The sequence below is a fragment of the Rhinichthys klamathensis genome, unplaced genomic scaffold (assembly GCF_029890125.1).
Source record: "Rhinichthys klamathensis goyatoka isolate OS25496 unplaced genomic scaffold, OSU_Roscu_1.1 h1tg000133l_1, whole genome shotgun sequence".
Lineage (NCBI taxonomy): Eukaryota > Metazoa > Chordata > Actinopteri > Cypriniformes > Leuciscidae > Rhinichthys > Rhinichthys klamathensis.
This window is the reverse complement of record NW_026606668.1, coordinates 3,650,513-3,722,601: the sequence shown is the minus strand read 5'-3', so window position 1 is coordinate 3,722,601 and position 72,089 is coordinate 3,650,513. Positions and strand designations below refer to the sequence as shown.

At 38.3% G+C, this 72,089-nt stretch overlaps 1 protein-coding gene across 1 annotated transcript; it reads left to right on the top strand.

Annotated features, from left to right (window-relative positions):
• The first annotated feature begins 13,148 nt into the window (after positions 1 to 13,148).
• On the top strand, positions 13,149 to 40,498 carry ugt8 (UDP glycosyltransferase 8). The gene is made up of 6 exons (XM_056256896.1): positions 13,149 to 13,513; positions 24,660 to 25,486; positions 32,633 to 32,775; positions 35,284 to 35,360; positions 38,731 to 38,950; positions 39,755 to 40,498. The coding sequence occupies exons 2-6, from the start codon at positions 24,662 to 24,664 to the stop codon at positions 40,113 to 40,115; spliced, it is 1,626 nt and encodes a 541-aa protein (XP_056112871.1). The 5' UTR covers positions 13,149 to 13,513; positions 24,660 to 24,661; the 3' UTR covers positions 40,116 to 40,498.
• Positions 40,499 to 72,089: the final 31,591 nt, after the last annotated feature.

Here is a 72,089-nt window from a genome sequence, read left to right as displayed (position 1 = left end):
CACATTAGGTGTTTGCAGTTTTATATTAAGAGATATAAATTTCAGTGGACTCAAATGAAGTAAGTTCACAGTACTATCAGTAGAAATACTAGTTTTTGAACTCAAACTGTTTGAAGCAATTGGTTTCCCAAATGATATGAGTTACCATCCATGGTATTTTCACGAGTTCACACTTACAATTAAAGGGAATAAAGTATAATACGTATTTGGCGTGCTGTCCGGGGGAGGGCTCCGAGCTCGGAATTCGGCCCGAACCCAGAGTACTCCCCCCTGTATGTAAAGTGGTTTAGGACTAGAAGAGTGGAGAAGGGGTGGTGGAGGGACGCTGCTAAACTGTCAGAGAAATGAGGTGTGACTGCTGAGTCTATATACACGTTTTAATCATGATTGCTGAGTGCTCTCCACCCGTGTTAATTATCTGAACGTGCTTCTCCCGAACTTTGTTAATAAAACATCATTTTATGGTAACACACTGTAAAAAAGGAGAGCTGTAAATTAACGGTTAAGGGCTGCACAATTAACAGTACATTGCTGGCAACCACAGCTGCCAGTAGATTATTTTACAGCACCATTTTTTACAGTGCTCTGCTCTCAATTTTATAAAACTTGTTGTCTCTTCCTTGGACACTGCAGGTAGTCCCATTTTAATGCATCATCTATTAAACATTTCATACCTATGAAACTGATTTAAACTTCATATGAAATACTTGACTAAATATGTGTGTAATATATCAAAGAAAAACAACTTAAATGATCCTGTTTAATAACAAAAATCTCCAGCCATCTAGCTTTAAAATGAATTGTGAGGACTTGTCACCCTGGTTCACATGACCATAATCACTTAAATTAATGACCATCACTTGTACCCTTCGCTAATGGACTTGTGGAAATGCCCTTCATAAAGGGATTCAGATGTTCACTTTTATTTGGAATGGCCCTACAAATGTCGTTCCCTTCCCCATGTGCCCTTCAAGAGCACAAAAACATAATTGTTTTGGCTGCTGTTGCAGTTACACTACCACTTTGCATTCACACGGTTTGTGCGTGCATTATTAAACAGGCCTTAAAAGCAAATCAAAAATGAAAATTCTGTCAATAGATACTCATCTTCTTGTCATTTCAAATCTGACTTGCTTTTCTCTGAGGAACTCAAAAGAAGATTTTGAAGAATCTTGGTAACCAGTTTTGGTGACCATTGACTTCCATTGTATGGAAAACAAAACAAAACTTTGAGGCATTTCTCAAAATTTCTTCTTCTTTGTTCCACAGAAGAAAAAAAGTGAGCATAGTATTTTCTTAGACTCTGTTGTCAGGATTTGAGGCGAGTTTATTGGGCTAGTAAAAATGGTAAAGAACTGCAGCATGTAAGAAATTAAGGAGTCTGGGGCACATAATATTAATGAAATATTTAAAGCAGAAAAAAATGGTTTAAGAGTAGGTCACCTGAATCCATGAGGGAGAGTAACATGGAACAAGCTTTTAACGTGTGACAGAACTATTTTTCTTAGAGAAGGAAAAAAACAAAATAAATGCCAGGTTTTGCGCCCTCTGCCATTTGAGGGAGAAGTCAAAACCTCTAGATAATGACATTTCTTGACTAATAGAGATAAAATGTGACAAAAATGACTTTATATCTTTTGTGTGCCAACATACACAAAAACATAAAGCAATGAAATGCTGGATAAAAACAATTACATTAAAGTGTATTGCTGTTTTACACACACACTTTAGACAAAAGACAAGTGTTCTGGTCATGGCGTGTTCTGTATTATTTAAGCATGTTTAAAAATGCAGTACTGGGCTCGAGATGTAGCAAAGAGTAATTTCCTTCTGGCCGCACACAAACAACACCTCTGCTTTCTCTCTCTCTCTTACCACCTTTACGATGTGTATTCGGGCAGGTGGGAAAAGAAGGTACATATTCTGTTGTTTTTTTGTTTGTTTTTTAAGGGGTGTTTTCAGATGAAGTGACTGATTTTGTATCTAGTTCTTTGCAAAATTTGACTTCTTTCATTTGCCTTTTTATTTTCTAAAATATGTGTAAATGTATGCCTTCCTTATATATTTCCATTAAAAGGGATGTGATAGTGTGACTGTGAATGGATGGCTCAGCAGACGAATCAAAAGTATTTGCAGTGGTTTGCAATTTGTACAATGCATTGTTATTAAAGTGACCAGATTTTGACTTTGGAATGTAAATTTGCAGGTATATTTCATCAAATAACTTTATAAAATGGTCACATTAGTAAAATACAAAACTATAAAACGCATTGAACAGATGACATTCAAGCTCTTATGTAAAAAATAATAATAATAAAAAAATGGAGCGAGTCATTTTTTTCAAATATTACCTGAATCTTAATGTGATGTAATGGCTGATTTACCTCTGTGGACGAAGGAAAATTCCAGTATTTATCAGTGATGGCAAACTGCTTCCTTCTCATTATCATCCTATTGAAAACCACAAATGTCATGATAGTTAGAAGGGCATTGAGGATTTAAGCTAACAGCTGGAACTGGGACATATTAAATTTTTTAGTGCATTGACAGGGCACTGGGACACACCTTGTTAAACTGGGACAGCAAGGACATTAATATCTATATTTGTATCAACAGTATTACATTTTATTGACAATACACATAAAAGGCATTCTACAAATCTAAATTAGAAATTAACATCTAAATAAACTGGTTTTATTCAAGTCAAGAATGTTATTTAACATCACTGAATCAACCTAAATACATTCATTTATAGCAACATAACTAATTATTATGTTAAATCAGGTAGTCAAATTAACACCTCGTGCAGGTGTTTTCCATATAATCATCTAAAATCATCCATGATGCTCATTATGCAATATTATACAGTAGCACTTTGCTCAGGATGTAAAAACAGACAGTAACCTGCACCATAGGTGTCACTTCATTTCACTTCACCTTTGAGCCGCATACAGTAATGATTTGAAAGTCAAAATGACTCGTATTTACAAGACAGCATGCCAGTTTGAAACATCATGAGGGTTCATATAGATCCAACAGTAGCATCAGGAACATCAAGATTGCGGGTTCATTTCGCAGGAAATGCATGCTAAAAATGTAAACTGGGAAATGCCATTTTAAGTTGCATTGGGGGAAAAAACTGTGTAGGCTACTAAATGAACAAATAATGGCAGAATCATTTTTGGCTCAACCATTCCTTTAAAATTGCAAAGAAAGAAAAAGACAAGGGGATACAGAGGCACAAAAGACATACAGACAGAATGAGAAAGACAGGGAAAACGGAGAGCAAGTTTATAGCCACCAGGCTCAACACAGAGAGATTAAGAGCCTGAAGAGAAATGCATGATGGGTTATCTCAACGCAGAGGGCTTTTTACGCATGACAAGTTTGTCCTTGTGCACCTGCCTACTGAGAGAAAGAGAAAGTAAATGAATAAATTTTTAATTAAATCGAGTTTTCAGTGGACATGTTGTGCCTTAGGCACGACTGAGTATTAGGTGAAGTGTAACGATTTCACACACTCTCTCTCTCTGTGTGTCTGTGTGTGTGTGTGTGTTGGTGCACAAATAGTGAAATGGTTCCATTAGAAACAATCTAAAACAAATATGTACGTACACGGAAGCAGGAAGGTGAGAGTTTAGATTAAAGAATGAAATCTCAGGACGCCCATGTGTGTGCCTGTGTCCCTTATGTGAACAACATGAAAGGAAAAAATAATCTTTTAGCAACTCTGCACTTCAGTTAACAAGTTATTATCAACACTCATTGTTCTCTAAGTGTGTGTGTGATTGCGGGAGTGTGTGTGTTTGTGTACGAGCCTATAAGGTTGTTCTCACGCAAAAGAGATTATGGTCAGTCCGTGCTGAAAGACAGACTTGATACTTTTGACTGTTTCTTATGATGTTAGGCTTGTGAAATGTAGCTGAAATGTGTTAAAGTAACAGGATTGCAAATTTTGTTTTACGTAAGCTATCACTCAGTACGTGCTTACTAATTTGAGATCAAAGCTTAATTTATTACAGTTGTTTTAAAATACACTAGCCCAAGGGCGTAGATTTGGTTTGAACATTGGGGGGTTGTAATGTTTAATATAGTTAAAAAAATTGTTCTGCATATTTTTCATGTGATCATGGTATAAATATTGGGGGGGTTATCTCCCCCCCAACCCCCCCATAAATTACGCCCCTGCACTAGCCTACCATTCAAAGTTTGAGGTCAGTTGTTTTTTTTAAAGAAATTAATACTATTATTCAGCAAGAACACATTACATTTATCAAAAGTGACAGTAAATAAATGTATAATGTTACAAAAGATTTATATTCCAAATAAATAATGTTAATTTGAATTTACTATTTATGAAAGAATCCTAGAAAAAAAATCATGGTTTCCACAAAAATATTAAGCAGCACAACTGAAGACTAGAGTAATGGTTGCTGAAAATATGATTTTGATCTACTAAATAGCATATTAACTGAAACATTAGATCCAACAATAAAATGGGGTGTACTATTTAGCTTAGAAAACTAAACGGCTTAGTAATCTTCATGGATATGTCTCCATCTGCTGGTTTGTCATGGACAGTACAGTGCAGTGCAGTTTTCAAATGTATTTATTGTATAGCATTAGCAACCAACTAAACAAGACTCAGCTTTATATGCTTGATATATAATTATCAACAGAACGCTGTATATATGATACTATTCAAATAATCTACTTTTTCCACTTAATGTCTGAGCTCAGTGAAAATGGACCCTGGGTAGTCTCATTATTTATGTAGGAGCTGTAACTAGTGGAAGGACATTCAAGTCTAGCACTTTCCAAATGCAATTTAAAACGTTCAGATACATTCATTTGTCTGGACTTCCTTCTATGTTAAATCAAACGCAACTGGACAATCAATCGTTTGGACTGAGTTTCTCAGTCTCTCTCTAGAACAATCTAGTTGATCTCAAATCTGCGATTAAAATGTTTCATTATAAAGTAATTTTTAAATGTTGCATTGTAATTGACAACTGCAGACAAGGCCTCTGGTGCCGTATGGTCTGGGATTATTTCAGTATATTTTTTAAAAGGTTTAAAAGTTCCCATTTCAATTAGTATTTTTTTTATCAAGGCTTAACTACAAAGGACAAGCATAACAGCTTAGGTCATTACATCCTAATAATGCTGTCTTTGTTTTTCAGACCATAAAAACATCCACCCTGTTAAGGGACATATGTGCAACTTTAAGTGATAAGGTATGTTGTCACGTTGCATGTTGACACAATTACTAACATGATAACATGAATTTATGTTTTTATTATTTGCATTGTTTTTTAATATAATAATTTTTAGGGGATACATTATGGAAGAGTTATAGGTTAGACATTGCAGAATATAAGGGAGAGTCCTTTTAAAAACCCTAACATATAGTAAATTGTTAAAAACTTATTTTATATTGATTGTCATTTATGTAACAATAATTGAATTTTATAATGACTCTTATAAAAAAATGTCGCAATATATTTATTAGTCACATTTTGTGTGTGTATATATTATATATATATATATGTATATATGCTTTGCATACAGAAATATGGAAGACTTGTAAAATGACGTGGTTAATGAGTCATGAAAGTCTATAGTTTCCTGTACCTTTAGTCCACTTACACACCGATAAAACAGTTGTCAAGCACATCATGAGGTCAGAGGGTGTATTTTGATAGCAATCCTTGATGATACTCTGAAATCACACACAGCCTTTTCCCCTTGCATCAAAAATCCCGAGTTTGATGTTTATCCAACAACAGTGGAAAGGTGAGCGAGCGCCGATGATCCTGAGATTGTGTGTATGTGTTTTTCTGAATTTATGTTTACCCTAAAATGAGCACACTGTTAAGAGGATATAAGTTGAGTTGTCCAGGAGTGTGTGAGAGTGTGATGTGTGAAATGAAAACAGTTGATTTATTCAGCCATTTTTCTCTGTGAGTGTGTCCTCTTTTCCCTTTCTTGGGAGAGAACACACAAGTATGTCTGCTTGTTGGTAAACAATGACATTATTTTTGAAAAGAGAAAGAGAGAGAGGAAAAAAAGGCTGAAAATAGAAAGGAAAAAAAAAAGTCCATTAATGTAACAGTTAGTAATGTAACAAGTGGCATTTTAAGTGTGGTGATATTTAGCAAAACCGCACTGGGACAGTTTCTATGGCAACACTATTAATGCCAAAATGAATCTGTGTAATTCCTACTTTCACTCGTCAAAACCACAATACAACAAGTCGTTATGCAAATGCATTATTAATAATCATTAGTTCTTTATTAAAAGTTTATTAATATACGTTTATTTATCCTGTTCCCTGTGTCCCATATGTTCCTGGACTTTTATTTTGATATTCTTTTGTCTTGATGTGCCTGTGTTCTGTGGTGTAGTTCATGTTTCCTTGTTTTCATTGTAATTTTGTTAGTTGCCATAGTTATTCATTGTTTCATTCAACAGGGTCTTACCTGGTACTCATCATCCTGTGTATTTATGCCCCAGTTATTTTCAGTTCTTTGTCTTGTGTTAATGTTTTGTGCTGGGGTTTATCTCTTATGTTTCCTGCGCTTATTAAATCTGTGTCAAGCCTCATTGTTCTGAATTTATCAAGACAGTGGGTGAATATAATATAATATAATATAATATAATATAATATAATATAATATAATATAATATAATAATTAATATAATATAATAATGCAGTCTGATTAAACACAAGACTTTTTGTATTTTTGTACGAAGACCTTTGACTGTCTTTGTGTATAGGATAACTTTATAGTTTTGTAATGTTCTTCATTCTTTACTCCCTGCCAGATTATGATTCCCTTGCTTCTCCCTATACATCGATGGCATTTCTTTAAGCATTTAAATAAGATTATTCAGTTATTCCAGTTATCTTAAATAGTTGTATTTAATTAGATTAACAATGATCATACAATTAATCAATAATTGTATGGCCTAATTACAAGTTCAGCATGGACCTCTATGCTTTTTACAAGTGGAATCTTGTAATTATGGTCATTCCAACATGGAGTGAACACGCCAAAACCAGCAACGCGTTAATTTATCTCCCTTTCTTTTACATTCTATGGACCTCAAACTGGACTTTGTACAAAGCTGCCTAAATGTGATAACAGAGAAACGTAATCCTCCATGGTGGCTGTGAATGATTAAGCAGCTTGCGTAAACCACTCTCTCTCTCTCTCTCTCTCTCTCTCTCTCTCTCTCTCTCTCTCTCTCTCTCTCTCTCTCTCTCTCTCTCTCTCTCTCTCTCTCTCTCTCTCTCTCTCTCTCTCTCTCTCTCTCTCTCTCTCTCTCTCTCTCTCTCTCTCTCTCTCTCTCTCTCTCTCTCTATTTTACTCACTCAATATATTCTCTCCATCCCATTTTCTTCTTACATTAACCCTTTTTGTTTTATATTTCTATATTAGACTTTGACATGAAACTGATCATATTTTATCTCCCTTTGTTTTTCTCTTCCCTGTTCTACTCTGCCAGCCAGTCCTCCTCTCTATATATCTCTCAGTATCAGTTGGTGATTAAGTATTGATGTCGGTCTCAAGTGTCTCATATGATACCAGCCAAGCGACAGTACACACACACACACACACACACACACACACACACACACACACACACACACACACACACACACACACACACACACACACACACACACACACACACACACACACACACACATGCACACACATACAACACTAAAATTAGAAGTAAATTTTAAATTGTGATTAAGTGACAGACAGTAAATAAGTACTGGTAAAGGCTCTGAGTCAGATCCTTCTGTTTGCTTCATACATGAGAATACAGGTATAATATTTACATTACACTTATTTCTATTTGTAAATGTAATCTATAAATAATTCTGTGTGAAGTCAGTTTCCTTCAAGTTCACACAGGTGCATTAGCAGAGTCACTACAAGTGTAGTTCATTTAATTAGACATGTAACACAACATGGATGTGTATCATTCACTTCTTTAGTACTGATGTTAAACAAATAAAATAAAAATAAAAATGCATAGCCAAGCATAGCATAGCATAGCATACACCATCGTTCAAAAGTTTGGGGTCAGTAAACTCACTCTCCCAATTTAAATCTAGATTAAAGACACATCTCTTTAGCCAAGCATTCACATAATGCATCTCATAACCTTATTACTCCAGTTATATCAGATCAAATGCACATGATTATCTTTGCGTAATGTTATGAACAGCAGCTACGCAAATCATTTTCCATTTGCTTTTTTGCTTTATCTCGGGATGCCCATCCCGTGGTTCATCAGCTGGATCCAGCCTTTTATGACGATTTCAGATGAGCCAAGTTCAACACGTGAAGGGATGATACAATCTCCTGCGAGGACAAACTCCGAATCAACATGCACCAATGCTACATTTTCTATATATTGTAATCAATATGTTTTAAATCATAATAACATTTTACATTATTACAATATTTTTACTGTATTTTCAACAATAAAAGTTTAAATTATAACTATTTTTACTGTATTTTCAGTTTAATAAATGCAGCATTTATGAGCATAAGAGACTTATTTCAAAACAATTTTTTAAATTATTAAAATGAATTAAAGATGTAAAAATACAAAAGACTGTCTTTCTTCTTCAGGCAACTCTAATTTCTGAATATCTAAAAGTTTGCAGAACTGTGTCCTTTTATTCCATATTAAGGCTGAAATACATTTTTAAAATTAACATAGTCTATATACATTGTGCTACACATAAGACTAATGCTATATAGTGCTAATACGATAGTGGTATCAATACTAAATTTCAGTTGAGTGTTAAAATAATATAATGCAGTTAATTATAAGGTTGATGTATGAGGGTCCTTCTTCCCTCCCAGACAAGATAACACAAATATGTCACAAATGTCTTCACAAATATGTAAATTGAACAATGAAACCATTTATACTAACAAACAGTATATGGAAAACAGGTGAGCATAATGAAACATGGGGTGAATTCCAATTTGGTCAACACTGACTTATATTGTATGTAAAAAAAAAAACTGTTTGGACATTCTTTAATATATTTTCCTTCTATTTGCATTATTTCAGTATTTCATATACATGACCATTCAAAACAACTGCTCGTTAACACAAATATTCAATCAACCCAATCACATGGCAGCAGCTCAATGCATTTAGGCATGTAGTCATGGGCTGAATCCGAAATCGGCCCTTAAACCCTCATTCACTATTCCCTATAGTCCACTAATACTGTTCACTTGAAGGAGTGAATGAAAACGAGTGAGTGAAGCTTACATCGTTTTAGGAAGGATTGTTCCTGTGCACCTATGCAACCATTGTGGATGTGGGAGAAACCGAAAATTCTCGGGACAGCAGCAGTGTCCAAATTTTAATCTTAACCGTTCTATTTCATCAGAAACGATCTTGAAACAGGGCTTTAAGTGTAAAATACCGAACTTGTCCTTTAAAGCATAGATCCATCTTGCCTTTTATCAATGGTTCATGCTGGTGGTGAAATGGTGTGAGGGATATTTTCTTGGCACACTTTGGGCATCTTACTACTAACTAAGCATTGTTTAAACGCCACAGCCTAGTATTGTTGCTGACCATGTCCATCCCTTAATGACCACAGAGTACTCATATTCTGATGGCTACTTCAAGCAAGATAATGCACCATTTCACAAATCTCAAATCATCTCAAAATTAGTTTCTTGAACATGACAATGACTTCACTATACTCAAATGGCCTCCACTCCATAGTGACCAGATATCAATCCAATAGATAGAGGAACAGGAGATTTGCATCATGGGTGTGCAGCCAACAAATCTGCAGCAACTCACTATGGACCAAAATATAATAAATAGGAATGTTTCCATTACCTTGTTGAATCTCTGCCACAAAGAATTAAGGCAGTTCTGAAGGCAAAAAGGGGTCCAACCTGTTACTAGCAAGGTGTACCTAATAAAGTGCCCACCCAGTGAGTGTATATATATATATATATTACTACCATCCTACAATATATGAAATATTCTACCATACGAAATTGTTTGTTTCAGTTCTCATTTGCTCATTCTAAATCTTGAATACCACTTGGTACCCGGCAGTCGTGGCACTGTCTGAAAGTCTGACTTTCTGTCTCTCATTCTCTTTCTATCTCACTCTCTCGGTATATGTCAAGCTGGTTTCTGGTCATTTCTCTCTGTCTTGTCTTCTTCTCTTTCTTTCTTAGGCACTGTTAAAAAAAAGATGTTTGTTTCAGGTGGATCAACCCAACTAAGCCAATATGTAATTATCGTTGGAATGACTAGAGATTGTAATGCTTTGCTTTGTACAGTAGGTGTTGGCGAGACAATCCCAGGAAACCTTGAGTAACACTGAATGTAACATTCAAAAGCATTGAGCATTCAAAAGTAGCCAAGTAATTTTTGTCAACTCATGACATCATGACAGTGAGATGAATGGAAATGCTTACAGTCTTTAGATTTCCTTGAATGCCACACCACAAGTACAAAGAAAGAACACTAGAAATTCCAGTCTATTGGGAGTTGGTTCTGAGTTAAAGACTAAATTGTCAGGGTGTATTAATAGGTTGTAACAGCCGGAAGCAGTTTAAACCTTTTTGCTTCAGTTAATTTAAAATAAATTGTTGTAGCCATTTGTAATAGGTGTTTTATGAGTTTAATTATTATAAGTTGTGTATTTGTTTATTATTAATATTTCTAAGAGCATATTTAGATTTGTATTTAAGAACTTATTAAGAATAAGTAAATATGAACTAGTTCATTATTGTTCACATGTCGGGTTGTAGGAATGTATTTCACTGCATATGCATGGGCAGGGGGAGGAAGTGAGAAGGAAGAACAAATGTTTGGATTTGGGTCATGGTGGGAACTAACAGTTCTGTCAAATACCTAAATTATTATTATTTTAATTATAATTTACATTACTTTATTAATTATTTGTATCACCAAAATCAACTTTATATTAGCTACACGTGTTGTGGCAGATTTAAAGTCTCTGGTTCAGGTCTCAAGGAAATCTTTCAGAGTCGAAGTTCCAGGTCTCAGAAGAATTAACTTTATTGAACAGTTCAACAAAGTGAGATGCCAGCTGTTCATCTCATTCTCATATTAAATGTTTTTCAGTACCTTCTCATGCCTTTCACCAAGTCCACCTTCCCGTAAGATATATGTACAGAGCTTTTGGGTACTTTTCCATCCTTACAAACCCTGTGATTGTTTTCTGCTTGGCATTACAACACAGACTTTTGCATGAGACATGAAATTCCCCAACACACATTCAACAAAAACTGCCTTATGATAGTGAATAGAGATATATGACAAACACAGGTCACTGCAATGTCTACAGAGGCATACATCTATAATTAGGAGAAGGACTTCTGGGCTCAACTGTCACCACAGCTGAGTCACTTAGCTTTCTAGGAATCATCATTTCTTAGAAACTCAGATGGGAAGATATTGTCTTCATTGCTAAAATAGCATAAATGTCTGGTATGGGTTAGTCACAGCATGAGATGCCAGCAAATTGTACTTTCACTGTAAAAAAAAAAAAAAAAAAAAAAAAATTAGTGTAATTTCAACTGTACAACATTGTAAAGGGAAAAACTGTAAAAGATCCAACCGGAGATTTCATCAAATTATAATTTACAATAAAAAACTGTAAACTGACATTCCCAGAATTCAGTGTGACACTTCACATTTGAAAGTATTTCCTTTTTAAATAATTGTTCCTAATTGTTTTTATCAGTTATGCACATTTGGGATTTATGTTACATCTTCTGTTGTTTAATGAATGTTTATTACATTATTTTTTCATGTGTCATGTGTGTTACCATGATGTTGTTTTGTGTTTGCGACTCTGGGCAACTTCTGTATAATTGAACTTGTGGAAAGGCTACTTCTGTGAGATTCTTCATGTGGCTTCCTCTTTTACCTAATACCTAATAGATTTTAGTAGCAGTGTGCGTTGTTGGATTTACTGGTTTAAATTGCTTTTTTTTTTTTTGTAAATTACAGTTTTATACTGTAACATTTACAGGCTGTTCTGTAAATATGTCTACATTTTTACTGTATTTTTTTTATTGAATTATTCTGGCAACCACAGCTGCCATGGAATTTTTTGTAAAAACAACAGGATTTTTTTTTTTCAGTGTGGCTAAGAAAATCATTGGCTACTGTCTGCCCAATTGAATCAATATTCAAGAAGCAGGCTGTCAAAATAATCAACAACTCCTTGCACAAGAACATTTGTCAGCTGGTGCCTTCCAAGAATCTATTGCAAATTTTAAATACTTTTAAATCCGTTTATTTTTTAGCTTTCAGTCACTTTTTAAACTTTATGCATGTCTGATGGGTTGGGGTTCTAAACTGTATAACACCCACAGAAGCAGAAACATGAGCGGCACAAACTGAAGAGAATCATCAATGATTCAAACACAATCATCATGGCTGTTTCTCTCTCTCTCTTTCTCTCTCTTTCTCTCTCTCACTAACATGCATATAAACACAAAGATGACATTGTACTTCATAAGAACTGTGAACTTTTGGTGGGAAACTATTTTAAAAGTTTTATTTTTTTGTGCTAGAAACGTTTATGTCATAAACACACAAACTGTGATTTTGAGATTCTATTTAGATAGTTACTGCAGTTGTTGTTATGAACTAGTGATATTAATTATTGTAAGTGTTAACACTATAAGGTTTCATTTGTTACATTGGTTAGCAACATTAGCTGACACTTTACTTAGCCTACAACAAAACATTACTTTTACAGCACTTATTCTTAGTTAATCTCAAAATTTAATAATGAATTTTTAAGATAAAAAAATGATATCTGGTAACACTAGTTAAAATTTGTAGCTGTAAAAATGCATTTCTCATTGTTAGTTCGTGTTAGTAATGCATTAACTAATGAGTCCTTATTGTAAAGTGTTACCAATGAACTTTTAAGAAGTCTTGTAAACTGCATCCTTATAACCGAACACTTAATTGATCCTCGAAATTGACGTCAAAGGTAGAATGATGATGTTATCCTCAGGAGTGGTCAATGACTCTGCGAGTCTTAATGATAACACTGCTCTGCCTAAACGGAAGCGCTGTGCCTACGCTCCTCAAATGCAAATATACCTGTGTCGAAAGAGCAAACGACGCACCTGACGCTTCCCAGGGGATCTGGAAGGCCGAAGTCTCTATTGTTCTAAAGCGTTTACTCTGCCATGGCTCGACCACTCCCTGCAGTGACTGTGAATTGAGGTTTCGCATAATCCCGCCCTCCCCGGAGTTCTGATACACAACGCCTCATCTCATTGCCATTGGGAAAACCACCTCGCCTGTTGTGGCAAACGGGCAGTTTTAACCGGCCAACACCGTTTGTGGATGTATGTAAAAGTGTCAGAGGCTCAGGAGATTGAGGGGACGTGAATTTCACATAGCCTACATTAGGACACCGAATTTACCGGGTTCACCTGTACAGGTAAGCGGCGAAGGGCGGCGTTTCCTTTTAGAAACAGGTGTTACGCGCAACATTGTGAGCGCGGATAAATTACCCTTCGCTATTTACACGAAGATTAAACTTAGGTGTGTCCTTTGTGTTGTTTTGTGGTCGCGCTGCTCCTGCATGTGACATGTTTTGAAGTCTCACTGTTTTTTGTTTTGTTTTGTTTTTTAATATGATCGAGTAGGCTACTCGACACATGATGTCTTTAAAATAGTTTCCTGAGGATTGAGAAACAAGTAAGCGTTTGGGACGTGATCTAAAGATTTACCTGCTCACTTTTACCGGCCCACTTCATTAATATTTAACTGGCCAGCGATAGGCTAGTTTAGCAGGGGGCATCTTGCAGTAAGACTGACATTCAACTTCTGCTTATCGTCGATCTAAAAAAAAAAAATCTAAACTAAAATAAAGAGATAATGTCAGTTATTATAAAATAAATATCCTAGTCTTCGATGTGTTTTCATGTTTTGTTGTAAAATAGATAAATTCTGGATAATTGTTCAAATAGGCCACTTAAGGTTTCTAAATGACGTCCTGTAATCTGTGAGATGCCTTAATTATTACCTAATGACATTTACAAAATAGTCTAGTTTATATTTGGCTCTTTTCTGGGTAAAAAGAAAATAAGGATAGCCTAAATGTACACACACTGTAGAAATTTCTACCCTCCCAACTCAAAATGTTCTAGTGACTGGTCACATCTAAATTTTTCAATTGGCCCAAGTGAAATTCTGCAAAGTGATAAAATTAAATTTGCCGAATTTCCCTTGGGCCAATTAAAAAATTTAGATGTGACCCTGCAGTCACTAGAAAATTTTGAGTTGGGGAGGTTAGAAATTTTTACAGTGCATGGGTCAATGACATATAAGGATGTCCAAGGTGAGATATAGCCTACACACAAAATAATTGATAGGGCTACTAAAGACGTCAAATCGTGTAACCAATAAAAAGTACTAAAACACTTTCCCTGCACTCTGGATAAGCACAAGTGTACACAAAATAGATTCATTATAGAACGTGTGTATTCAAATCATGCATTTTTATCATTTTTAAGATATATCCAGACCAAATAAACCTCCCAGCATGGCCAGCTTGGTGAATGCAAGCATAAATGTGCTAATATTCTGCCCTGCACAGTTTACAGTTTCTCTCTAAACCGGTATCAAATGTAAATTACATCATTCAGTCCCCACTTCAGTGCTGGGTGAGTGTCCCATTTGGATTTGATGTATGTAAAAGAGTGTCCCATGATGTAATGTAATTCAAAATAATAATATAAAAAACTCACCACTTATACAGCATTTTCATTAATTTTTTTTCCATCTTGTCAGAGCAGTATCATTTAAAGGCCATATAAGCATGCACGTGTGCAGTGGGGGAGGGAAGATCCTGTTCGGCCAGTTTAATGTCTGTTGTCATGAATGCCAGTTGTTTGGACTTTACCTTACAGTCTTCTGTTGTGATACACCTGTGTATATGTTGTTCAATTCTAGTGAAAACCATAGTATTAATCAGAAATGGTGTGATGGTAGAAGTCTAATGTGGCTGTTTTTAGTTTTTTAAATGATTTTGTACAGCATTTTGTTTTGGGAAGATATTTTTCTTTCAATCTCTGTGAGATATTATTTTAATACTTAACAATCTTATCTGTTTTCCATGAAATTAAGATTTACTGTAAGATACAATCAGCTGTTTTTTCCTCTTGTGAATAGAGGACATCCATTCTTTGAAAAGGATGTGGCCTAGCAGGTTTTACATTTCTTTGCATATTGAAAGTATTCGAACTCGCCAACCACACGCAAAGCATCCATTAGCCAATCGCTTATTCTCACTAACGTCATTCTTTCCAGGCATGTAGTGTCTTTAGTGGGGTCTTTAGCGGGGGTGTGTTGTCAACATTAAGCCCTGAACTTGTTGTTAAGTTGCAAGGTCTTTTTACGAAGCTCCAGGTCCTGGAATGCGGTTGTTACTGGACTTTTGTGGTATGTCAGTTGTGTGACCTTAGTGAAACATTAGAGATTTAGATCAAGTTCATTTGTTACCTAATTTAGCAGAAAATGGACTTGTCACGGTACGTTTTGTCCATGCTTATTGTATAAAAATTAAACAAAATAAAAAGCACAGAAAATAGGATGTCTAAATTTTATTTAGCCTTGTTTGATGAATATAAAAAGCTTTTTGCATGAGCAGGGAAATCCCCCATTGTGGTTAAAGAAATACAGATAACCCCTAACAAGAATTCACTCTGATCACACCATGGATTTGTTCTTTGATTGATTGTCTAGGTATTCATTAGCCTTCATCAGATAGCACGGTCGTCATAATGTGTCACCTGACTGTAATGCAGTGTGTTAATGTGACTTCAAGTCTTGAAGGCATGTAAAACGGCCTGATGATATCATCAATGGCTGCTTGTAGATAACCTTTCCCCGACTCCTAGAAAGTATGTTTAAATGCTTTAATCTGACACATGCACTATTTAAATGCAATATGCATTGTTTCTCTTAAAAATGTTACTGTTTCTGTTTAATGAATAGATGAAGAAAGAGTTGGAAATGGTTTGTTCTAAATCACAAATGCCCTTTAGTATAATAATGTTTTGATAAACGTTTGCAGGTGTTAACCTGCTGTACATGACAAAACAAATTCATATTAGTCCAAATTTTGGCTGTGACTTCAAAACCTGGGTGTTTTTTCACTTGTTATTAAGGACTTTAGAAGGCAGTTTTGAGATATACCGATAACACGTTTTTATTTTCATGAACTTTTTTGACCATGTAGATCACAATAATTATAATGTAATAACAACAGTAATCACCAGTATAAGTATTAGTGCATATTATGTTTTTATTGTTGTAGTCTAATGATCATGTAGTTATTATTATGTCAAAAACCAGTATCGTATCTATCGTATCGTTGATTTTATATGCAGTTTAATGCATTATAAAAATCACTTAATAGTATGGAAAATAAGCATTAGTGATCAAGAGAATACATTTTCATCAGGCTTTTTTATGTGGCAGCATAGACAACAATGTAATCACATTATCAGGTTTTATCGTTCATCTCAACGTTTTCCATGTGTTTAATTCTCCTTTCTGATGGGCAGGAAACCTGAACCATCCATTAGTAACACAAGCTATGACGTTGCTAGGGTACAGTTTGACTCTGGCATGGTTGCCATGGCAACCGTAAACAGTCTGGTATAAAAAAGTTGTAATAGTGATAGCCCACCTGAAACTGAGAGAGCTAAATGGTGGAAGGGTCACGGTAGAAACAACAGCCGTCATTTAAAGGCAAGAGAAATGGGAAATTTACCCCAACAGCTGGCTTATATGGTTGGGGAAACATACCTTCTGAAGTCTCCTTGTTCTCACAATTGAAGCTTTACTGTGTCTGAACACCACTAAACACCTGTTTGTTACTTACAGGTAGGCCTTTCATCACACTTGACTTGACAATCTTTCTGTATATTTGGGAACAGAGCGGTTTGTAAATCTTAAACACAACAACAATATTCAGCTTACACTTTTACTGACAGGGACGTTGCTCTTGTTTTTAGAGTGGATATTTCTGTGCAGCACACTGTTGATTTAGCTATCCGAGGAAAGAGAATTGTGGCGAACCTCATTTGAATGAACACCTAAATAAAGGTACAATAGTTTGAAAGTTGCCCAGATCACACAGGGACCTGTCCACCTTAGAAACAACGTGGACTTCATTAACGGAATAAAAAGCCCTCTTTCTCATTACCTTTTTGTTCTTGCCTCTTGATTTACCTTTGTGTGCATCTTTGTCTTTCTCCCCTCACACAATCACATACACCTGTTTATTGGATCCCCAGACTCATGACCTGCTGTAGGTTCTGTTCTTTAATTAAGGTGTGAGACTAAAGCGAGGCTAAAGATGACAGATGAGAACACCAAAGCCTTAGGGAATGTTTAAACCTATTATTTAAGTCTGGGGTGTTAAGTCATGCAGCCATTTTCTGAGAACCATGTGCTAAATTGGTCATTTTTATTGATTTATTGTATTTCTTCTAAGGCTCAAATGACTTTGTTCTGACATGTAATTAGAATAGTCTTATGACTTAGAGGTATGAAAGTTTTAAAGGAATAGTTCACACAAAAATGAAAATTTACTTACCCTCAAGCCATCCTGCTGTATGACATTCTTCTTTCGCGGTCAAGAGAGAGTTTTTTTTTTTCTTTTTCTTTTTTTTTTCTTTATTTTTACAGGCAAGTCATTAAGAACAAGTTCTTATATACAATGGCGGCCTGACAAGTGGAATAACCACTTAGGGAAAGGAAATGGGGCTAAAATAAATACAGTACATTAGAAATACATACAGGTTAACAATTACATTAAATACAATTTAAAACACAAAATGATTATGTGGAGAAGCAACTGCATGTGTCCGTGAACAAGGATGATATAATAGTTTTAAAAGATGAAATTGAAATTAGTGTATCTAATTTAAGAATATTTTGCAGAGCATTCCGGTCGCGAGCGGCTGCAGATTGAAAAGAAGCAAGACCAAATGCCGAGTTAGTTTTGGGAATACATAATTGAAGATGAAGTGAGGACCGGGTGTTGTATGTGACAGGCTTTGGCTGCAGCAGGTGACACAAGTAAGGAGGTGAGCGGCCGAGAATGGTCGTATAAATGAAAGTGAACCAATGAATTTTGCGGCGATTGTGAAGGGAGGACCAGTTGACAGATGAATATAAAGCGCAGTGGTGTGTATTGAAAGGAGCATTTATGGCTAACCTGATAGCTGAATGGTAAAGAGTGTCAAGAGTTGATAGAGTGGACTTGCAAGCAACCCTGTATATAGTGTCTCCATAGTCTAACATGGGTAGAATGGTCATTTGAATAAGAGTAAGTCTGGCAGAAGTGGTGAAGGAAGAGCGATTTCTGTAAAGGAAACCAAGCTTGGCCTTCACCTTAGATTGCAGCTTTGATATGTGGATGGAGAAAGAAAGTGAAGTTTCCAACCAGATACCCAAGTATTTATATGCAGTGACTTGTTCTAGAATAGCCCCCTTGCAAGTGATGATTTTAAGGGTTGGAGGAGGCGTAGTACCCTTTCGGTAAAACCACATGGTTTTTGTTTTGAAGGTATTAAGAGTGAGTTTGAGTTGTGTAAAGGGTTGCTGTAGTTGGAAAAAGCTATCTTGCAAGGTAGCTTGAACAGCATCAGGGGAGGAACCCGTGGCATAAAGGATTGTATCATCAGCATATAAGTGAATGAGTGAATTACCAACTGCCTGGGGAATGTTATTAATATAAATTGAGAAAAGTGTAGGGTCAAGGATGGAGCCTTGGGGGACACCCCTGGTTACTGGTAGAGAATAAGGTTTTCAAATCTTAGTCGAGATCCAGGCGGAAGGGTGACCCCTGACCTGACGTATGAAGTATGACGTAGGCGTAGCGTAAGATTAGGTGAGAATTGAATTACGCGGAAGCGCAGAGGATAGAGCAAAACAAAACGTGAATTAGAAGTCTAAAACGAGAAGGTTTAAAGAAAAATGTTGGAGGATTTCGATATAATAGAAGAGGAGCTACGTCATACGTCGGGTCAGAGGTCACCCTTCCGCCGGAACCACTGATCTATATAAATTTATATAAATCTGTGGCCAGAACTCAACTGTCTCGTGAACACGCGTGCAGCCATTGCCGGAAGCCAGTGATTATATTATCAATTTTTTTTTATTATATGTATTTTATATTTTTTTCTTACAAAAACCCTTCGCTTCAGAAGGCATTTATTAACCCATTAGAGTCATATGGATCACTTTTATGATGAATGGATGTGCTTTTTGGAGCTTCGAAAACCTAGGCTCTATTCAATGCCATTATAAAGCTGGGAAGAGCCTGGATATTATTTAATTTATTATATAAATTTAAAATATTATTTGTGTTCGGCTGAAAGAAGAAAGTCATATACACCTAAGATGGCTTGAGGGTGAGTAAATTATGGGATGATTTTCATTTTTGGGCGAATTGTTCCTTTAAAACAGAGAAGTTTCAATGTCTCTGATTTAAACTTTAATAACAAAAACAATGTTACTTCCGTGAATCAGTTCAAACTGTCTCTTTATGATCCAATTATTAATTTATCATCATTCTAAAATGTTCCTGTGTGAATTTTTTATATATATTAAAATACACTACTGTTAAAAAGTTTGGCATCAGTAAGATTTTTTTTATGTTTTGAAAGGTCTCTTATGCTCACAAATGCTGCATTTATTTAATCAAAATACAGTAAAAAAAAAAAGTAATATTGTGAAATATTACAATTTAAAATAACTGTTTTATATTTATATATATATATATATATATATATATATATATATATATATATATATATATATATATATATATATATTAGGGGTGGAACGGTACACAGAAGTCACGGTTCGGTTCATACCTCGGTTCAGACATCACGGTTCGGTACGATTTCGGTACAATGGAGGGAAAAGCATAACAAAAATGCAGAAGGCATTGTATTTTTTAAATAAGTTTTATTAATAAAGGCATAGAACCAGTTTATTTGTAGTGCACTGACAATAGTTTTATATAATTCGTTTATTAATTAAATTAATAAAAAGACAAAAAGACCTTGCGATATGTTTGGTAATTGTACCTGAATTAATTTAAAATTAATTTGCTATATTTCAGATAAATATATTTGTTTACCTTAATTTTAATTAACATTATTAATTAACAATGTAACATTATTCTCATCTGAATTATAAATAATTGATTTCTGTATAAAATAATACTAGCATTAAAAACGCATTCGATTTTCTTTTTTAATCAATGTAGAATGTGTAAGATTAGTGCTCCGAGGACAAGAAATGAAAACCAATGCGATATGATGAATGTCTAAAAGATGGGACCCACAGAGTGTTTTGAAATGGAGTTGGATAAATATGTTTTGCTTTTAAAACAGTGTGTGTGTGTGTGTGTGTGAGAGAGAGAGAGAGAGAGAGAGAGAGAGAGAGAGAGAGATTTTGGTTGGGTGACAGTTGTGGGTTACAGTTTGACAAGAGTTTACAGTGTGACAAAAGCACAATGTTGTGTTTTATTGCGAGTGTACACAAATATAAGTAAACACTTTGCAGGTTTAATGATCTGTATGAACAAAATGACGGAGTATGTTTTTTATGTTTCCACTGTTCGATCGAGGCCGCGCCTCTCTCTCTCACACACACACACACACACTCCAGCATTGCAATCTTGACATCGCAGCCTGTTCATTATGCGGTCACACCAAACGCGAATAGAGCGTTAAATTCGCGTCTATCGCGTCTAGTTCGACGCTAGTCCAAAGCGAATAGGACGCGCGTATTAAGCCAACGTTTGAAGTGAACGCGCGTTCAGAGCTAAGCCGATGGTAGCCTACAGATTATGTGTCCCTAAAGAACCCGCGTATCTAACGGTAGTTCCGCATTACATTAATTAATTTTCACGCGAGTTTTATTTATTTTTATACCGTGTATTCTCCGTGTAAATTCGTGCACCGAACCGTGACGCCCGTAGGCTTTATTTACAATAACTTAAAATAAACAAAACACTCAGGAACAAATTCTTCAACATTAACAGAACAACCAAGCATTTTGCGACAATAACGGACAAGAACAAAACACAGTCCCAATTCGCCTACTTATACTACGCCCTAAAAGTATGCACTCTTTTTGTGAAGAAAAAGTAGGTACATACTTTTGAGTGTGTAGCAAAAGAGTAGGCAAGCTTTGGGACATACTACTTCGTCATCTTTAACGGACAGATCTGTCGCGTGCATCCTATCACCGTAAACTGCCCTGTCAATCATCTTTTCACAGTTAAAATCCTCCATTCAATCTAATTTAATTTCCTACCATTTCGGAGAGAAATTGTGTAGCACGTTTACCTGCCAGTCGTGGGTCTTTAATGAGGAGACTCTCCTCATGTGTTTGCAATTTGAATGTAGGCTATGCATGTTAATGGCTATAAAAGTATCTTTACAAAAGTTCACAATGCTGCTGCAAATGCAATATAACGTAGCCAACATTGAATAAAAAAAATTTCGTCAGGTTAGATACTGATAATTAATCACTCAAACCCCTTTATCTAAACCTCTACATAACCGCCGGACACAGACATCCTCCATGTCTGTGTAGTTTTTTTAAAACACTTTTCACTCGTGTTTATAGTTCTAACCGAATCCTCGTCCAACGCGCGATGGGTTGAGGGCAACATCAGCCGTTAGAGTGTGCATCGATCTGCACTTCGGATTCTGACCGGAAATAGTAGACCATCCGGGTATCTTTGGAACACTCATTTCAACATACTACGATTTGGGACGTACTAATTCTATTTTCGAATACTATTTAGGACGGATAGTATGCGAATTGGGACGCAGGGCTTATGGTGCGTTCTATTATTTATCCGTGTCGGAGTTCCGACTAGGAATACAGACGTTGCCTATAGCAACACGCACCAACACGCCCCCTTTCCTCTGATTTTTCCGCTCGGATTTCGGACAACCGTGAGGACACCGAGCAAGAATTCTGATACGGAATCCAAGATGGCTGCGCCCCCTGTGACTTAGTATGAATTGTTTTCATTGTTTTTGGAGATTTTAATCACTCGTATTACTGCAATACCTTACTGCGTCCGTATCACTGCCTGTGGGAATGGGAATCGGTCTTGTTGGGAGTGCAATATTGAATGAAGCCTTGTTTCAAACAGGTGTTACTAACGTGGCTAGCGTTGCTAACAGAAGATAAACTAAAACATGAAATAAAGTGAAAATTTTTGAAGTTCAAATGGCTGAGTTTTGATAAGCGCCTGGTACTCGGCCAGTGCTACCATAGCAACAGCTTTCCGGGTGGCGTCCATGTTTTTTCTCCGACTCGGACGCGCAAAACATACCAGACCGCTTGAAGTGTGGAAATGGCGTCATATCCGAGGGCCGAGTCGGTTCGTTGACAATAATAGAACGCACCATTAAATAGAACAAACTAATTAATGAATTAAACAACAGGTGTAACTGAAACAGTAACCAAGGCAACAAACACGGAAATGAACACAGACGGGACAAACTAGAACAAAGGAAACATGCTCCTAACACAGGAATACTGAACATGACCCGGACATTCGATTTAATGTGAACGGCTGAATAAAAGTATTTCAGCTTTTTCAAGTATTTCTTAAAAAATAAAAAATAAAAATCGTATTGACCCCAAAGTAGTGTACCGTATATGTATGTAAATATTGTTGTTCATTATTGTATATTGTTCTGCTTGTAAAAAAAAATTCTGAAATATAATTCTTCCTTATGTTAATTTGGTTGAGAAGAGTGTAGGGAAACTTGCCTTGATTATTAATCGTTCTAAGGATAAAAAAAAAAATAAAAAATTAGAACTTGGGTGCAGTGTGAACAACCCATACATTTTAGTATAGTTGGGAGCACAAGGAGGCTATTTTTTTGTGAAATATGTATGTAATGGTAAATTGACTTATGTCTGTGTATGTTTACAGATTACACAATGAACTTTGGTCATTATAATAAAGGAAACAATCTACACAGTGTCATAGGCCCACACATACAACCTCAGTCATGATGCACATTTGCTCTGACACAGAGTACACAGTGTTTGTCTTGGTTGTGCTGGTTGAATCAGCCACTGACTCTAAATGCTATCCCTTTGATGATTTAGAATTTAGAAAATTTGCACTTTTATAACTATGCAAAGGCTTTGTTATGGAGCTGTGATTCAGGCAAATGCCCAGAGCTCATAAAATTTACAAACACACAGTAAAATTTGCAACAATCAAGAACAATAACAGTTGATAATTATTTTTCCAGCACTTCAGCTTTGGCTCATGCAACGGTACAGATATTGCTATTTTGAGCAATTAATTATGTAAACAATATCATTCTGAGGCTACACTAAAAATATGATACTTTAAATTAACTCAACTCAATTATGAATTGTGGTTTCACATAATGGAAAAAATTTTTCTCTACTCAAATACTTCATGTATTATGAACTGAGTAACTTGTCTAAATAACATGTTTCAATCAAGTTCATCCTACCTAAAGTATTTGAGTAGAAATAACATGTTTCAATCATATGGAACCACTGTCCATGATCTAATTGAGTTAATTTAAAGTAAGATATTTTTGAGTATAGCTGACAATATAAACACATAACAAGCTTAACATAGCTCTCCTTGTTGGGTGTTGCATCATGGTTACATCCATGACATTCTCATAGCAGTGGCTTATTTTATTAAAACAACTTAAATTCTTGTTAGCGGGTCCCAACCAAGCACATGTTCTACACTTCACCAATGGTGTCTCCCTATACAGAAACTCTTCTAAATACCAGCATAATAGAACATTAAACATTAACAAGTCTCCCCATTTTATTATGTTGATTAAAAATGCATAAATATCACTTTATTTCATTGTTTACTCTCCCTATCCAGTGCAAAACATGATGGGAAATCCTGTTATTTTCAATAATGCTACTTTGACACAACTAAAGTTATTCATGTAGTCTTAACTCAAATGGATTAAGTGAAGTGGTTAAACTTGATGAAATTAAGTTGTGAGAACATCTTGAAAGAATGATGTTGGATTAACTTGTTTTATTTAAGTAAATTGAACAAGCAGCTACATTTATTTTTGACCTACTTGATTGAAACATGTTCTTTCAAAATTAAAAAATTGAGTTACCCTCAAATCAGTTTAACACCATGCTACTGTGTTTGATTTTGAAACAATGGTGTTAAATCAAAATAAATTGTTTAAATAAAGTGAACAGTATAAAACAAAATAAAAAATGTAGTGTATGTAACAGCTAACACAAAATACTAACTCTAAATACTGTACAATTAATCCCATTTATTGTTTGTTTTGTGATAACAATTCCACTATAATGCTAACAGAAGACCATAATGCAGTTTGGAAATAGAATTGGTTAGCATTGCTAATATTGCAACATGCCTCAGTTATGCTTTCATGGATGCTAACACAAAGTATTGATTTATGTTATTGCTTAGTACAAGGGTTAATAATAGACAAAAGAGTCACTAATAATGTTTTCTTTCTTTCTTTCTGCAGACATGAAGCCTTTTTTCCTGCTTGCCACATTATTGTGGTGTTTAGCTGCAAATTTCTCCTGGGCAGCTAAGATAGTGGTAGTTCCTCCAATTATGTTTGAGAGCCACCTGTATATCTTTAAGACCCTGGCCTCTGCTCTCCATGCTGAGGGCCATGAAACAGTTTTCCTGGTCTCCGAAGGTCGGGAGATCCCGCCTTCCAACCATTATCGTCTCCAGCGCTACCCTGGAATCTTTAACAGCACCTCAGCTGACGACTTCCTCCAATCAAAAGTTCGCAACATCTTTTCGGGGCGTCTCACAGCACTGGAGCTGTTTGATATCCTAGACCACTATTCTCAAAACTGTGATGCCGTTGTTGGGAGTGCTTCTGTCATGGAGCAGCTAAAACATGAAAGTTTTGATCTCCTGCTCGTTGATCCCAATGAGATGTGTGGATTTGTCATTGCTCACATCCTGGGTGTCCAGTACGCCGTATTCAGCACAGGATTGTGGTACCCTGCGGAAGTTGGGGCGCCAGCACCTCTGTCTTACGTCCCAGAATTTAACTCTCTGCTAACGGACCGTATGTCATTGTTGCAACGGGTAGCTAACACAGCAGTGTACCTGGTTTCCAGGTTTGGTGTCCAGTTCCTGGTTCTACCCAAGTATGATCGCATCATGAGGAAGTACAACATCCAGCCATCGGTGTCCATGCATGATCTGGTTCAGAACAGTCGACTCTGGATGCTGTGTACTGACCTGGCACTGGAGTTCCCACGACCTACTTTGCCACATGTTGTCTATGTTGGGGGCATCCTTACCAAACCCCCCAGCCCCTTGCCACAGGTAAGAAAGCAATGTTTTTAAATTAAAAAAATTCTCTAAACATTGCTGTTACTCCGACTATTTTAGTGTCATGACTTAGGGATGCACAAGATATTGGTACCATAATAGGGTGGCCCAGTAGTGCACAGCACAACAAAATTTTAAAGCAAACAACAAATTTTGTTGATCCAGGAACAACATGTAGTCTTAACCATATCCGGTAAACCTAACCCTACCCATAAGTTATCCCTAAAATCAGAGGCAAATTATGGCGAATAACACTGATGTAGAAGCACCAAACCCTGATTGTAAACCTAAATTTGACATAAACTGTAAACTTGTCCCTCAAATCTGATTGGTTGATTGCAATGTTGTTCCAAAATAAACAAAGATTTTGATCCAGGAACATGTTGCACTTGGTGAAATCAGGTTCTGCGTTAGAGTTGAATGAGCCAAGCCAGAATACTGAACTTCACACAGAACATTTCATAGTGATATTTCTTGGCCACCATAGAGGGCGCATTAATGCTAACATTCTGGCTTTATACTAGAGGTAGGCTAATGATCTAATGAAATCCAAATTTTGAACAGTTTTTACTATACCAGTACCTGGCTGAGAAAGGAACGTTGTGCCATGGCTTGGTTCCATTGTGTCATGGCTTCATTTTGCTATGTTGTAGCTTATTTTCGCTGTGTTAACTTATGGTTTTATTTTTTTCATTGTGTTATGCACTGCTGAGCCACCATAGATAGCATTTACTGTCAGAGAAAATGTGCAAAGATTGTACCTTTAGGGCTACAACTGCTTGTTACTAAGGCTGTACTCTTAAAGGGTCATCTATGTAATCCATCTTGTAATCCAAATTTACAGAAAATCCATTCTGTCACCTGATGGAGGTTTGGTTCCTTGCCACTGTTGCCTTTTGGCTTGCTTAGCTGGGGACATTTAATATTCAACTATATTATTGATCTGCCTTAAGGTGGATGATGACGCAAGTTTCTTCTAGAAACAAACTTTGTAGTATTATTTTCATGTTATCACTGTGAAGCTGCTTTGATACAATCTGTATTGTAAAAAGCGCTATATAAATAAAGGTGACTTGACTTGTTTACCTGTAAAAGGTCTGTAGTCGAACCTTAAGAGTATATATTATTACTCTAAGGCAGTGACATAGGCAGAATTGTATTTTCACTAATATATATTGGATCCATGCATTTAGTATTAAAGTGAAAGCAGGCTAATATTCCTGCTACCGTTTTTGTTCTATTGTTTATTTGTTATTGCTTGCAATTTGTTTATTTGTTCTTATTGTATTACTGAATGTTCACTTGGTTAAAGGTTGAACTTTATATTAGGCTGGTAGTTTTCGTGACATTTCACTGGTATTTAAAATGTTGGTGTCATAAGCTTATTTATTAGAATAACTTATTTATTAGAGTTACATGGGTCAAAAACACTGAAAACAATAAAATACAAATATTAATAATAAATAATTTAATTAATAAAATTATGCACCTAAACAACAGCATATAGCTCGGCGACTATACCTTTTACATAAGTCTTCGAGGGTGATTATTAAAAATGTAGATGTAAGCATAGTCCAGAGAATCCACAAATTCCTGTTCAAAAGGCAACAGGGAAAGATTATTTGATTTGATTTACTTGATTTGATTCTTGAGAAAATTCTTTCGACACATCAAGAAATCAGACAGTGTGATCATTATCTTTTACAGTCTAGACTAGAGAATCATGTTTGGGAAGACATCAGGGGCCCTATCATACACCCTGCGCAATGCAGCGCCAAGCGCGACGCAATCGCTTTATATGATGAACAGATTCAATTCAGGCTTTTATTCACATATAAACATTCATCAACGCACACATCATTGGTGGTAATCGGAGGCTCAAGCATGTTCACTTGATCTGCAACCATTGAGGTTCATTCTTGTGTGTTACGCAGCACACTTTTGAGCTTCCGCAAAAACCAATGAGGTTTGTTCTCGCACACCAAGCAGGTTCGGTTGAGCTTCTGTTTATGTTCGCTGATCAATGTTAAAATGTGAATGAAAGCCTAAATTCAATCTGTTCATCATAAAAAGCATTAAGTCTCTTCAGAAAATGTGGACTAAACCGCATATGCATTAGTTTTACAATCTCTTTATGAACTTTTAAAGCGTCAAAGGTGTAGTTCCGTAGCTGTCAATGGAGGGACAGAAATCGCTCAGATTTCATTAAAAATATGTTCATTTGTGTTCCGAAGATGAGTAAAAGTCTTATGGGTTTGGAAAGACATGAGGTGGGTGAGTAAATGATTTTGGGGATCATTTTTGGGTGAACTAACCCTTTAATCCCTATTGATTTAGTCCTGGAAAGATGAAGAAGGCTCAGATTTAGATGCCATTTTTTTTATCCTTCTCACTCATCTTTTAGTGATATACTGGAAAACCACAATATTGAAATTTGTGCACCCGCCATCACCACATTTAATTAAGGCACAAAGAAGATGACACCATACGCTACGCACAACAAATGACAAAAATATTCAATACCAACATGTGTTTGTCTGCTCCACAATCGACTGTTAGGATACATTCCAAGTTTCCTTGTTCTTTCAGTGCATTATGTGCACATGCAGTGCTTTTGACACTTGAGTTCATGAATGCTAATAAAATTACGTCATTATATGGGGATCGACTGACGCAGGAACCTCATTTTCATTTTCATTTAAACTTTAATAGATCTTCAGCCTAACAAATGCCACAACCCACTCCCTCAACAAGTGACCTTGGTCCACCTTCCACTTATTCATATTCATTAGGCTTGATGTGGTGAAAATGTGCAAACATTTTTTTTTTATATTCTAGTGTATGTAAGTCTGGAAAAATCTAGTGTATGTAAGTCTTATGTTCACTCTCATTTCACCCGTAATTATATGAAGTTTAGATTTTGCCACCAGGGCGTTATGCTCACAAAGGTCGTTCTTATCAATGCGGGTGATTGCGTGGAGCTGTCCATTGAATAGGAGTGGGGGTTCTAAACCTAAGCTTGCACTGTTGGAATACCAAGCGCCCAAATGGCCTCATTGTATGCTGTGGCACCATAATGCAAATAGTGTTTGTCAGTGCAGAGTGTGTGTGTGTAAATGTGCCCATTGTCGGGTGTGTATGAAGGACACTGAGACCAGTGTGAGGGGTGGACAGTTAGTGCCAGGCCAATGCAGGCTGTTCAGCTGCAGCTGGACTGCTTCAGACAGCAAGAAAGCAGTTCTTACACAAAAACATGCTCATTCTGAGGCTATGCTAACTGCTAACACAAAAGGCTGAGTCTCATTAGTACTATAATTTTTTGTGCTAACAATTGCACTATAGTGCCAACAATGCACTTTTATCTTACCATAATGCACTTTCAGTATGAGTGTCTAATATTGTAATAGGCCTCAGTCAAGCTTTCATAGATGCTAAGATGATAACACAAAGCTCATTCAAAAAATGGCAGATACAAATCTGATATTAAAGCAATGTTTAATATAAAAGGGTGGTTCTTCAACTACAGGCACTTTTGGCCTTGTGAACTTGAGGGGGAAAAAAGTGTTCAAATCAAAATTGTTACAGTCTAACAGTTAAATATAACTAGTCTAGTTTAATGATCCATAAGCGAACGCACTTACATTATAAGACAAATTGGTGTTTTTTGACATATTTTCCGATCCGCACTGAACAAATGTCATTTCCATCACATGTAAATATTTGATTATTATTTTAAAATATTATGATATAGAATATTTCTTAACAGTGTAAGACCACTTTCACTCATAGTATTACCAGTTTATACCTATATTGCAAATACCATAGATTTGTGGATTAAGTAAATTAATTGTCATGAAGCCCAAACACAAAGCTTACATCCACCACAACTTGAAATATAATATTGGATTGGTTAGATACATTTAAAAAAAATAACTACTAGTGTTATTACATTAAGTGGACCATTATCCCATAAACTATGCTGAAGTTTTTAATGAGTAATTAGAATTTTGTATATATTTTTTAAAAAGTTATGAGGGGGTGGAAATGACTGGTTGTTGTGGAAATGACAATGAATGGACGTCCATGTAGAAAAACAGAAGACTTTTATTTGAAACTTTCTGAAACAGACAATTCCATTTAACAAATCAATAATCTCATTAGTCATTAGTTTGTTTGGTTCTGTTTTGGTATAGGACTGAGACCTTTCTGCAGTTGACTTCCGCGGCATCTTAAAAATAGATGAAAAGGCATTTCAACAAAATATATTTGAATAAATACATTAGCATTGTACATTTCAATAAATAAAATATACATATAGCCCCACAATCTATGAATTGCACCTTGTAAGCATACATGTAATTTCCACCTCACCTTTGTCATTTACACCCAAGAAGGTATGTGTTGGAAATGACGGTGGTGGAAATGACAATCCTGCAGTATTTTGGAAAAAAATCCAAGCTAGTATTACAGATTAGCTATGAATTGGTAGCTAGCATTGCATGCACGCAAAATACATCTATTTATGTTAAAAAATCTATTTATTTACAAACTCAATTGATCTTACGCCATGTTTGGAAATGACATACAATAAAAATATTTTCATTTCAAGCAATATTTACCTGGAGTTTTCTTCTCCAAGTTGGTGAATAAATTAAAAGTCTCCTCCATGTCAGACATGTGCTGTGATGTCATTGTTCATCTCCATAGAAACTACCCAAACAATCTTTCAAAAAAGCCTTTTAAAAGGGACATTACATCGTTGTGGTGGAAATGACGGCAATACTGTGGGACAACTACATTTTGTATATAAAATCACATTAATAGTTGTCTGACCTTAAATACCACAATTATGTTTTGATTATTTTACTGATACTTTATACAGTCATATTAAAAAAAATAGATAAATCATTTTTTTTACACTTCTTTTTCATTATTGAAGATCAGAAGTCTGGGTGTGGGACAAGCACAAAACAGCAATATTTGCATCTATAATGATATTTAAAAAGGTGAAAAAATCATCGTAGACTACCGGTAAAAAGTTTCTAAAGTACTTTCATTGTAAAGTTAACTATGAAATTTGTGAATTTTTCAAAATTAAATGTTTTTTATAAAATATGATCAAAGGACATGAAAGTGCCCATGGTCTAAGAATTGCCCAAAAATCAAAAGCCTAATCTCCCAAATATGAACCAACCATTTAAAAGTATTTTAAAAGTTAAAATATCAAACTAAATACGTTAACTTTATATTTTGAGCTGTAAATTTGTTTAAATACTCTTTGTGTGTGTGTGTGTGTGTGTGTGTGTGTGTGTGTGTGCATACTTTTCTAGGTGACTAAACTTCTGGTCATGTTTGCTCCATGTAAACAGTGCTTTACAGATAGTAACTCCCTGTCCCTTTTCTGGTAACTTCTGGCGTGAAAGTTACTAGGTTACTGATATGATGTCGTCATTAGGTTCACAAAGTTAAAAGATTGAATACATCTGTACATAAACAGTCTCAGTAAATATTAATTAGTAAATGACAATGTTGTAAATTAGTAAATAAAGGTGACTTTATTTGACATTAGTCACATGTAATATATAAGTCTTATGGCTATAATTTTAAAACAGTGTGTGCTTCAATGTTTATCACTGTATATATAAATATACAGTATATATATTTATATAATTTACATTTTCATTAGTAATTCAAGATTTCAGTTAGTGAAATTAATTTAAATATTATTCCATAAAAAAACAGTTAACCCAAAAAATCACCATCATCGTCATTGTTATCATCTCTTAAGCATTAGTCAGTCATATGAAGGTTTTTTTTAATGACAGAACACATTTTTATTTAACAAAATATCTTTGTGTGACACAACTGTCACAAAAAAGTCCAGTTAATTTTTTCACTTTGGAGCTGAATATTAGCCATACAGTGTTTTCTTTTAGGCCTTACTTTGTGGTGTTCTGGTTTAGGTGGCTTATTTTACGGTTATCTTTAATACAAGAGAAGTGTTGTTTGGTCAATATTCTGTGATTTTTTTTATGTGTATGTTACAGGGTTAGTTCATCCAAAAATGAAAATTATCCCATAATTTACTCACCCTCAAGCATAAGTGTATATGACTTATGACTCGCATACAGCCGTTACCGGAAGTCAGTGAATAGAGTTTATTAGGTTATAAATATGGATTTTTTTTAATATATATAAAAACGCATCGCTTCACTTCAGAAGGCCTTTATTAACCCCCTTATGGATTACTTTTATGATGGATGGATGCACTTGTTGGGCTTCAAAATGTAAGGTACCCTTCACTCCCATTGTAAAGCTTGGAAGAGCCAGGATATTTTTTTAATATTACTTTGATTGTATTTGGCTAAAAGAAGTCATATACACCTAGGATGGCTTGAGGGTGAGTAAATTTAAAAAAATTTAATATGCTTCCTTTTTGATTTACCCAGTGTTGGTTATTAAAGCAGAATAAAACCATTAAAACCACACTGGTTATATTCTCCAGATTGCTCTCTGTTAATGTGCTAAGGTTGAACAAATCTGGTCCTTGAGCTAAAATGAGTTTGACACACCTGGTCTAAAGTCTACACAGCTTAAAAAAGACACTTTTTTATATTATTTTTTCCATAGTAGTTTTCATTACCATTGCAACTATTTGAAAATGCCATTTCTCTGTGGTTGACAAAATATGAGGTTTTGAGAAAAACAGGTTTCGAGAAATCTTATATGAATAGTTCAGGTTGAGGGATTCTATGGCAAAGTAGCTTGAGATATGTCCACACCTTAAAACAATTTCATATTATGATCAAAATGTTTTCACTTGTCTAGAATTGAAAGTTGAAAGTTAGTTTTGTCCCTTTGGACAAACTAGGTTGCAACATGCTGGTGATCACTCATACTGCATTTCTACGTTATCAGACTGTAACACGTTGATGTAACAATGTTAGGTTTATTAGTCATATAAAATGATGATTTAGAGTCAAATTAAACTTTTTTTGATTTATATACAATCCTTTGAAATGTTTGGTCTGGCTTTTGATTTCCGTGTAATGTTGAATTGCTTTGTCTTGTGAAAATAGTCATCACAAATTTCATAGATGGACTGTTGAACTGTGTTGTATTTGATCTGTGTGTGTACAGGAGTTTGAAACCTGGGTGAAGAATACAGATGAACATGGTTTCGTGGTGGTGTCGTTTGGTGCAGGAGTGAAGTATCTGTCAGATGACATTGCTCAGAAACTTGCTGGAGCCTTGAGCCGTCTACCCCAGAGAGTCATTTGGAGGTACTGCCATTCATTCCTTCATTCAAGTGATCGGTGAACCATTTTACCAACAGATCAAGTCCCCTGCGTATCATTCCATTAAAGTTTTTTCTATCACAAAGTATCCATTGGCAACTGATATGGTGGCGGGCCACTGATAAGCCTGTGGCTACAACTTAGGCTACTATTTTGTTTTCCATTTCCAAACCAGTAAACCCTCATTGAAAATGATCTTATGGTTTGTTAGACTTTCCAGTGGTTCCTAAATGCAAAACTTCATGATACATGAGATGTAATGGTCACAGGTCATGATCCAGTGATATAGAAATCTGAAAAAGACGATCTGCAAAAGATTATGTAACCATTACTCTGATCATCATTTCATACTTGAAAACTTTTAGAAATACACATTCATTACAATGGGCTCAGAGACAAATGGTCTCTAAAATGGTATACAAATTGCCTTTGAAACCCTCACATTAAATTATATAGGAATTGTGCTTAATAAGAGTAGTTCACCCAAAAATAAAAACTTCTGTCATTATATACTCGTCATAAACCCATATGACTTGAAACTTTTAAAGATTTTTACTGATTCCTTTTTTAATTACAATAAATGGGGACTATCTACAAGTAGTTCATATTGCGTGCTATATTCCAAGTCATCATATGAGCTTTATGTGAAAAATAGACCAACATTTTACCACTTTAATGATACTGTAATTATGATAATTTTCCTTTTTGAAGCTTGAAAGCCTCAGTCCCCATGAGTAATAATGCCATGGAAAGATCAACCAGCAGGTCTGGAGCCACATAAGGGAATTATTTATTTACTTTAAAATATTTTATAAAATTTATAAAAGAATTTAGGGAATTTGAGATGTGATGCTCTTATCAGTTAGTGGAAAATGTGTCACAAGTCCATGTAAACTTTAAATATCTCATTGAAGGAATTTTGTTTCTTTATGCCTAAATAAAAAAAAAACTCTTTATATTTTCCTAAGTGAAGCTGAATGCTTATAAATAGGAGCACCTTTTGTTGTCATGGGCATTCATATTGTCATGACTCCTGTAGTCATACCATATAATCTCAGTTGCTTTCTTGTGTTCATGCAAATGTGCCATGGCAAGACTTTAATGAGGACACTGTTGGGAGTGGAAATGCCCAGGGAACACACACATACCAGATAAATAGAATGTACAGATAGACAGACACACTCCAGTGATCCACAAAATATACCACTGTTGTTACGTGATGAACATATGGTCTGAACTCTTTCTTTCTGACATGTGCATACATTTTAGTAATGGTAATTAGAGTCAGTGACTGCTGTCAGGTTTCTTAGTAACTGTTGAATGTTTGTCATTGGGTTTGGCACATACTTGCCTGTAGGCTGTGTGCATTTGCCCACCAGTGACAGAGAAGACATACATTAATCCCATATTTACTAAGTCTTGAGCCAGACTTCAAATAATCTTCACTAAAGAATTATTGCTGTTGGTTTAATTAGTTATTTAGCAGATATTCAAAGACCCACAGTATTTATTTCTTAAAGCCAACATCAAATTACAGTTGACCCTTTAATTTATCAATGTACAATACCTTTCAGAAGTTAATTTGGGGTCTGTTTTTTTATGGTTTTGAAAGAAGTCTCTTATGATGACCAAGGCTGCATTTATTTATTTAAAAATACAGTAATATTGTAAAATATAATCACAATTTAAAATAATAGTTTTTATTATGTTATCATGTATCATGTGATGGCAAAGCCATGCAATTTTTAGCATCATTACTCCAGTCTTTAGTGTCACATGATCTTTCAGAAATCATTGTAATGGGGTTATGTGCAACACACTTCTATATTCTAAATCTTCATAATCTAAAATGAATTCCCTTTTCTGCTGCCGTCGCCTAGGTAGGACATGTGGTCAGCAAAATTTTTTAACAAATAGCATTATACATTATTTTGGTATTGTTTTTGGTGACTGTTGTAGGAAGAGCAGCCTTTCTATAATTTTGTTTCTATAAAAAGTTACCACAGTAATTTGACTTAAACTTCCAGGTCACATCCTACATTGTTTTTGTTTTATTTGGAAATCTGTCTCTTATCAGAGTCAAATGAATACTGTTTCATGTTCCCTTCAATTACATGCTCAAAAGTGTAATGGTTATTGCTCTTTATTTTTCAAAAACCATGTTTAAATACGGCATACATGACTGTACTTTGTAGCCTTTATAAGCTCTGAAGGAATCCACGTTTGATTGATGCTGGTGGATTGTCTTTCATCTTTTGCTTTTTATTTGCCTTCTGAATGTAAGCTTTGTTACTAAACCAATCTATGCATGCAACATATTTGGTCTCCGTCTCTCTACTCTAATGTACTTTTTCCCCCCAAATTCTTCATATTTATCAGCTGACAATCGTCTCATTCACTAGCCCTAGATGGCCTAAAATGTTTTTAATGTTTTTTTTTAAAGAGCCTATAGAAAGAGCTGCCTGTATCTTACTGAATTCAATCTCTCTGTAGGTTTTCTGGAGTTCCTCCCCCAAATCTTGGCAACAATACTAAACTAGTGGACTGGATGCCTCAGAATGACCTGTTGGGTAAGTATACATCCTATCTCTCACTAAATAAAAGTACATTTTTAGAAAGTCATATAAAGTTCGAATGTTCCCTCTGGAATTTTTGGCAACACCAGTTTATGGTCCAATTCTCACAATTAACTATACGTTGCTTATTAGCATGCATCTACTCGGATAGGCTGTTTATTAGTTCTTATAAAGCACATATTAATGCCTTGTCCTGCATGACCATGTTCTAAATCCCTTAATTCTACCCAATACCAAAACTTAACAACTACCTTACTATTAATAAGCAGTAATTAGGAGTTATTTGAGGCAAAAGTCTTAATTAAAAGTTAGTTAATAGTGAGAATTGGACCCTAATATCAAGTGTGACTGAATTTTTGTTCCAGTCCTCCTTACTATTTAAATAAAAGAAGAAAATAAAGTGATCAACAGTGACAAAGACTTTTTCATTGTTACAAAATATTGTATTTCAAATAAAGGATGTGCTTTAGAAATGTATGTTCTTCATTAAAGAATCCTCAAAAAAATATCCACAAAAATATTAACATTAAGTATTAAAATATGAATTAAGAAATGTTTCTTGACCACCAAATCATCATTAGAATGATTTCTGAAGGACCATGTGACACTGAAGACTGGAGTAATGCAAAATCGCGGCTCAAAATTGAGTTTTGCCATTGCAGGGATAAAAAAAAAATGTTTACACTAACAAATTTCATATTGCAATAATATTTCACCATATTGCTGTTTTTCCTGTATTTATGATCAAATGTAACCTTTGTGAGCTTTGGGGAATTTGCAACAACAAATTCTTACCAATTCCAAACTTACCCTGTTGGCTGATCTTTTTTTTTTTTTTTTTTACTTTCTATTTTTACTTTGCATTTACAGTATGTTAAGTTTAAAAATATAAATTAAATTGAAAAACACAAAAATTGGTCTATAACTTTTATGCAGTTTTGCCTCTCAAGTAAATTATACCCTGTTTTAAGGCTGTTTAGATATTTTTACTGGAAAACCGATTTAGAAAACGATTTTTTATTATTATTAGTGTGTGTGAAAGGGAGAGAGAGAGAGTGCATCCTCCTCACTGCTCTTTTCTCCATCTCCTAGGATAATGTCTCTGTTGTCTTACACAAAGCCTGCGTGTGTGTTTGTTTGTGTGAATGAGTTTCTGTCTCATTGTACACCATGGGCTTGAGGTCACAGAGGACCTTTATGTCTCCATCATTCTGTCTTTTCTCTCTTTCTCTCACTGTCTTTCTGCTGTCCGCCACACTTCCTGCTCTCTGAATGACCTAGTTTATGCATCCTGTGCTTTGGTCTTCCATTAGTTTTTATCTTCTCATTCAACCATAAGTAATGACTAGAAAAAAGTCTGATACTCAAAGTCGATAGACAGGGTGAATTTCTTCTCTGAGGACACTCAGCTGTTTAACACAAACACCTATTTGTTTGAGGTTCAGCTGGACTAAACTTCAAGATCAGTGACCTATGGTCAAAACTGTCACAGTAAACATCAATGATTAACTTCCATTTTAATCAGAGCCTGAAATGCACTTAAACACACTGTATGCAGCTGAGCTTTATGCATGAAATGAAACAGCCCTGCTTTCATGTCAGTACCAGTGAGAAAGTGATACACACTCCACCCTATCCATGAGAAGCCTCGGACAAATTTACAAAAAAGTATGCAAATTAACCTTTGATTTCCCTATGTGTCTTTTAAATGTATTTTTAAAAAGATATGAGAGTACTAAATAGCTAATGTACAGCGATTCTGAAAGGGTCAATAAAACTCTTTGTTCATTGTAACTCATACAGAGGAAGAAGTGTTAGCAGGCACAGGGAGGAACGAGTACAGAGAAGCAACTGAATGAAAAACTGCTTACTATTAAATCAAGCTTGTCAACATTAATTTTATTGGAATTATGGCAGTTTTACTTTATAGTTTTTTGGAATTTTGTGAGGCACACATCACTATTACTGTCTCCTGAATACAAAACCCTCAATATTGAACATTGGTGTGTAACGCATCTCACACTGTTTATGCCATGTACATGAATTATACATCTAATCGCTTATCAATGACAGGTGTGCCTTTACTTTTCCAAGCAATCAGACTCACAGATGATAAATGGGCAAATCAGTTATTTGGAGAGTTAAAATGAAGGAGACAGAATATTATAGGTGGGCTCATTATAGGGCCAATAACCCCCCAGAACACCTTAGGGTACGTCTACATTAATCCAGATACAGTTAAAACCAGCGTTTTCGTTTCAAAACACTCTCCATCCACATTAGCTTTTTTAAGCATTTTCCAAAAGTTTCTAGTCCTCACTGAAACATTGGAAAATGCTAAATTCACCTAACTGCACGCAATTAGATGATATCAAGGGTGGGCAAAGTAACATATTTTAACAACTGTGTGAAAGTAAATAGCACAAACAGGCATTTTCAGTGTGAAAGCAAATAGCATATAACACGCATTTTCATCACATCACCCCAATCCTACGTTCTCTGGTTACCAGTCCGATTCAGAATTGATTTTAAAATGTTATTATTTGTTTATAAATCTCTTAGCAACCAGGCCCTCAAATACCTTTCTGATTTAATTATGACTCATAACCCATCCAGATCACTCAAATCAAGAGATCAACATCTTTTGGCTGTTCCACGATCTCGCTTAAAACGCAGAGGTGATCGAGCTTTTGCAGTAGTCGGCCCTAAGCTGTGGAACACCCTACCACCACTACATATTAAATCAGCTTCCACACTAGCTGAATTCAAATCTTTGCTGAAAACACATTTTTCTCTAGTGCGTTCAATGTACCATAACTTGTATGTTTTTTTTGTCTTGCTTTGTTTAGTCTTTCTTACTTTACTATACAGCACTTTGGCCAACCAAGGTTGATTTTAAATGTGCTCTATAAATAAAATTGTTTTGATTTGATTTGACAATACCGGTATAAACATGAATATCCATCGGTTCAATATGCATCACATGACTAAACGTGTCATCGTTTTCAAATGCCTCTGTTTTCACAATCCACACTGCAACGCGAAAACCACAGTATCAGCAGCATTAAAAAAACACATTGGCATCTGCACAGCAATGCTCTGGCAACCACCCATAACATCCTAAAACATCTTTACAACGACTCAAAAAAATAGTTATTAATGTTACCATGAAGAGGAGCCATCCATCCAGTAACCCTGTTGTTACTTTGGTCTCACTCAAAATGCCACAGTTAAATGATGATTACAATACAGAAGCTATGGTAAATGTTCAGGGATTCATGGTATTTGTTTGTAAATTGCACATTTTTCAGTATAATTGTAGTTTTTTTTTTTCACTCACATTGGATCTCTTGTTCACCCACAGGACAGACAAACACACGGGCCTTCTTGAGCCACGGGGGCTTGAACAGCATCTATGAGGCCATGTATCACGGTGTGCCCGTGGTGGGTGTCCCGCTGTTTGGAGATCACTATGACACCATGACACGAGTTCAGGCCAAAGGCATGGGCATAATGCTTGAGTGGAAAAGGATGAGTGCGGAAGACCTTTATACTGCCATGGTTAATGTCATTACAGACAAAAGGTAAATCATATGTATAAAATGAATTAAGTGCATTGTTAAACACACACACACACGTGCACGCACGCACACACACACACACACACACACACACACACACACACACACACACACACACACACACACACACACACACACACACACACACACACACACACACACACACACACACACACACACACACACACACACACACACACACACACACACACACACACACACACACACACACACACAATGTTTGTCAAAAAACAGGTAATATTAATACAAACCCACACACACAGCCACGTTAAATTTTAATGACTGTGGAATTGGGGTTACTCAAGTTTAACGATAAATAAGACATTTTGAAGACCCCACAATGGTGTCAATATTTGCAGATCCATAGTGTTTCAACAAATCCAATGGAGCCAAAGAGCAACGTAGTCTACAAAATAGTTTCTAGGGACTGAATTTTAGAGCTTTTAGTTGTATTAAAGAGACAGTTCACCCCCAAAATGAAAACTCATTATTTACTCACCCTCATATTGTTAAAAAGTTTCTTTTTAGCTTAAAACACAAAAAATAGATGAGACATTAAGCAAATAGATAATTAGCAAATGTATCAAAGATGTTTTTTTTCTCCTAAAATTAAAGATTGTGTTCATAGAACTTATTGTAGAATTTTAGATCCGTATAGGTAAACTAGTGTTTAGGAAGAGAAACTATGGTACAGTGCCATCTTGTGGCCAAGATCAACATCATGTTGGTGATGTGCTTGTGCTGTCTTGGATGTTCTGAAACCTCTCCATCTCTCTTTCTATTAAGGTATCGTGAGCGAGCGCAGTTGCTGTCTCAGATTCATAAAGATCAGCCTGGTCATCCAGTGAATCGGGCAGTTTACTGGATTAGCTATATACTCCGTCACCATGGCGCCGATCACCTCCGCACTGCAGTCTACGAGATCCCCACCTACCAGTACTTCTTATTGGATGTTTTCGTTGTGATAGGAGTGTGTCTGCTTCTTCTTGGCTACTGCCTATACCGAATAGGCAAGTGCATTCAATCACGAGTGGGGCGCGGTTCATCTCCAGGGGAAAAGGTGAATGGACACTGTCATAATGGAATTCCAAATGGCAAGCACAAAAGAAATGGCCATGTTAGAAGTACAGATAAGAAACTAAAGTAAAGCACTAGGAGAAATCAACACTAACGCTTTACTAAAGAGAGGAATTAACTACTCTTCACTCAGAGCAGGGCCTATCCAGGAAATAAATACATGGGTCAATAAAGAAACAAACCAACCATTATAACAATGAACTGTAAGTAGGAAGCCAAAGTAAGGAAGAATGGAAGGAAACCTGAAAACATAAATGGAAAACTCCCGAGGATGTTTTTTTCCCTGTTGAGTGGAGTTAATGTTCAGTTGTTCAATGGTCCTGAATGTTGAGTTTATCCTTGTGGAAAAAGGTTTTGAAGTTAAGAAATGAGTGGTTTTAACAAGAAGTTATCATGGGGCATCAGGTTTGACTACATCCAAATACAATAAAGATCTCTATCTATTTATATAAATTTCATACTTTTTTGGGCACAGATCACTGTTGACTTTTGTGCACTGAACTTAATTTATGTTCTATATTTATTTCTTACGCACTCCGTCCCTTCATTTTCATTTCTTAAGCAAAATTAATTCTTGGACATTAGCATGCTAGCCTAGCATATTTGCCCATGTTTATGTTGCAAGCCTTGCCTTAATCTTTAAATATATCTAGCATGTTTTGCTAACTTACAACTTCATTCCTTGTAGAGAAAAATCTGCACAAGCTAATGCTGCTAGTTGCTATATTGCTGCAAAATGCTAGAGCCTTTGTTGAGGATAGTTCAACTTCAAATCTTGCTTCCATTTACAATAATTTGGGATTCTTAGAGCCAGTATACTGGTATACTAACATTCTTAGAGCATATTTACCACTTATCCCCTTTTGCTTTGTTATTCTCAGCTCGCGTCATTTAATGAATTTATAGCACAACTTTAGTTTCTCTTCAGAAGGGTGCAGATCACGTGTAACATCCCTTCACACAGTCCTCTTGTTGGCAGATATGGGTTCAAATGAGCAAAATTATACATTTTATTTGAATTAAGCCATTTACCCTATTCTGTTGCTTCATGGATGTTTAGGTTTTAAAGTCCTCAGTTCATCTTTACTGTATGGTTTCTTTCATTTAGCAAATCATAGGAGGAACAGTAATTTCCTGTGTGTCTCAAAATGTCCCAAACAAACTACATTTTTATTATAACGTGTATCAGACTAGTGTTGCTATCAAAGCAAAAGTCTGTTTACTTACATGTTCCCACAAATCAATAAACCCAGAGTGACCTGGAGGATTTTTGTACTGTAATTAACATTTCCCCTGGTGCTCTACTGCTTCTTTTAACTTTCAGCCTTTTTCATCAACGGACGTTCTGTGAAAGGCGATTTTTGGTAACATTTCAATCTAACATTTAGTTCTGCAACTTTTCAAAATATGTTTTGAAGTGGCAATAAACAGAACTTCTGCAAATTATTTGTGCGTTAAAGTGCATACACACCCTCAGAGTTTTTATTTTATTTTTATGCCACTGGACAACCTGTTATAAAATCACATGCTGGTTTTACAACTCAATGTCAGACTGATCTGTTGCCAGTAATGGTCTCAGTTTGGAAGTGTATAATTGTTTTAAATGCACCACAACATTTGAAATGCACTTATTTTATCAAAATACAAAGTGGTACGTTACATTTAGGTTTTTATGAAGGACTATGAAATTGTGGACATATTTAAGCCAGTAGGCATAGTTATTTGCAATAAGTGGAGATTATAAAGGTTATCAGTTCTTGAAAAGTGTTGTATAATACATTACAGCAATGTCATGTTGTACCACTGTTCATTTACCGTAAACCATATTTTTTCTCAGATCACCAAAACACCATCACCTAAGAACTCAAAACCAAAATAACCGAAATGAAGAATTATTGAAGTCATAAAAATTGGAAACTGTTTTTACCATGAGGTTTAAAGCATTTCTTGAGCCAAGCACTGTTTTAGACTGTCCATACTTGAAAATACACTGGCTGCAAATGCATTAGAGCTATGACTGGTGAAACAGTGACACACACTCTGAACATCATAATTATTTTGTAGTTTGTTTTGTATGATTTTCAGTATTAATATTAGATGGTTAACAACAGAGAAAAAAGCTGCATATGGGCTCTGACATTAAAGGCTGTGTGTGTGTGTGTGTGTGTATGTGAGTGGTTATAGATTGTGAAACATGTATGCGTGTACATTTGAATGGGGTTGCTTGAGCCTACTGTACTTGTGCCCAGCTTTCACTTTATATACTGATGATTTAAAACCAATGCTCCAGTTCACAGTACACCAATGCCTTTCTTTGTCTCTTGTAGTCTGTTTCCTGATCAAGTCCTTGTAGAAGTAGTCATTAAAAGCTGCTCGCAGGAGTTTAGTCTTTTCTTCTTTCTTTTTATTCATAATGATTTCACGTGTGTCTGTGTTATCATGTACATACAAAGACAAACAAAAGTACTAATGCTAAATAAACATTAAACATTTTGTTTGCTTATTCTTGTCATCTGATGATTATCTCTTGGTTGTGTAAGATGTTGCCACCTGTAACACCAATGGAAATTCAGTGAGCTAGTCTGAAAGTCACAGGGCACATGCGTGGTGTCAAGTTCCACTGTCCTGAAGTCTTGGTTTTTCCCATGACCTCATTAATAGTTTTGTCTAATCCTTATTCTGAAAAATGTTTTTGCATGTGCGTTTGGTGCTATCAGGTTGATACGCTTTGCTAACTCACTACTGTTATCCTGTGAAAATGGTAAAGCGCTTAGAATTATTTATCAAACCATTGTTTTTTTCATTGTTTTTCATAATAATTGTTTATTTATAATGTTATTTTACAATACATTTTGCAATAAAAAGACAGCAGGGTATTTTTCTGATTTCTTAGTTAACAGATGACTGCGGTGGGAGATGAGGGAGTGTAAAACTACACACCTGTTGGACAGCAGGTATCAGGTGTTGTCCTTATGTTTTCAGCGCTGTCACACTAGATGGGTGTGTATCCAGAAAATACTTGTGTGTGTGTTGATTAAGAGATAAACTGACACATTATCCCATCTTTATCTTAATTATTCACTGAGAGTTTAGCAGATAATCTGTGTATTAGTATGCATGTTTGTGAATTAAGACTGTTTAGTGCTAATTAAACAGTTTTTTCTGGTTTCACAATTAGACGACACATGCTCATTGAAAAAACGTGCCTGTGGCGACATTCCTGCTAAATTATATTACATTGCTTCTTGCACATTTCGCAACACTTTCAAAGTGAAATGTCCAATGAGCATGTCCAGTTTTATTTTTTTAAATGAACGTGAATGTTTTATTACTTTGGTTGTTGTACATATCTCTGCATTTCAGAAATGAAATGGTATCGCGTTTAAAAACAATGAATCCTACCCTAAACCGAACCGATAGGTTTAACAGAAGCAAATGTGACATTAAAATGCATTTGCTGAAACTACAACTGCAAGCCATTTTAGCTTGCTTCTACAAGTCTTTTTTTGTGACCTGTGTTTATCGAGACTCATACACGATGCTGTACCAGGTGAGCTACCCCAAGTTTACTACATCAGAAAAGCTATACAGATGGAGCTGGTTATGTGCATGTAAACATCAAAATGTACTACGGTCAAGGTGTACCGATATGAACATTTTAGCCGATACCGATAACCGATAATTCTTTATATTTGAAATCCGATAACTGATATATTGGCTGATAAATCTAAATCCAAATTCTTATATCATTTTTGAGAGCCTGATTAAAAAAACAAAAGTCTCACTATAAAAAGCCATGTCCCAAGCACACAATTATCATGTTCTCATTATAATTTATTGTAGCCTATATGACAGACTGCACATGTTGCGCTTAACTGTTTTTTTAATTGGTTTCAATCATGTTTCAAGGAATTCAAAACCACCATGACTAACAGTGCGAATCTGAAGGGTCTCAGCTCAGCTGAAGGAAATAATCCATTATTTATCGTCTTTAATATATCGGCTAAATCTTCTTATCGGGCCGATAACATTAAAAATGAATATATATCGGCCAATACCGATATGGTGCCCATTATATCGTGCCTAGTATTGAGATCATATAGTTTTTTGCAAGAAACCGTGCAAAAATTACGTTTTTATTCATCAATAATCTGGCCCTATAATCACAATGAAACAGAATGGATCATGTGAACAGGGATAACATTTTTTGGTGTTGTACGGCCACTAGTGTGCATTTCAGCTTGAAACTGCATTGAATTGTATGAAGTTTTGCAAAAATGTACAGTAGAGGCACATTTTTCCAATAAGCCTAAATTGCAATTAGAGTGTGCTTCTGGCAACATGGAGCATGAGTAGAAGATTCAGATGTGATCCTCTTAGCTCTTTTGGAAGCTTCTTTTCTCTTGTTGCCTCGTCAGTGTGTTCAGATAATTGATATGTCCTTCATGGTGGCAGACTTCAATCGATTTACAGGTCAGAGGTCGAAAAAGGAGGAGCAAGGAAACAAGCTTCAATTAGAGTTCTGAGAAACACTCCTTCTTCATTGCAGAAAGGTGCCTTGATTCTAACCTGACAGGCTAATGAGGCCTCAACCCTAACATGACCTGATCAGCCGGTCAGGCACAAAGCAGGGCACCTTGAATGTTTTTGAGCCAATTACAGTAAATGTCATGAGACTAACCACTTAAGAGCCAAGGGGAAATTATGTCATGACAACACTTCCTGGCTGATGGCACCACAAGAGCATGCAATCCCAAATCCTTCATTACTGACCTTGACAAGCCTAAAGGCAGGGCAAAAGATAAGCACATAGTTCCCTAAAAACTATAAAATAGTCAAATATTACCCATATATACAGGAAGTATTCAGAGCCATGCTGATATAAAGGCACATCACAGACTGCAATACTGATATTGATTTATAAACTCAGCAAAAAAAGAAAAGGAAAAAAAAAACAAGACCCTGCATCTTTCTTTTGGTGTTTTTCAGAGTCAGTAAGGTCTCTTTAATGTTATAAAACTGTGACTTCAATTGAATTGAAAGAAAGTCAAGTTATATCGTTTCTTCGCCATTTTGGTTGATCACATCCTGAGCAAATGGTCAATTGTAGAATGGGATGGGTGTGGGACAGAGAAAACCATCTCAGACAATGGGATGTCTCAACTTCATTAACATACAGACCACAGCTGTTGCAACAAGAGCAACTTCATTTACATTAAGAGTGGTAAACTGTAACAGGATAAAAGGGTTAAGCTTTGGATGTTCTGGGTTCAGGCTGTGAACCCAAGGTGCTTCGTGTACTTTGCTATGCTGTAATAAACTTCACTTTTGAGATCTTCGACATCCACATAATTTTTTCTTACAGTGTCCTGTTGTATCTGGCACCAAAGACATTAAAAGCAGCAGATCCTTCAAGTCCTGTTGCGAGGTGCGAACTTGTTGGTCCAGCTCAATTGAATTGAGATCTGGGAATTTGTAGGCCAGGGCAACACCTTGAACACTTCATAACGTTCCTCAAACCATTCCTGAATAATGTGTGCAGTGTGGCAGGGTGCATTATCCTGATGAAAGAGGCCACTTCCACCAGGGGACATCATTGTCATGAAGGGGTGTACCTGGTCTGCAACAATGTTAAGGTGGCACGTGTCAAATTTACGTCCACATGAATGGCCGGACCCAGGGTATCCCAGCAGAACATTGTCCAGATTGAAGTAATTATAGTACCATCTGCCAGATGGTATAATTACATCAATCAGCAGTGGCTAATGGGGACATGCTGACCAGCCACACCTGGACCCTTTACTGTAAATAGCAAAAAAAACAAGAGTTTAATCCAGCCAGAAAACCTATACAAATACAGAATGTGTTCTGTCTCTGTCTTTTATATGTTCAGGTAGCTGACCTGTCTTTGGAGGCTGGGGTTTAGACCAGAGGGTGCGTGTGGCTGAAGTTAGCAAAATAATAAACATTTACAAAACCTTTAATGTGATCTGATTAGATTTAGTGTTATTTGTAAATTTCTACTAATGGAAAAGTTGGGGTCTGGGCCCTATAGAACACTATGTAGTGCTATTTCTATGAGAACAGCAGGTGGCACTGTTGATTTATAAATGTAGCAGACCAGAACTACAGCAAAACTCACCCGCATAAGTGTAGCCTACTGCACAGTAAGATGAATCCAGACGCTTTTCTTCTGTTTCAGTTCTAGTGCCACCAATTCTCCATTCATTAACTCTCATAACTGCATCGTCCTCGCTGATGAAGGGCGGCCTTTCTGATGTAAACCTCAGCAATACTGAGAATGAGTGGGTGAAAAAAATTCTATAGGCCTACCATATTTCTGTGCAATTGGATGACACTGCTTTATTTCAGCTGATAGACCTTTTGCTGTAATCATCTAAAAGAGTCACCTTGTGATCAGACCAGTGACTCAAGGTTGGGTCAAATAGCCTGAGGGGGAAGAGTTAATAAAATATGCAACACTCATGCACACATTTGGTATCACTATCAATTATACACCTTATAATTTTTTATTTATTCAGATAATAGTGGCAAAGACATAAAAACTGTCCCTCAGTTGTAACATGTCTTTGACATTGGGTAGGCCTATTGTTTTTGTAATGAGCTAAATGTTTTCTATTCCATAATCCCTAAGGCCAAAAACATGAAGCCTACATACCTAAATGAAAATATAAATGTAAACTCACGCAAGCACGCGAATGCAAGTGCTGCAATGCACACAGCACGTGGTCCGGGACTCCGGTCGAATATCTGATGGTGCGTTCAAGTCCTCCTGGGAGTTCGTATTTACGAGGTGGGAACTAGAAGTCGTGTTTACAACTGCAGGTGTGGTCAAGTCACTTTTGTAGGAGTAAGATGGTGACGTAGGCTACTTTCTCTTAAATAATTACACAAAAATACAGCAAGGTTCTAGGTCTTTCGTTCTAGAAAATGAAGAACATATATGTGGATCATGTGCTTTGCTTTTTTATGTTTTTAGTTATTTATGAAGCCACTGCAAACTTGATCACATACAAAGCTAGCAATACATTGTTATATTATAATAGGCCTACCATCATATAATGTGCAGGCAATCAGAAAAGCCTGACAATATCACAGCTAAATACCTTGAAGTAGGCTAACCTATTTCCGCCATGTTTCTCACTGACACGCCCCCAACTCGTCAAGATCGGGGCTTTAAGAAAAATATAAATTAAAAACGAAGTAAAAAAATCCCGAGCTTCCCACTCGTATTCACGACATTGTGGTGGCGTTCATGTGCGTTCAACACGTAAACGATCTTTACGAGATGACTTGAACGCACCATCTAAAAAAGCTTGAGCTTGGCCAACACATTGTCCCGCGCTGTCCGTTTAAACGCGGCGCCTTGCGTTGGTCTGACGTTGGTAACAAACATCTGACATGAAATCGGTGTGTTATTTTTCAGGTAAGTTGCTATAAAATTAAGTCACGTCACATTTTATTCAGGGGCGGATCTAGAAAATTATTTATAGGGTGGCATTAGGACTTCGAGGGGTGGCAACATAATAGCAAACAAGCATTCAATTACTATGTTTAATCTACTCTATCATCTTCTATACTACATATTAAAAACAATATAGCCTAGCCACAAGTGGCAATCATCAGGTTCCAAGCACCAACATTGCCCATGATAGCGATCAGGCTGTTTTAAGTAGCCTATGATGTGGTTTGATTCAACTGAATTTACTTTTACTGTTATATTCAAAGAGAAGGGAAAAAACCTGTTTAAAAATGTTAGCTGTCGTAAGGAATGTAATCATAACATAGGGGGTGTAGCCTATGTGTTATATTCAATATTTAAATTTAGATTAATCTCATGTCATAGGATGTCACAGGACCATTTCAAATAAATGTAAAAATATAATTTGCAGTTCAAAATCTTATTTATCTGAAGAGTTTATCTTATGGCACTTTTCATTTTTTACTTTGTTTTATTATCCGTACTACAACAGTGAATACAGTCTTTATAGAAATTGTATTATCTTGAAAAAAACAAACAAATACAATTATCTCTTTATTTTAAATGGACAGCAATATTTAATCTATAAATGTTGAATAAACAATTAATGATCTGTAGGCTAAGCATTTTAACAGATTTCTATACACTATAGAAAATGTCTCGGTTACGGATGTAACCCTCGTTCCCTGGGGAGGGAACGGAGACGTTCCGTTGGATGACGACGAATGGGGGTTTCGCTTAGAAAGCCTATCAACTTCGAGTATTACAAAACGAGCCAATGGCAAAGAAATGCCATGGGTCTGCGGAATTTGCATAGCGCAACTCCATCCCACCTCGTGGGTATAAAAGGAGGAAGCCAGCAAAATGCAGATATGTTTCTTTGCTGAGGAGCCAAGACTGAGCTCAGGCGATCCCCGCGGTACAGCGGAAAGTGGCAGGAAGACGGAATGTCTCCGTTCCCTACTCAGGGAATGAGGGTTACATCCGTAACCGAGACGTTCCCTTTCGTTGTCACTCCGAGTTCCGTCGGATGACGACTAATGGGGATACCAGTCTAATCACGCCACCTTCTCGGCTGTCTTCCAGTGCCCTGCGTAAATCTGAGATCCCTGTCGTGAGACTGGCACGGACGAAGGACTCCTATTTAGCACAGGAATACCAATGTACACTGGGGAGCATATCCCATAGCTTAGAGGAAATATAAAAATAGAGTGGGGGAGGACTTAGAGAATACACATATGACCCAGAGGTATGCATATGGAGAACACTGGGGTGTCCAGCCGCAGCTGGAATATTTGAACCCCAGGGGTGGCAAGGTGGCTTGCCAAGGGAAAGACACATGCTCAGAGAGGCTTACAGTGGAAATACACATGTGGGGGTCGCTCAGAGGAGGGATCATGCACACAGGAGGCACCTAGCTGACGCGCAGGCAATAGACACTGGCGCCGACATCAGGAGTGCTGGAGGAACTTAGGGCTTTCGGGGAAGCTCACCTGAGGAGAATATCGCACTTATCCAGTCCGTAGAGTGGAATGGCAAGCAAGCGAAGACACCTGAGCGGGTGCGGTACTAGCTAGTTGAAGCGAGTACATGAGAGGACACTGGCTCCACTCGGAGATTGTAGAATCTGGTGAATGTATTGGATGTCGCCCAGCCTGCAGCTCTGCAGATGTCTGTTAGTGAGGCGCTAGAGCCCAAGAGGACGCCACACTCCAGGTGGAGTGGGCAGTCACACCAAGGGGGCATGGTCGGCCTTGCTGTTGGTATGCCAAAGCAATGGCGTCCACTATCCAGGAAGACAGCCTTTGCTTGGAGAGAGCCTTTCCCTTCAGCTTCCCACCATAACAGACAAAGAGCTGGTCTGAGGTCCTGAAACACTGCGTTCTGTCTACATAGGCGCGGAGAGCATGTACTGGACAGAGCAGTGCCAAGGCTGGGTCTGCCTCCTCCAGGGGCAGTGCTTGCAGGTTCACCACCTGGTCCCGGAAGGGAGTGCTAGGAACCTTGGGCACATAACCAAGCCGGGGTCTCAGGATCACGAGAGAGTAGGCCGGCCCGAATTCCAGGCACGCTTCGTCAACGGAGAATGCGTGCAGGTCTCCTACCCTCTTGATGGAGGCCAATGCAACCAGGAGCGCTGTCTTAATTGACAGGAACTTAAGCTCCACTGATTGCAAAGGCTCAAAGGGAGCACTCTGCAGGGCAGTTAGAACCACTGAGAGGTCCCAAGAGGGAATGAGAGGAGGGCGAGGAGGATTCAGTCTCCTCGCTCTTCTCAGGAACCTGACGATCAGGTCGTGCTTCCCCACATACTTACCTTCGACTGGGTCATGGTGTGCGGCAATAGCGGCAACATAGACTTTGAGGGTGGAGGGAGACAGCCTTTGCTCCAACCCATCTTGAAGGAAGGAAAGCACGACAATGATCGAACATCTCCGGGGGTCTTCTCGGTGAGAAGAGCACCAGTTAACGAAGAGGTTCCACTTCAACGCATAGACGTGTCTCATGGACGACGCTCTAGCGGAAGTGAGGGTAGCCACCACCGCTGGTGGTAGGGTACTCAAACCTGCCTCGTCCTGTCCAGGAGCCACACGTGGAGGTTCCAAAGATCGGGACGAGGGTGCCATAGGGTGCAGGAGGTAAGAAAGGAGGTCCTTCCTCAGGGGAATCGGCCAAGGAGGTGCTGTCGCGAGGAGTACAAGTTCGGAGAACCAGGTCCGGGTGGGCCAGTACGGCACGACCAGAATGACCTGCTCCTCGTCCTCCCTGACCTTGCACCTGCGCAAGAAGGTTCACTGGGGGAAACGCATATTTGCGGCCCTGCGGCCAGCTGTGCGCCAGTGCATCCGTGCCGAGCGTGCCCTCGGTCAGGGAATAATACAGGGCGCAATGGGTCGAGTTGTGAGAAACAAACAGATCTATCTGTGCGTCCCCGCACTGGTCCCAAATCAGCTGAACCGACTGGGGATGGAGTCGCCAATCTCCCGGGAGGGGCTGAAGCAGTGAGAGCTCGTCGGCTGCACAGTTCAGGGCTCCGGGGATATAAATGGCATGAAGCGACCTCAGATGCTTCTAAATCCATATGAGGAGGTGGCGGGCGAGTTGTGACATACAGCGGGAGCGTAGACCACCTTGAGGGTTGATGTACGCTACAGTGGCGGTATTGTCTGATCGGACTAGTACGTGTTGATTCTTGAGCATGGCCCGGAAGGGGCGCAGAGCAAGACGTACAGCCAGCAACTCGAGGCAATTGACGTGCCATAGGCGGTGGGGTCCTGTCCATTGCACATGGCGCCCCAGCCCGTGGTAGAGGCATCTGTCGTTACAACAACATGCCGGGAAGCTCGTTCCAGGGGCACTCCGGCCCGTAGAAAACTGAGGTTCGACCACAGGGTGAAGGTCTGACGGCAGGTCGTAGTAACTGGTACTCGGAGGGTGCCGTGTTGCCATGCCCACCTCGGGACTCGGTCGCGAAGCCAAAGCTGAAGCGGTCTCATATGAAGCAATCCGCGCGCTTGCAATCATTGCCGCGGCTGCAGATGCCATATGCCCCGGAGTGGGGGCACAGTCATTGACCGCGCCCTGACAGAGGAGACCAGGGAAGGACGAACGTTCCACGGGGGTCTGCTCTGCCAGGGGGCTGGCGACAGAGGAGGATGAGAGCGGCACGGTCCGGGGACGGCGCGCACTGTCATCCGGCTCTGGGACAGAGGAGGACGAGGGGTGCACGGCCCGGGGGCAGCGCACCATGTCGTCCGAGAACTCTGTGTGCTCAGGGATGGATGTGTTACTTGTTTCTTTAACCACATTAGGGTGCTGCCCACCAGCAGTGGTGAGCAGCGGGGAGTGGAGAACAAAAGATTCTCCCCCGGCCCTCCACCGGGGGAAGGAGTGGTCCTGCTACCACCTCCTGAGAAGTAACAGTCAACATCCCTGAGCAGCCCGTCTCAGGAGCGCCGCTTGGCCCGGCGTTTAGCGGGGGGCGGGCTGGAGAGGGCTGGGGCGCCTTCCTGCGGCTTCCTCCACGACCGGGCCCGGGTCAAGGCTGCTGCTTGCCTGGGTGGGAGGGGCGGGAGCCACAGGAGGGCGCCCTCGGTGGCGAACAGACTGAGGCACCTGCCCGGCCGACTGGGTGGAGGCAGCAGTGGGTCGACGGGGCAGGATGTGTTTAATGGCCTCAGTCTGTTTCTGAGCAGTCGAGAACTGCTGGGCGAAGTCCTCAACTGCACCGCCGGACATGGGGGTGTCGAGCAGCCGGGACCTCCTGGACCACGGCTGTGGACATCACCAAACCCAGGGAGCGTGCGATCACCTTCGTCGCCCAGAGAGCGAGGAAACAGTTGCATCGCAACAGAGCGTTCAACCGAGGGGAGCCCAGTGTACCCACGGGCAGCTGCCCCATCGAGGGGAGGAAAGGCGGATGAAATCAACGAGCGGTCACAAGAAGACATTAGAGTCTTCCAGGACTTTGCGATTTCATCATGCACGTCCGGGAAGAAAGGGTTTGGGGCAGGCTGCGGACGGGAACCAGCAGCTGCACCCAAAAACCAATCGTCCAACCGCGAGCGCTCGGGACAGGGTGGAGGGGTCCACTCTAACCCGATGCACGCGGCCGCCCGAGAAAGAATGGCCGTCATCTCTGGATCAGACTGAGCCACAGCCGTATTCACACCCGAAGGAATCAGACCCACCTTGTGATGCTGCAATCGACATCGCGTCTTCCTCTGGAACGACAAAGGAAACCCGCGGGGCACCCGAAGATGGTCCCGCGGCAATCCCCTGAACACTCGCGGGTTGCAACACTGAAGAAGGTGCTGTGGGGCACGGACAGATAGTCGGCGCTTTGTTCCACACAGTCACCCTCAGATCACCCTGGCCACGAGCCGAAGTAGAGCCTCTCGTGGAGGCGCTAGATCGGGGTGTGGATGAGGGGGCTCTCACTCTTGCGAGGTCACTGAGTCTCGATCGTAGTGTTGCGATGGTCATGTTCCCACAGAGAGAACATGAGTCATCCACGAGCGCTGCTTTAGCGTGATCAATGCCCAAACACACTAGACAGCGCTTGTGCCCATCAGAGTCAGATACAAGTCGACCGCAACCAGAAGTGCACGGGCGAGGCATCTTTAAAAAGACGTGCCGCGTGCAAGCTCTTTTGTGAGAAAAAAACTCGAGTGCTGAAGCGCCCGCGGGGAAACACACCAACTGGCAAACCACGCACAGATTAGCAGGAAGTGTGCACTCGCCGGGAGATCGCCGTCACACCAACACTGGAGAGTTTGCTTGTCTCGTAAGAAGCTGACAAAATCAGAGATGGCTAAAGAAACGAAGAATTAACTTGGTTCGAAGCGAAAACATATCTGCATTCTGCCGGCTTCCTCCTTTTATACCCACGAGGTGGGGCGGAGTTGCACCATGCAAATTCCACAGACCCATGGCATTTCTTTGCCATTGCCTCGTTTTGTAATACTCGAAGTTGATAGGCTTTCTAAGCGAAACCCCCATTCGTCGTCATCCGACGGAACTCGGAGTGACAACAAAAGGGAACTATACTGTCAGTACACCATAGTTCATCATAGTAAACTCAATGTGTTTTTTTCCATTCAAAGGGATGGAGACTGATAGAAAAACATTAGCCTTAAAAGATTCCTTATCCTGTGGCTCCCTCTAGTAGACAACACTAATTTCACAGCCTTCAAATGGCTGATAGTTTACAAATTGCTGTTAGCATAAAATTCACTAGGGGTCCAATTCACCTTTGGCTCTTGCTCTCCTTAATGACAAAACATCAATATCCAGGGCACCAAAACACTGTCTATTAACACTTCAACACATTCGAAATGTCTCTGTGCTCGTTAGGCCTATATCATTACTATAACTCATATTGAAATTGATAGATTTATAAAGGGATTTTTTAGGCTTGTCCAGCTCAAACTAAAATATTTAATTGGAAAATAAATTATTAGGTAAAAATCCTATTTCGTTCCCCATATAAAGAAGAATTTGTTAATATTTTGTAGTAGGCTACTTGGATAACATAAAATTTGTTTTAGATCAGGTTTGAAAGCAACAAAAGCACTGGGACTTCTGAGACCTCTTAACAGATGTCTGTATTGTGGGCATTAATAGAAGGTCACCCAGAGAACAACCTAGCAACCACATAGCAACCGCCTGGCAGCATTTGAGCAACAACCCAGAACACAAAAATATCTATCTCTATCTAATCTTGACCTTCAAATTATTTTACATTTTAAGAAAAAGACCTCAAGTCAACATAAAGTTTATCTTTCAAATATGTCAATATGTAGGCCTATTTCAAAATACGTCAAGATTAGATTCTTACCTAATTTTCTTACCTAAGAGAATCCGTGGTCCACAAATAGCTGGCAACGCAGGTCGCATTGTGGAGAATAATACTGCAATCCCATACTATCTGGACAGGATTTGATTGATCTAATTTTCCAATTCTTAAACAACTGGAAAAACAATTGAACTGGGCTACACGGGGCTAAACGTTTTGTATATCATCAGTTGTTCCGTATCATACCTTTTAAGATGACTGAAATACAGTAAAATTAAAATAACTTTCAAAATCATTCATTATAATGCACTACAGACTTTATGTTTACTGGTCTTTATATAGAATATAGATAGGCTAGCCTATATATCATCTAGATTATAGATCAACGTTTCTGCAATGTTTCAAATCGTGTATCATCTAAAGATTTTCTGAGTTTTCTACTCATAAATATGACTTCGCTCTGTCATTTATATGCTCCGAATTTGTAATTAAAAATCCACTAGAAGGACACATAACACTCACACAAACTTTTCTGCATTTAAATTATTTAGCATGTTTATTCATTTTTTGGTTTAACTTTCCTTGTGGTGATATTTGTGCGAAATCCCAATTACCTATTTAAATATATTGAATTCAACAAATCCACAGAGATCTCACAACTGAGTCATAGTCATCAAAGTCAGGTGTGTGTGTGGGTGTACAAGATTTATATTTACAGGTTGTGTGTAGATTAAAGATTAAATTCTTCATTTCCAGCAGTAGTCATCTTAGTGAGATTTAGCACCGAAAACAGCTTAGACATGACACACACATGCACACACACACACAGGAATCATCTCTGGGAGGTTTAACGCTGAAATGAGCTGGAACCACACCAGGCGACACACACACTTACACACAAAAGAGAGTTGGAAGAGAACCAGTGGATATGGTCAGCCAACTGTTGTCCTGGCTCTGATTATACCAGCCTCAATTCTGCAGGCTTTTCTGTCTCTTCCCTGTCATCTCATGCAGGGTATAGTGACCTCATCAAGACAAATCGTTTATTTGGGGTGTGGATATTTCAACACAATGACATAGATGGAGAGAGAAAGAAAGGACAGGATACTGTTCAATAAAATTGGAGTGTGGGCCAAAACACTGCGAAGACACAAACAAACAAACAAACATAATGCTACTGCAAGAGGATTTACTCCTTTTTCCATCCACTGCTTGTGCACTATCGTTAGTGTTGGACATTTGGTGAACAGTGATAGTTTACAACTGTTGCGTTAAAACCAATGTGCTGGGTCAAGTTAAGCTCATTCGATCGCATCTGTGATAGGGAGAAAATAATGTTCACTAATCACATGCATAATTTTAGGTCTTTTTAGGCCCTATTTTTACATTTACATTTTGTGCATTTGGCTGACGCTTTTATCCAAAGCGACTTACATTGCATTTTAAGGTACACATTAATATTCTTATCAGTTCTGGCTTTCCCTAGGAAACGAACCCTTGACCTTGGTGTTGCAAGCACCAAAGCTGTACTGTTTGAGCTACAGGAAAGTAGTAATATTTTTAAATATAATGATTTAAAATGCCTTTTTTCTATTTTAATATATTTTAAAATGTAATTTATTCCTGTGATGGCAAAGCTGAATTTTCGGCAGCAATTACTCCAGTCTTCCGTGTCACATGATCCTTCAGAGATCATTCTGATTTGTAGCTCAAGTAACAGTTCTTAATTATCAATGTTGAAAACAATTGTGCTGCTTAACATTTTCATATTCAAAAATTGTCACGATTACTTGATGAATGGAAAGTTTAAATTAACAGCAATTTTTTTTAATAGAAATCTTTTATAATAATATAAAAAGTATTTTCTTTCACTTTTGATATATATATATATATATACTGTAAGCAGCCAAGTCTATTACTTTAAGCAGCTGATGGCTGCTGGACGGTGCTTGTTAATGGACGCGCTCGCTTGGGTTGTTATTCACAGCAATGTCCACACCAAGTTTAATATGCTTACATTGTAGATTTATTTTACCGTGATTGGTCCTCATTTCCATGTAAGCAAGAGTCCAACAAACAGTCAATAAATCCACAGTTACAATTTCTTCACCCTGGCAGATTTCCTACTGCACAGCATGGCACATCATAGCTCAGTGTAGCATAGCTTAGCGGTCAAAAAACTGTGTGCACCTTCCCTCCAGCAACACATGTCACCTGAAGGAAGGTTCCTACCTATATTCAGCAACCAATTACCCAAAGAGAGACCCCTACTGGACACACACCTGCATAAGGTTTAAATAAAGACAAAATGGCTCTTACATACCGGCCCTTAATTGGGATGAATCAAACATACCAATTCCCAATACATAACAAAGAGCCACAAATAGTGAGCACAATAAACACACATGACGCTTATCACAAAACCCCTTAGCCCATAGACTCGTGTAAAAAACAAAGCTTTGCTACAGGCCTGTCTATAACACTGGTCTTAGTTTGTAAACGCACAGAACGAACCAGCCCCTTTTTGTCAGGGAATGTTTCCAAAACTCTTCCGAGTGGCCAGGAGCCTCGAGGCGCCGTTGGATCCATAATGGCCACAATGTCTCCAGGCTTGAGGCTATTCTTAGTTTTATTCCATTTCTGCCTCTCCTGCAGCAAAGGTAGGTATTCTCTCACCCATCTCTTCCAAAAGAGATCTGAAATGTATTGGACCTGTCTCCACCTTCTTTTTATATACAAATCATGTACATCAAACAATCCAGGAGATAATGTCGGTTTTCCTTTCAGCAACAGGATATGATTAGGGGTCAGAGCCTCAAGATCCATTGGATCGTCAGACAATTTTGTGATTGGTCGATCATTTAAAATGGCCTCAGCTTCACACAAGACTGTGTGGAAACCATCATCATCAAGCATCTGCTGTTGGAGAACTGCAGTGAGGATTTTCCTCAACATGCGGATGACCCGCTCCCAAACCCCACCATAATGGGACCCAGCAGGAGGATTGAAACTCCACTTAATGCCCTTCTGGCATAAAACTCCTTGAATGTTAGCCTGATTCAATGATGAAAGTGCCTCCCTAAGTTCTCTCTTTGCCCCTATGAAATTTGTACCATTATCTGATAGAAGATGCTCCACTTGCCCTCTTCTACTGATAAATCGACGCAAAGCATTAATACAGGCATCCGTGTCAAGAGAAGTGGCCAATTCAAGGTGAACTGCTCTGCTGGACAAGCAGGTGAAGATGACACCATAACGCTTCGCTGTGCCTCTTCCCTTCTTCACCACTATTGGTCCAAAATAGTCAACACCTGTGTTGGTAAATGGCGGATGGTCTGGCAGAATCCTCTCCTTGGGCAGGTCAGCCATCTTTTGCCCCATCATCCGACCATTATATCTTTTACAGAAACAACATTCTGCTATGATCTTTCTCACAGCTGAGGTGGCACCTGTGATCCAATACCTTCTTCTTAACGTAGACAACATGTGGTTACGCCCACTATGGCCAAGCCGTTGATGTAAATCCCTCAGTATAAGGGTAGACACATGCTGATCTTTAGTGAGGAGTAGTGGATATTTTGTGTCTTCTGGCAAAGAGCATCGTGTCAGCCGCCCTCCGACTCTCAAAAGCCCATTATCCAACCATGGGTCCAGCTTATAGATGGAACTCTGTTTGCTTACTATATCCTTCCCAGAAGACAAAGCATCGATCTCTTCAGGAAATCTTTGCTGTTGGCAGTAGCAGATTATCGCCAGCTCCGCTTCCATAAGATCTTCTGCTGACAAGATTTGTCCTCCTGTTGCATCTTTAACTATCTGACTCTCTTGCACCAAAGCACTCTGCTTGTTGGCATCAGCAATATCTGGCTCCATCCTTTTGCGAGTTCTTCTCAACAATAATATCCTCTTCAACCTAAGCAACCAGCCAACTGCTACTCGAAGTTTCCTCCAATCTGAAAAGTAAGCCATCAGCCAATCTGTACCCTTCAGTGAACCTTGAGTATTTACCACATTTACAAAGGCTTCTTTCTTGACTTCGAGGTCGTCAACCCCTACTGCAGTCTGTACAAGATTTTTGGGCCAATCCTCTTCTGGTTTACACAGAAACTTGGGGCCTTCTATCCATCTGTTTTTCTTAATAAAATCTCCAGCCCTTTTTCCTCTGGATGCATCATCAGCTGGATTCTCCTTTGAGCCAACATATCGCCACTGTGATGTCTTTGTGCCTTCCCTGATAATGGAGACTCTGTTGGCAACAAAAGTATGAAAACGCTTGTCCTCATTCATGACATACTTAAGCACAGATGTGCTGTCTGTCCAAAAGACAGATTCTTGCAACTGGAGCCTTAGCTCTTTCTTTAACATCAGGTCAACACGAACAGCAAGCACAGCAGCAGTTAACTCCAAACGAGGAACAGTGATGACCTTTAAAGGTGTTACTCTGGCCTTGCCCATGAGGAAGGCAACATGAATGTCATTGTTGCTATTCTGGATTCGAAGGTAAGTGACTGTGCCATACCCTTGTTCACTTGCGTCTGAAAAATGATGAAGCTGAGCATGCATGCAAGACCCACAGCTTACGGGCTTAACGCATCTCTCAACTTTGAATTCAGACAGTGCATTCAGCTCCTTCAACCACCTTGTCCAGTCACGTAAAATGTCGTAGGGCACAGTCTCATCCCATCCGTAATTCCTCCGACATAACTCCTGTAGCATGATCTTAGCAGGTAGCACAACTGGTGCCAAAAACCCAAGTGGATCGTATACGGAGCTGGAAACCGACAACATCCCACGTCTTGTGCAGGACTTCTCCTGGACCTCCATTTTGAACTTAAATGAGTCAGTTTCCGCACACCAAAGCAATCCAAGGGCTCTCTCAACTGGCAGGCTGTCCCTGTCCAGATCAAGCTCCTTCCACTCTTTGGCTCGGTGCTCTTCGGGAATGGTTTGCAGGACAGTGCGCTTGTTGCTACTCCATTTTGTCAGAATGAAACTACCTCCCTGACAAAGAATGGAAAGATCTTCAACTAAGCAAACTGCTTCATCTTCAGATGCCACACTCTTAAGGCAATCATCTACATAGAAGTTTTCTTTGAGAGTTTGAACAACCTCTTCTCGGAACTCAGATTGATGATCATCTGCTGTTCTTCTCAAAGCAAAGGCAGCACAACTCGGAGATGAGACAGCCCCAAAGAGATGGACATTCATACGAAACACTGCCACTTCTTTTGTAAAATCTCCGTTCTGCCACCACAAAAAACGGATGAAGTCCCGGTCCTCTTCTGCCACCCGAACCTGATGAAACATTGATTGTATGTCACCCATGACTGCTACAGACTCCTGCCTAAACCTCAAGAGGACTCCAATCAATGTGCTTGTGAAATTGGGACCTTGTAAAAGGACTTGATTCAAAGATGTTCCACTAAATGTGGCACCACAATCAAAAACCACCCGCAAGTTCCTCTTCTTGGGATGACGTACACCATGGTGAGGAATGTACCACACCTTGCCGCTCTCACCTTTAAGCTGATGAGTGGGCACTTGCTCTGCATATCCCGTTTTGATCATGTCAGTTACAAATGATACATACTCCTGATAAAACTGATCATCTCTCTGGAATCTCCTTTTTAATCCGAGTATCCGCTGTTTTGCCACAGAGAAATTGTTAGGAAGACACACATTTTCCTTTTTAAATGGCAATTTCAAGGTATAATGATTGTCCTGAAGCTTGACAGAACTCTCCGCAATCTCCAAAAACCTAATATCCTCTCTTGATAATCCTTGCTCCTCTGCAGCTCTTTCATTGAAGTCATGGTTATATTGTTTATACAACATCTCCTCCAATCTACACACAGAAATCCTGTTAACCACTGCAGAACAGTCTTCAGCCTCAAAGCTGCCTGCATGCAAAGGACCATTGATGACCCAACCTAATGCCGTTCTCATAGCATAAGGGCCATCCCCACGGCTGTTTATGACTTCCCAAGGCTCTAACATCTTAGGAGCATTGTTTCCAATCAACAAATCAACGTTAGCCATTATGCTGGGAACTTTAACCTTTGCCAGGTAAGGCCACTTAGACAAATCTCCTTTAGACACAATGTTGTCAGAACTTACAGGCATTTGTTTCTGTGTGAGCGTTTGTGGAAGCTGATAGAAGATGTTACCATCAATAGCAGACACTTCCAAACCTGAGAGTGCGTATGCCGATACAACTCTTTCCTGTCCCATAGTTTGTAACAGAAACTGAGTTCCTCTACCAGAAAGATTAAGCCGCTGCATAAGACTTTCAGTACAAAAAGTCGCAGAACTGCCAGGATCCAGGAATGCATACGTCTGGATTATCTGGTCTCCTTTACTGGCCTTGACTTGAACTGGTAAGATAGAAAGCAGACAGTGATCTTTTCCGGCCCCTGTATGACCACATGTTTCAGCAGATCCTAAGAACTTGCATGCCTCCGCCTCCTCTGAATTGGCTGTATATCTGTCAACATGAAGCACAGTGGGATGGTGCTGACTACATATCCTACACGTCAACCGCTTGCCACAATTACGACTCATGTGGCCAGCACTTAAGCAACCAAAGCAAAGCTCTTTCTCCTTTAGAAAGCCCATCTTTTCCCTTTGCTTCTTCCTTTTGAATTGTTGACAGTACTCCAATACATGATGTTTAGCACACCACACACATAATGGAATCAGTTTAGAATTGTTTGGTGTCAATTCTGTCCTCATATTCTTAGATGTTTCACCAGATTCCACTGGTGCAATGTTAGTGGCAAAGATGTTTCCTTTAACTCTGCCTTCTGGAGATAGCCTTGGTCGATTAACAGGTCTTGGGATAGTTGGCAAATCCCTAATATCACCAAACAAGGGATCCATTAGTATGCCAACCTGTCTTTCAATAAATTCCACAAGATCTTTGAACAAAGCTCTACATTGAGTAGTTTCCAGAATTCTATGTGCAACAGTTCTCCACCGCTCTCTGAGCTTGAAAGGCAATTTACACATAATAGCTCTCATATTGCTTGGCATATCTAACTCCTGAAGGTATTGCAATTCCTCAGTGACGTTGCAACAACCACGCAGAAAAAGGGCATACGATTGCAAAGCATTGACATTCTCTCCTTTTATTAAGGGCCAAGACAAGGCTCTTTCCAGATAAGCAGTGGCAATCCTGTACTTATTGCCAAAATGTTCCTGCAATAGTTGTTTTGCCTTAGCATAACCAAGGTCAGGGTTCATGTGTAGGCAACTACGTACTAACTCTTTTGGCTGCCCCCTAGTGAACTGTTCCAAGTAATATAAACAATCACTACAACTTGCCTTTTCCTCCACTCCCTTTTCAAATGCTCTGATAAACGAAACATACTGAAAAGGATCTCCATCAAATAAAGGTATATCTCTGGCTGGTAAAGATGAACAACGTTGCTGTTGGACAAGAACTGATGTTATTTCATTTTGCCTTTGCATTATAGTGCCAATGTCACCATACTGACTCTCCATTTGAGGCCGAAGAATCGTTTCAGATGCTTGTTGTCCACGTTGAACTGATGTCGGTCGAGAAACCATTTCAGATGCAAAAGGTCTATGAGGTTGAACTGATGCGGGTCGCGAAATCATTTCAGATGCAAGAGGTCTACGAGGTTGAACTGATGTATCTCCTAGTGCATGCTGGGAATTCCTCCTTTCGGAGTCCATACATTCATGCCAAGGCTGCTGACGAACTTCCTGATACGGCACATAAGACGTCAAAGAGGGATCCAGTGCTGGTACTTTATTTGCAGTTTTGCTATATCCACCAAGTTCAAACTCCTCTGCCAGTGGATTTAATGTAGTTGCAGCTGCTTTCCCCTCTTCCTTTTCCAAATGAGATTTCACAACATGAGGGGCACTAGAAACACTGCGACTTTCAGAGGCCTTTAGAACTGCAAGTTTAGCATTGGATTCTAATAGCATTGCTTTCATTTCCAGTTGCTCCTTTTTCCTCTTAATCATTTGCTCTTGCTCCTCCAAATCCTGTCTTTCCTTTAAAGCTGCCATACGAGCAAGCAGTGCAGCCTTATTTGCCTCGGCTATAATTCTGGCAGAAGAAACACTACTGCAATGGCTCGTTTTACTTGGATGCCTACTACCAACATTTGAAATGCTATCATCTGGATTGACCCCATCAACTTTGTCATTTATTACCTCATTTGTAGTAATTTCATCATTTTCATTACATGATACCCACATTTTAACTTCAGAAATAAAATCATCATTTACAATCATTTTTGCCTTAAACCATATGTCATGTTTTTCCTTCTCACTTTCAGGTAACATACCCATCAAAGAACCATGAATACCTTTTGCTTCTTCACACAAATCTAAAAGATCAACAAAAGCACTTTGCACCTCTTTTACATTTCTTTGTTGCATCAAACCTTGTATCCTTTTCCTTAAATTTGTAGCTTTAGTTAATACAGATTTTCTATCACTCTGCAACCTTTCAACCTTTTCTACAAACGCTTTAGGAGTTAATTTCACAACACGTTTTTGTTTGTCCATTTGAACATCAACATCAGTAAAAACACCATTGTTCAACTGAAGCGCTTCCATAGACCTGTGCTCAGTTTCAGCAGGCTCCATAATCCACCGAATATGCGAAGCACGATCGAAGCAACAATGAATCTAGTTCGCAAAGTTATTTATACTCTTTGACAACCAATGCATTGGAATTATGTCCCCATGTTGTGTGCACACAAAGTTTTAATGGCCATTCAACAATAAGTAGCGCTACTGAACATACCTCTTCACGTTGGGCGCCATATGAACACAGCTCCTCTGCTGACGTTTGTAGAGCAGCTCCAGTGTCTTTCCTCGCGCTGGTAGATGGTCCCTGACCCAAAAGCAAAGATGCGCACATATAATCCACAGATATGCGATGTCCTCCTGTCGTGGCTGCAGCTGATCTCAGTTGTAAACGAAATCGATGCAAAGGTCCTCCAACAATCCACTCAATCTCGTTCCACAGATGATGAAACTCCAATGCAAAAATAGGTAAACTCAGTTCCTTTTGAGTAAACAGTTTTTTGACTAAATGTAAGCAGCCAAGTCTATTACTTTAAGCAGCTGATGGCTGCTGGACGGTGCTTGTTAATGGACGCGCTCGCTTGGGTTGTTATTCACAGCAATGTCCACACCAAGTTTAATATGCTTACATTGTAGATTTATTTTACCGTGATTGGTCCTCATTTCCATGTAAGCAAGAGTCCAACAAACAGTCAATAAATCCACAGTTACAATTTCTTCACCCTGGCAGATTTCCTACTGCACAGCATGGCACATCATAGCTCAGTGTAGCATAGCTTAGCGGTCAAAAAACTGTGTGCACCTTCCCTCCAGCAACACATGTCACCTGAAGGAAGGTTCCTACCTATATTCAGCAACCAATTACCCAAAGAGAGACCCCTACTGGACACACACCTGCATAAGGTTTAAATAAAGACAAAATGGCTCTTACATATACTATATATCCAATTACACTCATGGTTATAGGTTTTTAAATGACCAAATGTGTATGATTTCTTGTACAAATTATTACGACTTCTCATGATACTGGCTGATAAGAAGCCAAATTATTCACCTAATTTATATGTACAGTAAATCAGGGGCAGGCAATCCTAAGGATAAATTTGTACTAAGGTGTGCTGTGCATTATACTTCCAGGTGGTCTCATAAGACAAGAGTCGTGAGTCATTCTCTCTCTGCTGACCACAGGCCATTCTGATGGGCTGATGATAAAGTTTGGAGGTGTCTGGAGAGGAGAGGTGACTGAATATGACCCCTCTCTCTTACTCTTTCTCTCTTTCTGTCTCTCTCACACTCTGTCTTGCTCTCTTTTAGTGGTTGGCACGAGGGAGGTTTGATTTTATCTCATCACCTCTATCAACCCTTGCTTTGGGCTCTCTCAGCTGAAAGGTTCACATGTTATCTCTCCTCCTGCCCATCTTTTGACCTCCATCAACCTTACAGCATCTCTTGTCTCCTTTCTCTTTCTTATCTCGAAAAGAAATTAAGTTTTTAGATTAGTTCACAACTGATCTTAACTGATTCATTTACATGGATTGTTGATGTTGAAATGAGACAAGTCTCTTTTAGCAAGAATCTTTGACTTAACAGCATAAGGCCTGGTCCCTACTGCACCTTATACTGGCCAAGAAATGGAGGAAGAGACCATGTGAGTGCCACGTTAACCAGTTAATCATAACTCCATCCTGCTGACTAAAAAAAAAAAAAAAGAAACAAAATTTATATGATTTCACTATTTCTTGTATCCCTCCCTTATCTAGCTTTGAAAATTGTGTTATTGCCTCATTAAGATTAATCGATTGTTGTATTTCTCATTTTTAAGTTGTTTTGGATAAAAGCAGAGCCGGCCCTAGACCTTTGGGGGCCCTAAGCAAAATTTGGTTGGAGGCCCCTTTGACCGTTTTAAGGCCTAAAGAAAAGCAATGACTACCTTATAACTATACCATACTATATAACTATATTATACTGTATATACTATGTTTGTGTCAGGGATGGAACTGGACTCAGACAGGTGGTAAGTGAAGGAGTTTATTAAACAGGTTTTGCAGAAGCAGTCAGAGGTATGATGAGTATGAAGACAGATGATACTTGAATGGTAACTTAACTGAAGATTAACTAGAGTCTCTTTTGCAGATGCAGGTGAAGGATCCCGGGGACGGATGCAGACGAATGGCTGAAGACTGAAGACGAGTACTGAAGGCAAGGTTTGCATAAAATCCACAGGAAGGCAGGTAAGTAGTGTTGAAGAGTCTGTGTGTCACGTAGCGACGAGATCAGACCCAGAAGTGAGGGGAAAGAGACACTTTATGGGCCTGATGATGGGAAACAGGTGAAGGTGATCAGTGATTGTAGAGTGCCTGCAGGTGTGGGCCAGGGAGGATGATGGGACTTGGAGTGAAGAGGAGGAGCTTAGGTGGTGACTGTGACAGTTTGATGTCTAACAGGAAAATTATGATACCACTGAGCTGAATGGCAGTGCAAGACACACACACACACACACACACACACACACACACACACTGATTAACTTGCTGAATAAAAAGACAGATAAAGTGATTATCACTGAACAAAGATCCATTTTTATTGACACCAGAGTTTAAGAGTCACAAACTACAGCACATATATATATATATATATATATATATATATATATATATATATATATATAAAATTTAAAATAAATAGAGCAAATAGAATAACATTTAAATATAATATTATATAAAATAATAAATAGATTTTTCAAATAAACAAAATTAACAATAACATCTAAAACACCACAAAGAAGATCAATAGTAACAATATTAAGAATAAGGTAACATTTCAATATAACTATTAAAATCCAATCCAAATAAAGAAAATAATTATACATAAAGTTAGACTTAATTTTTAAAATGCAGAAGGTTATCATTTTACAGCCCCTTTATACTCACCAACAGCTGGAGATTTGCTTACTGGCAGCATATACTTTAATAGTGCTCCTAAGGGGACATAAGGAGTAAACTAATGTTAGCCCTTTAGTGTAGAATCCAAACTGGGTTTATATTGTTCTGTTAAATGCTTTAACAGTAACACCAAAGCAAATGGTATAGGCCTAATACTAAACCAATTTTATGCAGCATGTTATTAGCATGTAAGTTAAACAACTGTAGAAAATTAATACAAGCACGATTTAGGCTAATGTTAAGACTTTTAGTGCAGATTATCCATATTACAGAAATCGGAAAATTAAGCCTACAGGCTTACGTACCTTTATCTTCTTGCTTCTTCTCTTCTTCCAGGCTCTTTTTTGACGTTTTTCTTGGTCAGAAAGATATTTTCGTTTCTTGTCAGACATCGTCGATTCGTCGGAGTCGCCAACTGACTAGTCTCAGCCTCAGACGTCACGCCCACGGAACGTTGGCTAAACGTCTGATGCATATGGTACACTTAACTGGAAACACTTCAGGAATGTCGAAGTCGTCATCTGATTGGTTGAATTTTATCGGATTTCCGGGGGGTGCGAGTGTCGCGTTTATTTTCGGTCTGCCGGGAAACAAAGCGCAGACGTGTGATTGCGGAAGAAAAACTGTTGTGTTTACATGAGTGACAATGAGCATTTATCAAGATCAGCTAAACGTAGGATTCTCAAAAGTATGCGAGGTTCACGGCGTAGACTCTTTAAGAGATGTCCAGGAGTTTTGTTTGAGGCACTTAGTGGAGACAAAAAGAGATATTTTAGCCTGTTTGCCGACGGGATTTGGGAAGAGTATTATTTTCCAAGCCTGGCCGACCCTTTGTCAGCATTTATAAGGATTCCCAGCAGATCCAACTTTACTAGTTGTGTGTCCCTTCCTATCTATTACATAGCTGTCAACCCTCCCGTTTTTTCCGGGTTTCTCACGTATTTTAGCTCTTTTCCCGCTGTCTTCCCGTTTTATTATTTTCCCGTAAAATATCCCGTATTTTTACGCTCTGATTGTGTGAGACGTACATGCTCGGGCAGATTCGGCTTGAAGTCGTTCATACTCGGATGCGGCGCCGCGCGCGCTGTTACAAAAAAAGCTGTGCACACAGCCAAGCGAAATGGGGTCTTGCCGGTCTTGCGCACCCAACGCGTAATCTTTGCCGCGCTCGTGCGGACGCGTCAAGTATAAACAATTATACTCCGTGTCAGCGCGCGCTTTGATCGGTAAAGGAGCACAGACCTCTCCCTAATCATCTCCAGCAGCCCCCGAAGCACCACGTACCGTTTCCCTCGTAAGCTGATATTAGTATTTAAACATTCTCTGATAAAAAATGTTTAAAAAAATGACACACTTTCTCTAATACACACACACACTGTCTCTTTCTCTCTCACTCATTTGTAGTTATAAACTCTTTAGACTTTTAATGATTAGTGCTTTAGTTTAGTTTGTGGTGGGTAAGAATCGTGTAAAAAAATTCCCTTATTTTGGGGATGGATTCCGGGAAATCTCCCTTATATTCAATGTTCAATGTTGACAGCTATGATCTATTATGGAAGATCAAGTGAAATACCTAACTGTGAAGGGGATATCAGCCGCGTTTGCGGGCAAACATGAAACAACAGACGCTGACATCGCAGCTGGCCGATTCAGTATTGTGTTCGGTTTTCTTCTCCTCCTTTGATTTTCTATGCTGACTGACTTGTTGCACGCCGGTCTGTTGTTGTGGGGACATTTCCACGTGAAGCTGAACGAAACGAACTGTAATTGGTTGTTTGACATGTCGGTCAAACGGCCTTATGGGCGGGCCTTGGCCAAAGAAAGCTGCTATGAGTTCCAGACCTTCAGCCGTCAGTCTGAAGGTCTGGCTACGCGAGACTACTAACTGACTGACCAAGTGACAACGAGTGACATCATAGGGGCAGTCGGGATCAAGACGCGCGCGCCTTCGCGGGGACAGGGGCGATTCTAGGATTTTCATTTTAGGGGGGCTCAGCCCCCAATGAGGGTATGAAAAAAAAAAGTTTGTTTATGGTCTAATGCTCATTATTAACTAGTTACATTTATTCATCCAGTAACACGCATATGTCAGGGTTTTATAATCACTGGGGTGCCGAATGTGAGGTATATAGGGGGGTTCGGGGGCATGCTCCCCCGAGAAAATTTAGATTTCTCTGATCTACATATGTGCATTTTAAGATGGATAACAATAGCTTTAAAACCATGTGCGGGCAGCTGTTTTTTTCTCACCTCATCAGCATCACACTCTTTTTCTCTTTGTTTTTCTCTTGCTCTGTCTTTTCCCCTCATAAAGCTGAGCTTTGACTGATATAGGCTTTTCATTTTTGTCTGTCAGCGAAGAAAGTAAACATACGGTCAACTGATTTGTATTAATTTATGAATCATTTTTCTCAGACAAAGCTGAAAGCTAGGTAACTAAGTTTATTAAATTCATTCACAATATGTACACATTCATTATTGATCATCTAGGCCTAATACAGGGCCTTAGACAGGGCTTTATAATCAAAGAGGTCATAAATTTGAAGTTGTTATGGGGTTAAACATTTTTATTTCTCTGATATGTGCATTTCAAGACGTTTGAAGGCCAAAAAAGGATAAGAAATAGATTTAAAACCTGCTCTCTCCTCATCTCCATCACTCTGTCTTTTCCTCTCAGTCTCCTGATCTTGCCCTGTCTCTTCCCCTCCTAAAGCTGAACTTCTTTAATTTACTAAAGGCTACAAAATGTATTAATTCTCAACATGTACACAACACATGCATTATTAATCTTGTCCCCTCACAATGACATAATTACACGTTATATAGGCCTATTTTCAGCTTTAAATGGTGAAATTAGACAAAAGTGTATTAGTTTTCTAATTATTTTTGTCATTCTTTTAACATTTATGACCTAAAAAACTGTCAAATATAAATTGTTTAGTTTAGCTACTTACATTTTCTTAACTCGCACTTGACCGTATTAACTGAAGCGTCAGTCGTGCTGCTCAAATTCGCGCTCAGCAGCTTCTGTGAAAATAAAGCCCGCCTACTTTGATTTGATTGGTCATCTCAAATATTCTGACATTGACGAGCAATGAAATACCAATGAGGCTCAGATGAACACACACACACACACCCTGTCCTCTGTTTCTGACGTGCAGAGCGCTTGGCGCTGCTGCGGATTGAAGATGAAGAACACTCTGAATCTGATTATAACAAGACTGAAGCGAATACGAATGTGTGTAGCCTACACTTAATCACAAATGTTTAGGGGGGCTAGGCAGAAGTTTAAAAAGGGCCTATAGTGACGCCTATGGTTCTCACCATAGACAGGTTCTCACTCTGCGTGTGTTTCGCGCTGGATGACGGTCGTGCCGAGAGGAGAAGTAGAAGAAGAGAAGAGGATGACACCATTTGCTAAGCGGGGATGTTTTCATTTTCATCCTTAACACATACATTTTAAACCACAAACTACGGAGTATGTTTTGGACATTATTTAACCTTGTCAAAGACGAACACATTTTTTTGAATAACAATATTTCTTACTCCAAGTTTTAGGGGTGCTGAGCTCCTTTTTAGGGGTGCTGAAGCACCCCTAAAAAGGGGCTAGCCTCGCCCATGCGCGGGGAGCTCCCGGTTGATTTGCCATAATACAGAACTAAATAAATAACAACTCTGTGCTTATCATGATGCCTGATAAAGAGCACTGTAGGTCCATTTATTTTTATTTATTTATTTTATGTTACTTTTGTTGTGCGATTTTTCCCCCCCACTAGCTAGCAGTGACTCGAGGGGGCCCTCTGCTGGCCACGGGGCCCTTTGGAATGGGCTCTATGCACGGCGGTATTTCCGGTGAAGGTCTAAGGATGCTGGATTACTTCCGCCGATCGTAGAGTCCAATGCTATACTGAGAATTTATATTGGTTTTTATACTCTATTGCTATACTAAAGAAACGTTAGTCACAAAAACAGACAAAACAGACACCCCTCATTTTGTTTATGCTTCTTTGTTTATTATATTAAATAAACATAACTATATATAAAATTACATCTAAACGTATTAAAGTTACGTTTCAAAGACGAGAGGACAATAAATTTGGAAGACTCTGCCATAATCCCGTTTTCCTCGGTTTTCCTCCGCTTTAAATCTCCCCAACCGGAAACGCAAGAGCATCCTTCCATCAAACGCGGAAGTTATGCGTGCATATAGCCCATTGCAACGGTCACTTAGTGGCTCGGCCGGCTCTGGATAAAAGCGTTTTAAAAAAATGTGTAAATGCAGTAAAAAAAATGTAACTTGCCATTTAAAGCTCATTTCTCTGAAATAGACAGTTTTTTCTACATTTAATTGAATGTAATTTCAGAAAAATTTAGCTTTTTTTGTCTGACTGACTTATATGACAATCAGATCTTTAATGTGACAAATTACCAAACAGATTTGAAAGTGAATGGACATATGAATGAAAAGCGATCAGTTTATACGTCAAACTGTCTTGTCTTTTACTCCCTCTGATGTGCCTTCATCTCCAGCTTTCTCAAATGTCAGCATACTCAACATGAATCATCTTTCTTTCTACCCCCTACACTTTTTCCTTTTTCCTCCCTTTTACTGTCTCTGCCTATTTGTCTTTTGTCTTGTAAGACATTGTGTACGTGCAGCCCTCTGATTTGTGCCTGACATGTTCTCTTTATCTTTCTCTTTTTTAATTCTCAGTAATTCAAATCAGTATTTTCTCCCCTGTTCCTGTCTTCTCTCATCTTATATAGTCTCGTCTCATCTCCTCTAATCAGCATTTTTGTTGCTCTGAAAAAGACAAGGAATTTTCTCACCCTTGACGATAGTCTAACTCCTCTTCTCCATCACTGTCGGTGTGTTCCAACGTTGAGCCAGCATTTGATAGATGTTTCTCTTCCAACCTTTTTTGTGATGCTGTTTAATCCCTGCTTTGAGAGCCTATCCTCATTTATCACTGAGTGTGAGATGTCCCTTTAAAGTATATTGGACTGAGGACAGATTCATGCAGCCATAATCCTGGTTTCCCACCCAGACAAGCCTCATTTCTGAGATGATACCAGGCAGCCATTTTGGGGAAAAAAAACATGTCCATAAGTGAAAGGTAATGCTATCCATAGCTCTAGCACTGAGATCAGAACAGACGATAAGAGGAAATGGCTTCAAATTAACCTTGAATAACCTTATCATACTCTTATTCAGTTTCACTAAATTGTGTCTTTAACTTGAGAGCACACTAAGTGGGTTTTGAGTATCCCTCAGGCTTTAGTTTCAGTATGCTAATTCTACTGGCCGAGTCTACAATGTGTGCCCTGAATCCGGAGACTTTTTTTTTAAGGTTCCTATTTTTAACCCTCTAATGTTGCTGTTTTGAAATTTCAAACTCAGAACTGCAGAAATGCAGTTACAGGGATGAAAGTACTATTTTGAAGCGTGTACTGTATATCGCCATTTAACACTGCATGGGCTTTTTCACCAAAGAGGCAATAGTACTTTTGAAATATGACTAAATGTATAGTGTAAATCACTCATTTTTATTAAGTAAAATCAATTAAGAGGAAGTGCCCCTATCGTGCTGTGATTGGCTAATTGCTCTGTCAATGTGATAATGCCCGACTATTTTGTTCGCAGCTGTTTTGCCTGAATGGGTCAAACTGATGGAAATGGACAGACTAATTCCAAAGTAAGCGCACTCCCACTCAGACATTATCACTGGTCTCATCTGAATAGAAAATGTGAATATCTAAGAGCAACTTTTTTTTTTTAGCAAGCACTAAACTCTTTTAAATTAAAGGTGTACCTTTTGCCTGCCACCATCATTTACATAACATTTTACATTTATTAATTTAGCAGTCACTTTTTTTCTATAGCGACTTACAAATGAAGATCATTGCAAGCAATTTATCATTAGAGCCAAGAATAAATGCTGTACAGTGTACACAATGCCAAGTTTCAAGTATTAGCTTTTTTAAAATTAGGAGATATTGTTGTGTTCGCAAAAGAGGTGTTTTCGACGGTTTCTTGCAGTGTTTGCAAAGTACTTGATGACTAATGGTTGGAAAAGATTACTTTTAATAGCTTGTTATTGTAATTGAAATGCACTGCATTGTGGTATAGTTTTTGTTGATAGTGTAAGGTAAAATGTTACAGTAGCGTACATATGCTTTAACTGATGTAAACCTCTCATTTGTACTGATTGCCATATCAGTATACAGTCTGAAACATACTGCAACAAAAAATAGCACCTTTCAATGGACTTTTGTCAGAAATAGGTAATGTGTATAATCTGGATGAAATTGATCACATTTTAATTGCTATATTGTGTATAATTATAAATGGTTGCATACTTATTGAAGCTGTTTTTTTTTTCTTTTCTAAGATGCAGTAGTTGCTGTTGATTTCAGTTTCAAACTTGTGAAGACACAAAGTACAGCTTTTGGCTCAAAATGATGCATTGTTATTCATTTAAATAAGTATATTTGTTTTTGAGCAGCTCATTTGCCTAACTGTTTCTCTTTGATTGATTGACAGTTGTGTTTCCAAACCAGCCACATCATCAGAAGTGTCACAGTCAATTTCGTCCCCTATCAGTTCACCTTGAGTGAAGAGACAATAGAACTCTGGGTAATAGTTTCAGAACTGGAGAGCAATATTATAGAATATTACAAATTCACTTTAGAATCTGTTTGACTGATTCTTTCATTTGCATCATAATAGCAGAG

What these genes read in the sequence shown, in the direction of transcription:
- ugt8 (XM_056256896.1), top strand. Translation starts at nt 24,662, where the DNA reads ATGAAGCCTTTTTTCCTGCTTGCCACATTATTGTGGTGTTTAGCTGCA. An exon ending in CCCCCAGCCCCTTGCCACAG is followed by an intron (nt 25,487 to 32,632) that starts GTAAGAAAGCAA and finishes GTGTGTGTACAG; the next exon opens with GAGTTTGAAACCTGGGTGAA. An exon ending in GCCTCAGAATGACCTGTTGG is followed by an intron (nt 35,361 to 38,730) that starts GTAAGTATACAT and finishes GTTCACCCACAG; the next exon opens with GACAGACAAACACACGGGCC.